General features: G+C 37.9%; 1 pseudogene; it reads left to right on the forward strand.

Moving 5' to 3' along the window:
- The first annotated feature begins 48,767 nt into the window (after nucleotides 1–48,767).
- On the forward strand, nucleotides 48,768–48,918 carry LOC139705013 (large ribosomal subunit protein eL39-like; annotated as a pseudogene).
- Nucleotides 48,919–54,306: the final 5,388 nt, after the last annotated feature.

The following is a 54,306-nucleotide window of genomic DNA, read 5'->3' on the forward strand; positions in this document are numbered from 1 at the left end:
CACACTGCATCCTTATAGAGCACAAGGACAAAGAGGGGCTCTCTTCCCACTCATTTGCAAGCTTGTACCTAACGAGTGCTCCCCAGGCAGTCTGAGGGCAGTCTGACATATTCTGTGAATAGTAACAACCTACCTGAGCCCCGTGCTGTCCTAAGCCTTTTACATACCTCTTTGAATTTTTTTTTCATTAAATTCTTAACAACCTCTCCACAAGGTAATATACAATATTACCTTCTATGGATGAGGAATCTGAAGCACAGAGAGTCCGAGAACTTGACTAAGGTCACGCGGCTACTAATTTAGAAGCAGCATTTGAACCCAGACAGCCTAGCTCAATCTGAGCTCTTAGGCCCAACCCTCTATGCCTTTTTATCCCAGCACACTGATAAGCACACCATATCCAACTCTCCTTCAAGAATCCCTAATACACTGGCAAGTGTAGATTAAAATAGCCACCCAGAGTTAAGAGATATTCTGGAAATACAAATCACGTGTCTACAATTCAAAAAACAAACTTCAGAAGACAGAACACAACATGTATCCAAAACAGAACTTATTCTCCATAAGAGAAATGCACACCATATATTAAGTCTCCCTTCCCTGCTGCCACCCACCATGTACCTGTCACTTTATTTAAATTATCTCATTTGACTCCTCAAAACAACTACTCAAGGGAGATGATGTTGTTTCATCTTATGTAGGAGGAAACTGAGGCTAAGAGAAATAATGTGACCAGGTCCAGCTGGTAAAGCCAAGATGTTTTCCCTATTCATTGTGGCCTCCTTAAAATATAGCCTCCTTACTGCTAGAAGCTGACACCAATTTCAGGATTTCAAGTAACATCTCTCTGCCTCCCTCTGTTGTGGAGAGTACATGGGAGTGTTTCAGTTCTTCCAGCTACCAGATTCACATCCTAAACTCTGTGAGAGAAAGGTGGTGCAAACACACCAAAACTTGGAGCAAGCAGCACCCCAATGGCATATAAAGAGTCTAGCTCCAGAGGACATCCTCTGAGGCTGATTGGAGCACAACCCAAGACTCTTTGAGGTGGAGGATACCGTGTTGGAATTCCCCATCTAAGAGGCCAGGGGACCACTAGGCAGAAAGTATTTGAGGAGCAATGCAATCAGTAAGAAGGCAGGACAACGGGAGGAAGAAACAGGAAATGGACCAGAGATTATAGTACGCTTAAAGCTTAAATCCTTCTGACAAGATCTTCCTTCTATGACAAAGTTTGCCTAATCTAGCCTGTCAATCCAATCTGCTCTTGACTGAAAAGCATTGCCAAAGGACAAAATTTTGACAATTAAGTTTAGCAATCTTTATTGGCTTTATATTAGACTCTAAAATCTAGATTCTTCTGGTGCTGTTGCAGGGACTAGGTAAATATAAACACTTTAATCTCATAAAATAGAATAAGAGTCCCAATAGACTAGGCAGAAGAGTATGGTTCTATAGACAGAGAAGGGCTAAAGAAAGTAGAAACAAAGAACAAAAAGCAGACTGGTCATTCAGTTACTTTCCTGGTAAGATAGGGACAGAGAGCAATAGATAGAAAAAAAACAATCGCTTGTTTAATGTTATTTCAAGTTACCTGTTTTGTGTTGAGATAAAGGCAGAAGGAACTTCACTGTCATGCCAATTGAAACTGGTCTATTTGGGAAAGTTGGCTATTATCTCTCCTGATTTCTGGGGAAGGTCAGCTAGCAACTCATTTTCAGTTGGTGACATGGAACTTTAGCAAGGGTGACTCCATATTGACTTTTGGTTTGGTCTGCTTGAGCCCAATGCAAGAACTTAGCCTAGAATCATGGCCTCTTAACAATGTCCTGGAAAAGAAAAGAAACTACAGAGCAAGATTCTTAGAGGAAGGGAAATATATTTTAGCCCTAAAGCCAAGAAATATTGCTTCAAAGAGTTGAAAAAAAGATGGAAATAACAACTATGTTTTTAACATATACTACAGTTCTATAATAGCAGCTTTTCTCCCTCTTCCATCCCCAGACATGTGAAAAAGAAACTAACTGAACTAATTAAATCCATAGTCATAAAACCTGAAGATTTGTTTTACATTAAAGTTTACTCTTTGTGAGGGACCAAAGGGGAGAAGATGTTAGACCTTCTAACAAGGAGGTAGAACATAAAGGAAAATAAACTAACAACATTTGGTTATCAGCAGCAGCAATGATTCAAATAAAAGCATAACAAAGGGAAGGGATGTATGGCAGAGTCAAAAAAAATATAGTGGCTTGTGTAAAACCAAGAGGGAAGCAAATCTCGTCCCTCCTGGTGTGCTTGGAGGAGCCTCCCGGCATCCTGCTTTCCTTGGGGGCAGAAGGGGCATTAGGTAAATATAAATGTCTTCAAATAACCAAAGATGTGAGAAATTGAAAGCATAGCAAACTGGAGTAGTCATCAGATGATATATTTAGGAGAGCTTATTTTGCAAGCTAGAATTACAGAACAGCAAGACGCCATCAATTAAAAGTATTTAAGGGTGAGCTTCTGTGATGGGGATGGTGGCAAGAGGGAGATGTAATCCGTGACAAAGAAGCAGGAGAGACCACCATTCCTCAAAGATCAGGCAATGACTTTAGTAAACTGACTCATTCACCATCACCCCAACAGCCAGTTTCTATATCAAGGCTAGTTCAAGATTTCAACAAAAGGAAGTAGCTTACAAAAGAATTGTAAGACAAGAACAAGAACAGAGAAGTGCTTAATGGAAAACAAATTACTATCCGGGGACAAGGTTGCTTTCTATTTTATTTAGTTTATACATATTTTTCATGTAAGTGTCCTAAAAGCAGAGAGGATCTTTAAATAAAAATACTGCCATAAAATTCCTACACCAAAAGTTTTTTTTGTTGTTGTTGTTTTTTTTTTATGTTTATAAGGCACTGTCTGTCCCAATTTCACTGGAGCCTCATAATTACTAGGTTTACTTAGGTGGTTCAAAAAATATGGTCATTTTATAGATAAGAAAACTGAGACTTGGGAAGGTCAAATAAATTGATACAGTTAGACAGCTAAGTTCAGCACTGAGAAGAGAACTAATCAGAGTTCAAAACCTACACTTTTTTCTAGACCATATACCTCAGAAAAATCAACTCTGAGTTCAAAAATGTTAAAGAATTGAAATGATTTCAACTTTCTTGACTTGTCAAGCCTGTCTGCTAATCTGCCTCAGCTCTTAGTGGCTAGGTTTATTTACCTCCTCTACTGTGTATCTCACTTTGTAGCTCAAAGGGGTCATGTCTTCCACATGGAACTTTCCTAAACACTCCAGGCACATTGCTTGGCTCTTTTGGTTTTAGGGCAATGATTGCATCACTTTCTGTATCCTGTCTTGTTTTGCTGTATAATCTTGCTTCTGGATAGGATTTACCTTACCTATAAGAATGTATGCTCATGGCTAAAAGAACATGGGTTCCCTTCTGTGGACCACCTCCTTATCCCGCGAAATACTGGGCACTGTGCTAGATACACAGAAGATACTCAATAAATGCAAATTGACTTGCAAAGAATCAGCCGTTCTTCAGCCTGTTCTATTCTTCTATGAAAAAGTGCTTCTTGGCACTATATAATTTGGGTACTATAATAATTTGTATCATGAATTGTAATATAGCTATCAGTTTAGTAAATACAGTACTTTAGTTGCATAAGGTTCAAGTTGCTGAGCTCCTAATTAGCAAAGGTTTCATCTTAATTTAACTTTTCGTTTTCCCAGTCTTCTCCTCTCTCATGCAGTGTCAGTAACATAATAACGAGTTAATACTTATTGAATGTTTATCATGTACCAGACACATTCTTCTTATTTATATGTATAATTTTATTTAATATTCATAATGACTCTCCTCAGTTTATAGATGAGGAAACTAAGACAGAAAGAAGTGAAACAACTTTCCTAAATTTATACAGCTAGTAAGTGGCATACCACATTTTCAATAAGTCACTTGGTGCAACTGCAGACCAATTGCTCTATGGCTTACTTTTTTCCTAATGGGTATTAAAATATAAACACTTTACTACATGACTTTTCTATTTTAATCTTTACAAGAAAACACTTTGAGATTTGTGATACTGTTTTTCTGGCTCTGGGATCTATTAAGCCTCTGTAACTTTTACAATATCATTTAAAGTAAGACACTCTGATTCAGTTTCCTCCTTCCTAAAATGAAAACATGAATAATTATTGTGATAATTAAGCAAGTTTAAGGATGGGAAGTACTTGCAACACTGCCTTGCACACGGCGGGGCCTATTGGTGTGAGTGATTATCGTTGTTGCCCCTGACCTGTTCCACTACATGGTCGCAGTCCCAAGTGTAGACAGCCACTAACTACCATACTAAGCCCCATCAATCTCTTCCTAGTGTGCTTTAAAACAAATTGTTTTGCCAAATATAAAAGAAATATGCCTAAGTGAAAACTCATACCTTTACAAAATAAAATTGCACCTAGAATAGTGATTGGCACATATTATTAGGTCTTTGAATATTTGATGATTAATGTATAAATAAGTGAATGGGCAAATTCACTTTGAAATGAATAAAAGAATACATTTATTCAAAAGCTCAAACAAGAAGTGAATGACTTGTAAGCAAAGTTGTGAAGCTTAAATTGACCTGCAATACTTGGAAATAAAGGAACTCGAAAGAGATAAAATGAAAAGCACATTTTTTTTTATTTTCCAAGAATTGTATTTCAGCATTTCACTTAACAGTCATGTCTTATTAAAATGAAATTAATATGTTCCAAAAATAAATATTATGAAGTCACCGAAAAAGCTAATAAAGTCCAAGTCCAATACAAAAGAATCTCATTGAGATCTCATTCAAAATTGAGGAAGGAAGTTTATGGTCAGGTTTTTATTTCATCCTTAATTTCCCACGCTTTTCAAAGAGCTGTATTATAACTTGTTCTCAAACATTTGCGAGGAAGTATTGTGACTGTGAAAATAGATGCTCCAAATACCTAAGCTAAATATTTACATTCTGCCTTTTTTGTTAAACAATTGACTTTGTTCTTTAGTATTTAGGTCAAAATACTTAAATATTTTAAAACATCAATAACAAGAGGATATGGTTTTTCACTTGATAGTCTAAACTTACAGGTTTTAGCAAAACCTTCATAGGAAAGAATCAGGAAATTTAAAATGTTGACGATACACACACACACACACACACACACACACCCTGAACATAAAGGGGAAAGGAAATTGCTGGCTGCTGACTCTTTAGCACAAAAGCACCTCTCTTTTGCTTCCCCAAGTTTACCTAGCTATGCCTCGCTGAGCATGTTCATGCACTTACATCATCATAAGAATAGCATCAATTTGCTGAATTTACCTCCAAGGAGTTCTTGGGGCTTTGTATGCAGTTGTTTCATGGCAGTCCCATGCATAGACAGAGACTTGCATCTTATCTTTATTACACTGAGTTAAAACCGGATGTATTAGAAGACAGTGTAACTTTCATAAAGGAGATAAAGTCATATAACTGTTAATTTATGAAACTTGGCTTAAAACTCATGTCTCCTCTGAATATAGTGGAGTACCTTCCTATTAGATTATTCTTCCTTTACATACATTTAAAAAGTCACAATGGATGGCTGAGCTGAGCAGGAAGAACTGGCTACCTGGGTAAACTTCAAGATATTTTGAGGTTGGGTCAACCTGACCCAAGAGTAGCTCTGATGTTGGGAGAAAGAGAAGCAAGGCTGAGAGAACTATGTGTACAGGTTTTTTGATATCCAATGAATGGCTTGTAAGTTACTGCTAACAGATCAGCAAAATGAAGTTATATAAGAAAAGGAGAGACACATGCATGTTTTATAAACTTCTTTATGAACTTCTTTCCTCATTGGCTTCATTTGAAACTGCTGCTCAGACCCTCAGTTGCAAGTCTGAGCCTTGGAGCAAACTCTCCATCTTGCTCTGCCCTGCATTTCTGGAACTCTTTTCATGGGTGGTGGGAGACCAAGTTCTCCAGCAACCAACTGGAAGCAAGTGGCTTTGTGTGTGAGTGTCTGTTTGCACTGAGCTAGTCACATTCATGACACTGGAACTGTACCTTTTTCAGGAATGAAGGCTTTTGCTACAAAAACCACTGGAGGTATTTGGATTCCCACGGTCGCCTCTCTCAAACCTGACTTGAGCTGCCAGGACTGAGTCACTGTCTTTCCACTGTGGGTCACATTACTAGTGGCAGGTTCCACCTGTTCCAATATTTGGTTGATGACAGAAGTTACCCTTGAGAGCTGAGTGACATGGGCAGCTGAGAAGGCTTCCAAACCAATTGTGGGAGAGACCAAGATAACCAATTCCCCTGCAAAAGGGATCGGGAAGACAATGAGGCTAAAAGAGGGTGTTCTAGCAGGCACCTTTATCCAATGACCTTTGTTAGACTTAACTAGTGGTGGGTGAGGTTATCAGTTCAAACAGGAGCAAGAGACAAAGCAAGCTTACGTTGAGCAGAAACAACGCAGGCCTGATTACACTGAGGAACCTCTGAACACAGTCAAGCTAACCAAGGAGAAAAGAATAAACTGCAGAGATCTCTAAAGTAGGCACTTCACTTGAGAGTAATACCTATCATGAGCCTTTCAACAGTAGAAATCTCTGGAAGGAAACAGGCTTCATCTGCCTTTGAGGGAAGGAAAGATCCTACTGCTAAGTCCCCTGATCCCTACCCTCCATGATACCCCATCTTGTTCCTGCCCTCTCTCATCAGCAAATTAAGTGAGGGCTCAAATTAATTAATAACTATGTTAATTATGGGGAGAGTTTTATCAGTTCTTCCCTATCTTAATCTTGCAAATCCAAGAAACAGAGAATAATGTCAAGGTGTGATAAAGTAGATGAGTAATTAAAGGGAAGCCCAAAGGACCTGGAGCTTCATTTCTTCTATCTGTGGGGCTTTATGTTGGTAACTCAAGGGCTCTCTGCCTGTTTCCCTGCTTGTAAACCTGCTCATGTCTCCCTCTTGATATGCTCTGAATAACAAGGACGGTGGCAGTGGGCACATAGTCTCTCTTTCTCCTGCCCCCAAAAGATGTCAGTGATAAACATTTCCCCTGGTCATTCATGTTAAAGGTTCCATGTCTCACAAATTTTTTTTAAAAAATTAAGGGTTTCATGACTCTCCCTAAGGAGATTTTTGTATCTGGAATGGTATATTCTGGTCACTATAATCCCAGGAAGAAAGCATGAGAAAGTCAAGGCCATCAAGTTCAACTCTTTAATTTGTTTACAGTCAGCCCTCTACAGATGATTATGTGTTGTTAATGTTTTTCACTTTCCCTATCTTCTCTCTTCCTGAAGTACAGTCTCTTGCTAAAAGAATTGACTTTAGGGAACAAGTATAATTTCATGATTGGAGATTATTTCAATTTAGGAATTGTCAGTGACTGTCATGTAGACTTGGGGCAATTGTGCAGCATATCAGCCTATGTCCAAATAATTTGTGATCTTCTTGACACCTTTATTCAACTGCTGTAAGCACTAATGTTGATGTGATATTAAAATATCTAGAACAGGGTGTGGTGGCACACTCTTATAATCCCAGCAGCTCAGGAAGCTGAGGCAGGAGGCTCACAGGTTCAGCTTCAGGAATTTAGTGAGGCCCTAAGCAATTTAATGAGAACCTGTCTCAAAATTTAAAAATATATAAAAGGGCTGGGAATGTGGCTCAATAGTTAAGTGCCCTTGGGTTCAATTCCTGATACCAAATTAAAAAAAAAAAAAATCTGTAGATACCCAGAACATAAAATGCTATCACAGTTTAGCATTTCCTTGGGTGAGGAAGATGTGATAGCAAGGTTTTCATTAGACAATAATCATGGTGGGGTTTTAGGGTCATTAAGCTTCATTATATTGTTACTACATTTTTATCTTTAAGAAATTTTGAGACTACAGGAAATAATAAACACAGAAAGGATACAGGTGTGGATGTATTTCCCTAGCAAATGGGAGAAATGACACAGGAAAATGAAACAGTTTACTGTGAATCACAAAGAAAGGTTTCTGAGATAAAGAGAGAAAGAGAAGTTCCTGAGTGCCAGACAAAGAAGCCCTGCTTTTTTGCTGTGACACACATGTCCAAGGGGATCTTGTGGCTTTTCCCCCATGCTCACAAGAATCAGGCTTCAGAGAGATCACACTGTTCCTCAGCCCCTTCAGGTCTTATAAGCAGCACCCTGAGGCCCACAGAAGTTAAGTGACTTGCCCAAGACCACATGGTTAGTAGGAGAGGAAGAACAAGAACCTGCACCTCCTTCCTACCGCCTCACTGTGGCCGCTCTTCCAGACACTGTGTTGCTCTGGGTTCCATGCTCCATCACAGAGCAACAGGCTGGACTGGTTCATTCAGCAAAAAAGGTATGAAGAACCTACCCAACATGCTAAGTCCCGGGGAAAAGGCAAATTCTCACTACTAAGAAATATGAGGTCTTCCTTCTTCCGGGGTTGAGTGGGTGGTAGAGATCAAGATCAAAAGTCAAAATGAACAGGTAAGTAAATGAGGACAAGCCTTAGCATGGTTTCAGATTGGACACACCCGGGTGCACAGCCTGACTCTACCCTTCACTAAATGTGTGGCCTTGGGTTTGTGTGTTCCCTTGTGTAAAACTGTAAAAATAAATCCTCAAAGGTGGTTTGTGATGATTAAATGAAATAGTGATTTGTTTTTTGTTTTAATAGCATAATGTTGGACATAGTAAGGAGCTCCATAAGTGAGGCTCAATAATCAATGAGCTTAGTGATGGCGAGCATTACCACTGCAATAGGTTGAGGTGAGCTGAGAGGGGGAGAAAAACTTGTGGCCCCATTTCTCTTCATTCTCCCTTGGAAGCCTCTATAACCCTCTGGAGAAGGTTATTGGTGAGTTGCATGGGGACTTGAAATGCCTCACTTAGTTGTTTGTCTGCCACAAGACTTCTTAACTCTCAATCCCTCAGTGTCTTCTCTCTCTCTCTCTCTCTCTCATTTTTTTGTAAACCACCACTTTTAAATTCCTTAAAGTCAATGACTAATCTACCAGTCCAAACTTGTGCTCATTCCTACAAGATACAATTCAGAATCTTTGCCTAATAAGTTGTAGTTAATAGTAGGATATCAGACTAATATGAGAATTGCCAAAATAAAAAGCCACAGGAAGCAGAAGTATATAGAGATCTTTCCCAGAGACACCCTTTCTCCACTATTTCATGCACACTAACATGAAACACTACATGTACAGCAGGCTGGGACCCCCATCCTCACAGGCTTCCCGGGAGGAAGCAGAATAAATGCCGCCGAGCACCAAGAATCGAGCTTGGAAATGTAAAGGCAGTCAGGGCTAAATAAAGGCAGCCCATCAGTGTTCAGAAGCTGGGAGTCTCCAAGACACGGGGGGTTAGGAGCACAGCCATCAGGAGAAAAGCCAGATGGCACCTGTTTGGAAAGGCTTCAAGGGAAGAGAGTTGTGAAGGGCAGTGGGATGCGGGCAGAGACTTCAGAGTAGCGAGCAGAGCAGAGATGCCAGGAGATAACAGAAAAAGTGACCCCTTGGGAACAATGAGCAAAACTGAGGGAACTCAAAAATCCCTCTAGAACAATAAGGTACCCACACAGGCAAAGGGGCCTTGATTACTGGATGTGCTTTCTACATAAATTTATCACAAATGAGAGTGTAAATGCCCCAAACCCAAAGCAAATACATTCCTTCAAAAGCCAGAGCTGAATTATAGGCCTCAGACAGATGGCTGAAAGGCAGAGACATCCAGGGATAATGGCAGGACGCTTTCTTTTTTAATACTAAAAAGAATAAGAAGATCTCAAGAACTACAGAACAGCCTGAATTTTAAAAAGTTAAATTTTTTTTATACGTTTTTGTTACCATGTCTTGTCACATATGATTACAAGTTTTTAATGACTACAGAGGGGGTTTTTTTGTTTGTTTTCTGTTTTGTTTTGTTTTCTGTTTTTGTTTGTTTGCTTTCTTTCTGTATGACGATGTCTAATACCACTGCAGCATGTCGTCAGTGAATACTTTTATAAATACTCGTTGACTAAGCTGGTCATGTTTCTTACTCAAGTCATAAGACTCGCACACATACTCCTTGCGAGAAACCTTGATTCACTCTCTCCAAAGTCCCTGCCTGCCACACAGGTGACAATTTATATAGGAAAATAATAATTCTCATCTAGCGAGCTCATTCAATGTGACAGGAGCTATTCTAGTGCATTACTAGTCATTTGCAATTTTTTGATGATGAAGGAATCCCACCCTTCCATAAAACAGATGTCATTGACAGTTGAGAAAACAGGGGTTTAGAGAAGAGAAGAAATTTTCTCAAGTCACACAATACATCGCTGAGAGGAGGCTGCAGGTCCTGCTCTAACTCCACACTGCAATTGTAGGGTCTTTCTCAAGAATCATCCAGAATTACATGGAGAATCTCTCAAGTCTATACCTCAAATTTTAAAAGAGAGGGAGGGGACAGAGAAGACAGAGACAGAGAAGCTGTACTCGTAGACCTCTACAATTGTTTTTCAAATGAAAAATTGAATTATATACCAAATAAATAAGCACCAACAGTCACTACACACATTGGGACTAGATTCATAATACAGCTAAAAACTCTTTTCCTCCATTTCCCAAGAAGCAGTGATTGAATGAAGGTCACACATCTCCACATTTCCCCAAAACTACCTTCCATGTGCCAGGAGATTTAACCCAGCCAGGTTGGAAATAATTGCAGCATGAGGCTTCATGCCACTAATAGCCAAAAGAAATTGTAGAAGTCAAGATAATCTCCCAGGGAACAATCCACGGTGTCCTGTGGACACCTGCCACTCAGAAAGATGGATGTGGTCCCAGCCGCCTCCCTGCCGCCTCCCTGCCCACCCTCCAACCCTGGCCCATTTCCAGTGGGAACCACTGTGGCTGCAGAGCAAACAGCCAACTTCAACAGCAGGTCCAACTCCCATAGCACACTGGCTCCGTGTTTCTCGGGATGGTGCCCTGGCCGGGCCACAGGAATAACACCAGCCTCCACAACAGCAGGGGAAGGCCAGCGTGCTCAGTGTTGTTTCTGGAAAGATTAGCAAGTCTAGGCCTCGGGAAACAGGAGGCCAAGCAAGGTCTGAAAGAGACCCTTGTTAAAATGGAACTGCAGCTTTTCTTTCTCTGAGAGTGACACCCACGGCTCCTGCACCCCACTCATCTCCCTATCTGAACCCCAGGAAAACTATAACCACAGGCTTGAGAATCCACTGGGACAGCAAGTTGGGCTATTACCGCTGAATTAGACATTCAGAGCAATGACCAAGGAAATATTTAAATAGGAAAGTGAATGTGAAGGGCTAGGTGAGGCCTGTCACTTTCTGATTTAGAGAGAGATGAAAGACTGACCAGGAGCTATTGTGCGACCTAGACAAAACCAGAGCTGGGCAGATCATGATAGAAAAAAATTATAAATCAAAAAGAAAACGGGGGGCTGGGGGGGGGTCTTAAAAACACCTCCCTGGGCTGGGGTTGTGGCTCAAGTGGTAGAGCACTTGCATTGCATGTGTGAGGCACTGGGTTCAATTCTCAGCACTTCTTATAAATAAATTAACAAAATAAAAGTCCATCAACAATGAAAAAAAAATTTTTTAAATCACCTCCCTTTGCTTAAACAAGACACAGCTTGAAATTCAAAGCAATTATATTCCCAATCTAGAAAATGTCTATTAACCACAAATTTATTTGGGGTTCCAATATCATTCTGAAACCCCTCTTTCCAAACATCCTTCTTTGATATTGCTAAATTTTTAAAAATATTAAAATATAATCTATGAACTTTACCTTTCTCTTCCAGTTTTAATCTGCAGGAGAGAGAAAGAGAGAGAGAGAGAGAGAGAGATAGGAAGAGAGAAAAGGAAAAGGTTGTATTGTTTGTTTTTAAGTCAGAGGATCTGAATTCTAATTCCTTCTCAAAGACACATTTTCTTTCTAAACTGTCTTATAAACCCACACTGGGCTTAATGAATCTGCACCCTTTTGCCATGGCACATTCTGATTTTTGTGCCTCTCCCAACTCTCACTGCCTTGGCTGCACCCCCACCTCTACACACACAGTCCCCTCTGCCTTGCTGAGAGAGCTGGCCTTGTGCCTCTCTCCTTGTGCCAGGATTACTATGTGCCAGTCATCTCTATGCTGCTGTCCAAGCAACATTCTGAATTTTAAACTCTTCATGTTCTCTGTGTTAGTTCTCCGTCACTATGACAAAATGCCTGGCATTTAAAAAAAAAAAAAAAACTTATAAGAAGGAATGATTTATTTTGTCTCACAGTTTGAGAGGTTTCAGTCCTGGGTCACTTGACTCCACTGCTTATGGGATTGTGGCAGCACATGTGACAGAAGCATATGGCAAAGAAAACCTGCTCAGCTCATGGTGGCTGAAAAGCAATGAGAGAGATGGGAAGGGTCTAGGACCTCAGTACCTTCTTCAAACGCACACCCTCCCTCCCCACCTAGCAATGACCAAACTGCCTCCCATAAAGCCCCACCTCCCAACATTCCACAACTCCCAATAGTGTCACAGGCTAGTGACCACACTTTCAGCATATGGGCCTTTGGGGACATTCAAGATCCAAGCCTTAACATTCTTCTTAAAATTTTTTACTCTTGGTCCATCACCTAGAAAAGTGGTTCTTCATGGGTTTTGGACATCTGATTAGAGCTTCAGTCAGTTTTTCAACACTTGAAAGCAAATCACCTGTAAGCATTAAATCATGAGCTAACAATCCTGGGCCTAGAGCTGAGGTCTCCAAAGGGTGTTCCCTAAATGATCTACAATAGGTTAGAAAACATTATTAGCATTTCAATTTTCACATATCCTCAGTTTTTAACAAAACTGAAGAGAAAATGAGAAATGATTTAGGTGCAGTCATGTTGAATATATGGAATGATACCTGCTCTCTGTCCTTCACTGACATGTCTACATTTCCCTAAAGGAAGAAAAGGAGTTTCACCAGGAGGCTTGGGGTGGCAGCCCTGCTCATTTTTCTTCCCTTTGGGTGGGTTGGAATGAATTGCATTCCACCTGCCAGCAGATGCCATCAGTGGCTAATCTAATTAAGCCCTTTATATAGTCTTTATAATTTTTCTAAAGTTAGATGGAAACATTTATACCCATACTAGTAGACTAGTTATTATATGTCAAAAGACTTAGAAGAGTTGTCCAACTAAAGGATGACTTTCTTCTTTTATAAAGACAAATTCCCAAGTTGTCCAACCTTTCCTGTGATGACTAGAGGCTTCCAGGATCATACAGATATTTTCAGAAAAATAAATATGCTTTATATGTCTCTTCAAGGTAAATATGGCATTTAAATGGTGAATGAGAAAGCAACGGCTTTTCTAAGTTAATTCGTTATCTTGAAATTGGCCGTGGTAAGCAGCCTCTTAGATGACCCCTGCTGACCCCCGATTCCTGGTCTCCAAGCCCAGTATAATCCCCTCCCCTTGAGTGTGGGCTGTACCTAGTGACTCTAACACAAAGAATAAGAAAAAAAAAAGTTATTTCTAGGTTATGTTGCACAATGGCTGTGACTTCCAACTTATTCACCCTCTAACTCTCTTTATGGAGAAGCCCATTTATGGAAAAGCCAAGCGTCAAGGACTTTCTGTCTCTGGCCAACAGCCAGCAAGGACCTGAAGCCTGTCAACAGGCACGTGAGTGAACTTGGAAGCAGATCCTCCCCTAGTCCAGCCTTGAGCTGATTGGAGGCCTGGGCAACACCTCAACCGCAGCTTTGTGAGAGACTCTAAGCTAAAGGAAACAGCTAAACCACTCTTAGAATCCCAAACAACAGAAATACAAATAATAAATGTCTACTCTTTTGAGATACTAACTTTGGGGGTCATTTGTTATGCAGTAAGAGATAACTGATACAATTGGAGAAATGTCTCCCCATCACTGACCTGATGACTAGAAATAAAATGACTGTCTCACTTTAAAAAAGAAAGAAAATTCTTCTACCTGCAATTAATAAAAAACTAGAAACAGACTTTCCTAAATGTCTATTTTAAAATATTCCAGTTGAAGAATATGCAACACCATCTCAGAAGTAACTTTTTCCATAGGTTTGAACCAATTGTTGAGAATATAAAAACATCTTCCAAGAAGTTTACAACAATGAATGGCATCAGAAAAGAAGGCAAGTGATTAAATTTCAAGAAAAACCTGAGGATAGTGCTTGGAATTAATATATATCATCATGATTTAGTCAGTACTGCTAACAAGCATTCCTATACCTAGAACTATATCTCTTCTAGCTGTTTTGTCATATACAATAAATTATTGTTACCCTATGATGTTATTGTTACCCTATGATGCCTCCACTTTAACTGGATTTTGTACCCATTAACCAGCCTCCTTATCTCCCTTCCTGCCCTCTACCCTCCCTTCTGAGCAGATTTCTTATGATATTGTGCGAGCAGAATTATCCAATGGTAAGGAACCATACTGCTTCAGGTGAAATCCACCTCTACCACCTAGGACTCTGTAATCTTGGTTAGATTAAACATCCCCATTAAACCTCTGTTTCCTCATCTGGTAAAACAGGAAAAATAATACTTAATGTATATAGGTGTGACTTAGTAAAAGGTTAATAAATATTACTTGTTATCCTATTGCCCCTTTTTTACCAAGGTATTAAGTAAATAATAATTTCTAAATAAACTCACACTAAACCACCTCTGGAATTCTGTGATTGCACATACGCACCCCACAGATGTAAGCATGTGAAGGAACTTAAGAACCATGTTGAGGGAGCTTGTTGGGGCTGGGGCTGTAGCTCCGTGGTACAGCTCTTGTCTAGCATGTGGGAGGCACTGGGTTCAATCCTCAGAACCACATAAAAATGAATAAATAAATTAGAGGTAGTGTGTCCATCTATAACTCAAAATATTTTTTAAAAAGGAAGCTTACTGAAGTTCTATCTACTTTTATTATCACTGTAGCCCCAGTGCCTGATACATAGTAGCTGCTCAATTTGTGTTTATCCATTGATTCAGGATTTCCCCTAGATTCCTGCCTTGTACAGATTTGAATTCACATTGTGGTTCAGGCTACTCTTTCCAAAGAATTCTCAGATTGACTATTGTCAGAAGCAGGATGTGAGGAAACAGTTAATGTGGCTGATGTTGCAGGAAAAGCAAGAAGGACAGGAGAGGAAATGGCAGTTCAATAGAGACCAAAATTCTATCAGTGATTTAATGGGAAATGATTCACAAATGCAGCATTTACACACAATAGAAAATGTTCTAGTACTTCAGAAAGCAAAGGTTTATTTTTTTTAATTAGTTGCTCAAGACAATACAATGATCTTGACATATCATACAGCAAAGGTTTATTTGAAAACAAAACAAAAAAATAACAACTTTGGCAAGTCCTAACATCAAATAAAAACACTGTAAAATTAAATCGGTCCAGCCGTCAAAACACTTTGAAATGCAAGTGACTAGCACAAGGTTAACTAGTGTAAGAAAGGAATTTCATGGGATCACATGAATGTCAGATTTAGAGGTTTGTCTCAGGGACTTCAAAACTGTGTTCAGGTAGATCTGCCAGCCTATCTGCCCCTTTCCCTATACCTCCACCCATCCTTCTAGTTCCCAGTCTATCACTCCAATGTTTTATTCTCTTACTGCAAACATGGTTCCTCCAGTTAGCAGAGGAAAGAAGGTCAAAGCCACTGACAACTCCAGGCAGACAGCACCACCAGCTCATTGGCCAGAAGTGAAAGGTTTCTTTTCCTCTCAGGTCCACAGAGGGTAAGGTGGGATTAGCTGTGAGACAAGATCAGAGATAATCCACCACATCTACAAAAGAAAACACTTGGACTTCTACTGCTCCAACCTAAAAACCTCTGTTCCTGTTCACACTGCCTTCCAGCATCAGTGAAGGAATTCTCTGTAGTATCCCGGTACACATTTCTTCATTTAATTTTTTTGTCATTTTACCTGTTTCTTCATAGGCTTTATAATGATCAGTTTCCAGTGTTGAACATTTAATGAAGTCATTACATAATGATTGACCTATCATTTTCTTAATGATGAACAATTATGTAATTTCCAGATATTGCTACATTTTGAAAATGGTAGTAATTACTTTCCTCTTACCTATGTTACTTTTAATGAGTATTTCCTTAAGATAATTCCCAGAAATTGAATTAATGAGTAAAATGGTAAGAGCACATATCAACATGCCCCAGCTAGAATCCACTGACCCCTCCCTCCTCTCTCCATCTCCTGGTCCTCACTTCAGCCAGGACAGATGCTGATTCTTGGGCTCCTCAAACCCCACGAGGAGTTGTCTATTTCTGCATCTCATCTTCCATCCTAAATCACATGCTGTTTGAGGACAGGTTCAAACAATTCCCCCAAGTTTGTAAGGCACAGATAGGTATGTAATGAGCAAAGTGTGAGGGGAAAACTGGATCTGCTCCCCATGACACCTAACGCCAGGCGAGGCCTTCATCTACCTTGCTCCATGTTATCTGCATCACACCCAGTGAGGTAGGATTTAATAATCCTGGTTTGCAAGCACAAATATAAATTATCATCAAATGAAGTCCATTCCACCAGAGATTGTTTATAGTCAGAAGCATTAAACATGAACATGCATGCCTCTCTTTCTACCTGAAGTCTAGTTTTCTTGAGATAACTTACTTTAAGCACGCAGCCAGAAGTGCACAGACCCCTCACATGACAGACGTAGTTCCCTGTAGATGTATTCTCTGTCAGAAATGATCAAACTGATGAGGTCTGACCCAGACAAGAGCCCTCTCTCTTTCAACATTGATCGTTATCATGAGATCTTGGTATTTCAAATAAGATTATGCCATTTGGGCTGGGCACTTAAGACTTCCCTAAAGGCCAAGGCTGAGTAATTTTCAGGTAATGAGCTTCAATGTCCAAGGAAAGAGACATTGTGAGTCACCTTCTGAGCCTGTGCCATGAGTCTGCCGTAGGAGTATCAGTAGTTCTAGAACCTTTCATAATTGATCTTGTGACTTGAAATTGAATCACCTCTTCCAAAGTGTTTTGGCCCTCCTGAACAACACTCAGACAGCTAAAGGGGGGAAAAAATGATACTTCCCTGGTGTTTCTGCCTTCCTTGATCAACATTTAAAGTCACTTTACCCTCAAGGTCAGAGACATACCACAGGCAATCTCTTCCCCAGCCTGAAAAAGTACTAAAGGTGAGATGCTGAGGAAGGGAGAGCTTTTCTCTCATAAGGCACAGATTCAGGGATTCAGTCTTCTGTTCTCTGGGGCTCTGAGAGAAAGTGGCCCAAGTTATACAAACGCTTGGGCACATCAGAGAATCTGTATCAGTATGCAAAGTATAGCAAAATTCATGAAGCCAGACCCCATTCGTTCAAAATTTGAGATCATAAAATCTTAAAGCTGGACTTCCCCCTTTCATACTTAAGGAAATGGCTCACAGAAGTGGAGTATCTTGTTAGAACTCACATAGCTATTAAGCTATCAAGCAACAAACAGAGGTTTGAAGGTATTCTCCAAAACATAACTGCAGTGCTCTGTTTATTAAAAAATAAAGGCCTTAAGGGGAAGGGAAAGCTGATGTTTAACTTTATTCTAAGATAAAATAATATATCCTCTAAAAGTAGCATAACTGAGGATACATAGAGATGAGGGTAGACAGAAAGATGCATGTTCTTCCTGCTTAAAAGAGCTCATTAGGCTTGAGGAAGAAGTAGGAGGTAAGAATTAATAATCTGCTCTTCACTTCACCAGCAGGGTAATCTTAAAAAAGTTAATTGTTGTGAACTACAAATTTTTTGGCCTTTTTACTTAAAGTCCTTTAGGCAAACACTCTATTTGTAAACATTGCCCCATTAAAAGTAAAACACTCAGCCAGGCATAGTGGCATATGCCTGTAATCCCAGGGGGTCAGGAGGCTGAGACAAGAGGCTCACAGTTCAAATCCAGCCTCAGCAACAATGAGGCACTAAGCAACTCAGTGAGACCCTGTCTCTAAATAAAATACAAAATATGGCTGGGGATGTGGATCAGTGGTTGAGTGCCCCTGAGTTCAACCCCCAGTAACCTTCGCCCCCCCCCCAAAAAAAAAGTAAAATACGGCGCTAGCCAGCTTTCATCAGGTTACCATGATTAATAACCCCCAAATCTCAGGGCTTTTGCACAACTAAGATTTCTCTCTCACATTTTACATGTTGGGACTTCTTCATTCAGTATCCAGGCTGAAGGAATAACTCCTCTGGGAGAATATGCTGGACTCTTGGCAAGGAAAAAAGAGAGTAACAAGTCACCATGACCCTAAAAATGTAGCACAGAGCTTGGGATTGGGTTCTTTGTCTTATGAATTCAAAGAATGAAATCCACAGACACAAGGGTGAGATCAAAGTAACAGGATTTGTTGGAATAATAGAAAGAAAGCAGAGGTGAGAAGAGAGGCATCCTGGACAGTGGCTATTGTCTAGGAGTTTATATGGACCTACAGGGTTAAGGAAGTTAGCCCCCAGCCCAGTCTTGGATAAGGCACTCAGTGTCCATGAGCTGTTCACACACTCTTTGGTTCAATTAGGTTACCATGCTCCCTTTTTTAATGGAACTCCAGGTAAAAGACAGCAGATGTCTCACTATCAGTTTTTTCTGCTTACACTAGAGTCAGCCTGACCTTGATGAGGCCTTGTGTATTTTCTCAGCCCTGCTAAATAGAAACCTGACCTTGAAGGAGCCCAAGTTTCCTGCTTGTCCATGTTAACCCCTTCTCCTGCTTCAAATGTGTTTGCCCAGAATGTTTGTTCAGGCCTGGCTTACATGGCTTTCCCTCACACTATTGGCCAAATCAAGTCACATGACCAAGCCTAATTTCAAAGGAAAAGGTAGGGTAGGCTCCTTCTACAATGTTTTCATAGCTTATTTCACAACTGTTACCAAAAGACCTGACAAGAACAATTTTAGAGGAGGAAAAATTATTTGGCACTCATGGTTTCAGAGGAATCAGTCTATAGACAACTGGCTCTATTGCTGTGGGCCAAAGGTGAGGCAGAACATCATGGTGGAAGAGAAAAGTGGCTCAGGCATGGCCACCAGGAAGCAGAGAGAGAGAGCTCTGCCCATCAGGTACAAAACATACACCTCAAAGCCACCCATAGTAACCTACCTCTTCCAGCTACACCCTACCTTCCTATAGTTATCAGCCATCTAATCCATATAATTGGAGCAATGTACTGATTAGTTCAAAGCATTCAAATTCAATCATTTCACCCCTAAATTTTCTTGCATTGTTTCATACATGAGCTTTCTGGAGACATAGCTAAACCATAACACACTGAGAGGCACTATAAATTGCATGGCTACAGGCAAGCATGAATAAAAACTCTTACAACATGAAGTGTGTGGAATCTCTCACAGATGCCATGTTCTCTGCTTTTTGTAATCAACATGTGGGGTCTGTTTTTTGTTGTTGTTCTAGTTTCCAATGAATATTAATACTTCCTTTCATCAGTTGCATAAATTATTTGTTTAAGAGGCACAGTCTGCTGGAGAAAGTATTACATATTCCCTGAGGTTCCCAAAACTGCCCTTTTCTGGGAGAAATACAATAAATAATAAATATTCCATGATCCATTCTAATATCCTATGGCTCCTCTAAAATTGTTATGGCCACAACAAATTGATTTAAATCTGATTTTCTTAGACCCACTGAGTTTAGTTAGATAATAACAATACTTCAAAAGAAACAGATAGCATCAATGCCCAGGCTGACTTCATTTTGTTAAACAATGGTTTGGAATTTTCCCTTTGTGGGTATTATGGTCCAAGTGGAAGAAAATTGAGTTAGAAGTGCTCGTGCTTGATCTAATGCTCTGTTGTCACCATCTTGAAGTCTTAATAGTTTTTAAGCAGGTGATCTGCATTTATAGTTTGCACTGGACTCCACTAATTATGCAGCCAGACTGATTCAGAATAGATGTTTCTTCCCCTGGAACATTTCTTCTGATGCTTCTAGTGAAGCTAGGCACCTCTCCTAGGTACTATGGCCCTGTGACTACAGGCTTTGACACTTTGTACTGGAATTTATTCACAGACTGTCTTCCCCTCTGGTCCATGAGTTCCTTGAAAGCAGGAACGACGACTAGATCAACAAATCATTGTATTTCCTGCATCTGCTCCTCAACAAATATTCAATGAATAAACAATGATCAGACATGGGATATGTTCATAAAATTTCCACTGTTGTGAAATTTTTTCTCTTGCAGAAGAAAAACTGCTCAATCTTGCTATGGTGTTCTTCCTATGTTCTGAGCCAGATATTGACAAGTAAACTGATAGCAGCCAAGAGTCCTCTCTATGTACCTTCAGACTGCTGTGACTTTCCCCAGGGGGACACAAGACTGCAGCTGGAATCCCAGATCACTTGGATCTGTCTCCCAAGTTCACTTTTCTTCTTCCATACAATATAGAAAATTATATGCAGTAGTTCACTGATTTTAATACTTGAAGTTACCAGCTACTGCCAAAAGCACAAGGCAAGAGACAAAGGCAAATTACCACACTCCAAAGAAAAACTAGAAATTTACACAGCATACATTATTCAGATCCTACACAGGAATTAATGCCTCTTTTTTCAACTAATAAGGTAGTTTTGATGCACAAAAAGTAGTAAATACAGAATAAATTTCAACAAACCATAAAAGGAGCTACACCTCTCTTTCTTATCTCTGAATAAAAATAACCTAGAGTATGTGGCACTTGTGTTTTAAAAATTCCGGGCAGTTTACCAAAAACCAAATTGGGAGAAATGTCAGCATGATTTAGATGTTGTAGGCTTCACGGTAGAAGCATACAAGCTTCTTTCAGGTCCAAACATCCTGAGTTCAAATCCTGACCCTACTATTTACTAGCTGTGTGATCTTGGGTTATTTATGCAAACCTGTCTGAGCCAGTTTCCTCATATTTTAAATGTGGATAACAGTACCTGCCACCTCATAGGCTTGAAAGAAGAATAATGAGAAGAGATACGGGCAGAGCACTTAGCACTCAGCCTGGCTGACTCAGAGAGCCTCGAGGGGCAGCTCACACCCCTCCAGCAGCTCCAGGACCCTAATTCCCAGAGAGCTCAACATCACATCCTCTACCTCTGTTCTGTTCCCCACTTCTGCTTCTCTAGATTAATCTCTAGTTATGGATCTGGTTCATCCCCAAACAGCAAAGCTCTGTAAAGTGTCATTGTAAAGCAATATCCTACAGCCTTGAGTTTCTGTGAAACAATTTCTTCAGTAATGGAGAATTTTGCATACTTTGAAAATATTTCAATAAGCACACTTCAGGGATACCCTTGCTTGACATCACTAAGTAATTTACAGAGGTCAGATGTATGAAAGAGAAGTATTTCTTTGCTTTACTGGAAGAAAAAAAAATGGTGCCACTGGTAAATTTCTGAAAAGAGGCACCTTATGTACAACAGGAACCTTTTAGATTCATCCCAAGGGAATGTCCTCTGTGACATTTTTCCCTTTCCTGTTACCCTTAATGGTTTTCATATATAATACCAAACAAGGAAAAAGACTGTTTTTAAAACAGTCTATCTTCAGCCTGGAGTGCTGGCACACACCTATAATCCCAGTGACTGGGGAGGCTGAGGCAGGAGGATTGCAAGTTTAAGACCAACCTCAGCAGCTGAGACAGAACCCCTATCTCAAAATAAAAATTAAAAAGAGCCGCGGGTGTAGCTCAGTTGTAGAGCACTCCAGGTTCAATCCTCAGTATACCCCCCCAAAAAATTAATCTTCAAATATGAACATCTAATGCTTAGTTTTTCAGATTTCGCTATCTGATCATGGGGGGTGGGGGGCGAGGGGGAAGTAAAATGCCCAAAAGCAACTACCAGTTATCTGCCTTGATCAAAATGACCTAATTATTACCAAAATATACAACTTCATATAGACTTCTGTAAATAAGTAATGAAATGATAATATTTAACAACACCAGAATTTGCCACAAATAAAATTTAAATATTATCTGCAAATGCTCATTAAATAATTATTCTATATAGGCTAGAATATTTGCTATGGCAATACCAAATTTTAAGAGTAGAAAGACCCACATAAGCAGTTTTACTCAACTCTGGACTGTACAAAGTCTGAAGAGTAGAGCAGTCCAGAATGGAGAAGACAGAGAAGCAGATTTAAAGTCAGAAGAGCGGTATTTTAATTCTGGAACAAATCCTTTGGACAGAGAAGCCTTGAACAAATCATTTAATCTCTCTCTGAGCCCTTAATTTTCTGAGCTATTAAAATGAGAATAAATATATCCCTTTTTATTACAGGAGGTTGGGATATGAAATGATGAGTGTATCTGTATGTAACCATTTTTCTGGGTGGCCACAGTTTTCATGATATTCTCCAAAGAATCCTCGGATCTTCTTTTCCACTGCCCCAACCCTTTGTATCATTATTGATTCTCCTCAAACTAGTCCTTCAAATTGGTAAAAAACATCTCAATGCTGTTTCAGCTTACTTTCCTAAATTACTCAAGAAATTAAACATCTTTTCATTGCCAGTTGCTTTTGTTTTGTTTTGGTTTGGTTCTGAAGATTGAACCCAGAGATGCTTTACCACTGAGCTATATCCCCAGCCCAGTTTGTTTTTTATTTTGAGACAGGGTCTCCCTAAGTTGCTTAGAACCTTGCTAAATTGCTGAGGCCAGCCTCAAACCTACATTTCTTATGCCTCAGCCTCCCAATTGCTGGGATTACAGGCATGCACCACTGCACCCAGCTGGTTGCCAGTTTTCATTTCTTTCCTTACAAATTGTGTTCATATTCTTTTTACGGTTGTGATTAGAAAATGCAAAAAAGAATTTTGCTTTCTAAAGCTTTTTACATACTTTATTTCTACTTTACCACAGGCAGTTTATTATAATATGTACTATCAATTTAATAGCTCTTAAGAGCAAGGAGAAGAAGGCATGACCAGATAAAATTACACACTAACTTAAGCGAGTAAAAAAAAAGAAGAAGAAAATACAGTGTTTCTGTGATATGTGGGGCGTTTCACATTTTTGCACTTTTGTGGGTGGTAATTTTGATGAATTATTTAATTTTTGCTACCTTAAACTCTTTTGCAGTGCTGGGGATTGAACCCAGGGCCTCATACATGCTAAGGCAAGCCCTCTACCACTAAGCTACACCCCCAGCTCATCTACCTTAAATGTTTATGGGGTCAAATCTGTAGACCTTTTTGTTCATTTCTGGCTTTGTTATCATGCTTTAAAAGGCCTTCTCTAATTAAAGAATAAAGGTGGGGGTTTTTCTAATTACATAAAAACTCTTTCAGCAATTTAATGTGTTTCTTAGCATGACAATTTTTTAATCATTTGTTATCTTTGCTTACAAAGGTAAGATCTCAACTTACCTTTTTTCCCCAAATGGCTAGCAAGTTCTCCCAGCACTGTTTATAGAGAGTCCATTTTCTTGACCTCTTTACCAAATGCTATATCTTCATATTATTTACGCCAATTTCTAACTTAACATTTTGTTCCATTTTTCTGTTTGTTTGGAGCTAAGACCAGACTGTTTAACTACTGTAGCTTTTAATCTCCCAGATATCCTCATGGCTCACCTACTTCAGGTCTTTACTCAAATACTGCCTTCTCCTAGAGAACCCTATTGACAATTTTAACTTCTGCCCACTTGTACCTCCTACCCTACCTCTGGCAGTCTATAGCCCCTTCTTCACTTCATTCTTCTTAACACATCCCCACCTAACATCTATACATTTTACTTGTTTGTTTGCATATTGTCTGTATCTCCAAGCTAGAGAGTAAGTTCCATGAGAAAAACCATTCTGGTCTCTTGGATTCACTTTTGTATCCCCAGTTCTACAATAATGCCAAAGCACAGAATAATGCTCTAACATATTTGACAAATTAATGACTGTCTGGAAGAGGAAAAACTCCTATATACCACTCCTACCTTTCCTTTTAAAGATTTTCCAACTCTTTTTACACAGCCATTCTTCCATGAAATAAAGCATTAGTTCAACAAGTTTAAAAAATATATCCATGGGATTTTGACTGGTCCATTAGATAAGTAGATTATTTTAGGGAGAATTGAAGATGTCACAGTATTGAATACTCCCAAGTAAGAATGAGCTGTTTTTTTCATTTATGTCCCTTAGTATAGTTTAACAATTTCCTTCATTAAGGACCTATGTATTTTATATTAAGATGATTTCTAATCATTTTGCTGTGATTTTGTTACTGTTCATTAATTTATTCAAAGACTATCTATTGTTGCCCACTATATACTATTCTAGTTTCCCACAGGCACTATTCTAGGAGCTATGGAAGCTGCAATGAACAAAGATAGTTTTTACCATCATGCAATTTATGTTATAGTTGAGAGTAGAACTCTGTTTTCCCTATACTTTCTAGTTGATAATTTTGAGTAAGAAAGCCATTGAGTTTTTTGTATATTTTAAATTTCAACTTGCCTTCTTATTAAATTCTTTTAATTGTTTCTAAGAGTGTTAATGAATTTCTAGTTTGACCACAGAGGCAATCAGATCACCTACAAATAGTGATAATTTTGTCCACTCCTTTCCAAAGGTGCCCATGTCCAGTAGTACAATGAAGTATTCCAAAAGAATCTCTGAAAAAGGATATAAATACACACTAGCATTTCTGGAAATTAACTCCATTTTTATAGTCAGGGAGAAAAGTTATAAAATATATCTTTTAATCTTTAAGCCTGTATGATATGTCAGAAATTTTAGTTTAGGTAAGTCAAAACATCTAACAGGATACAAGAGACAGTTTTAAGCAGTTGATGCAACAGACATTTTGAGGAAATACTATTTTTTCTTCTTTCCTAGTAAATTGTTATAAAATTGAGAAAAGAAAAGAAGGTTAAATTTGGTTCGTGTATAGGAAGCTAAGTAATTCATCAAATCAGCTACTGTTGAGCTCATTTTAAAAAAAAAAAAAAACAGGGTCATGTTTCTCCATTGAAAGTTAGAAAACATTAAATCTACTTATCTCTTCTACATTACTTTCTATTTACCAATTATCTGTACAAACACTGAAATAGCTGAAGATTTAATTTGCATATCCCAGCATACTGAAAGGAGGCTGCACAAATAAGGTTTCATGTAACATCTGTAAACTAGGGTTTTCTAGGGTGTTACATTTGTCCTAATAAAGCAAAACAGAGATTAAGAACAATGACAGAGTGCCCACTTGCAAAGCCAGAAAAAAATGAATCTGAATCCCTAAGCCTCTTGCCCAAGCCTGCTTTATGGTTAGCAGAGTCTAGACTCAAACTCCACTTTCCACCACCTCCCATGCCCTTTCCATGGTGCTGTCTGTCATGTGCATTATCTGTGCAATTAGAAAACCTCAAATTTGATTTCTCTGTAATGAATAATTTATCTTCAGTTGTTACCTTTGCATATTATTTTAGAAGGAAATTATTTTTTAATAAAATACACGTCAATTTTTTTTTATTTTTATGGCCCCTTTTTTTAGAGGCTGAAAGAATTAATATATGTTTAAAAAAAGACTACATTCTTACAACAGTCCTATGTGTGCAGAAGCAGAAATGATGAGTCTTCTAGGATATAAATCAACATTCTAATCCTTAAAAAATAGACGCACCCATTCTTAAGTGTCACAAAGCACCCCAAACTGAGTAGGAAGGAATATCTGAGTGGAACTGATAACAGCCTAGCCTGAAGAGGAAGCACAAGTGCCCATTACAAGCTATTGAAAAGTTCCATAGAAAAAAATGACATACAGCAGGAAATTCCTGACCAGTAGTGTAATCGCTCACATAAACATGTTGGCTGATAAATGGACTTTTATGATTTTGCTTATGCCTGTTGCTTATTGTCCCTTTAGATATGTCACCTTGCAAATGTATTATGACTTCTCTCTACATCTATTTAATGGTACGATTTAATAAATTGTAGATTCATCTTAATCCCTTCAAAATACTCTTGGTCTTTTATCCAAAAGTGAGCAAAGAGGTTAGTTAGTAACTAAAATACCAAAAGAAACTTGCTGTAAGTTAGTCCCCAGGAAAAGCATTATATTGAGGATTCAATATACAAATGCTCTAATTTACTGTGCATGTTGGGAATTAGGCAGTGGAAAATTTAAATATAGATTAAGGTTACAACTGCAGGATTATCAATATGGCAGAGAATAAAGAGCTAAATGTAAATGAGATAAATATGTATTGAACTCCATGTACATGAAAATTCTGACCTAGATGCTTTATTTATATGATCTCATTCATTTTTATAACAATACTGTAAAATGAGTATTACAGTCATTCTACAGATTAGAAAATTGAGTTTCTACAAGATTAAACCACACAATCCAGGCCCTCCACTTCCCAGATAGAACTAGATATCCTAATTTCTGACTCTACTACTTCCCTCCTACCAACTCTGGGCAAACTGCTGAGCCTCTGTGAGCCTTCCCTCCCTCACCTGTGCAGTGAGCGAGCGTAGATGCTGACCTCACCACCACAAAGGTTCCCAAAATACACTCAAAAACAGTGAAACAGAACACAAGTGGCAATTGGTTGTTAACACAAACAAATTGTTAAACTAATAAGAGAAAGTGATAGGGATTGATTTCCAACCAATTTCCTCATTCCTCTCAGACACTTTGTTTTCAAATGCTGATGATGCAGTACTGAGCTGTGTTTTCTGGGCAAGGTCTTACAAGGGTTGTCAATGAATCATTTCCTTCATATTCACAGGAACCCTACGCCTGGGTAGGTCAGATTCCCACCCTGCTTTATCTTAACAATCCGTATGTTACAGGTAGACAAACAGTATTGTTGGGAATTTCAAGTATAAGAATTTAAAATTCCCTCTTGGCAGATATTTCCAGCACAAAGGACAGGGACTCTTAAGTCACTGACCTACTGACTCTGGGTGTGCCATGACAAGTTCTATGTCGATAAACTGAGAGTCAAGAGAACTGCACTGGAGTGTTTCCATTTTTCTTGTCAACCATACTTGGTTTTCAAATGAAATCTTTTGTGAATCTACAACACGAACAATAGGTAATAAAAGTAATATTTTGTTAGAATATTTTATCAGTTCAAATTTGTAACATGTATATTTATTATGAGATTAATAAGAATAGTGAGCTTTAAAGAACACATAAACCTTTTAATTGAAGGCTACTCATAATAGTGATACATATCTTAACCTCAGTATCCAATTTATTTCATCCCGTTTTGTTTTCACTAACTTGAGACATGTCTGATACACAAGTAATTGCATATGAGAACCACTTGCAAGCTTGTTTTGTTGTACCTATAGTTTGGTTGTTTTGTGTGTGTTCATGTTTAACAGCCTACATTGCTTTACAATCATGCAGTTACCTGGAGACACTCCATAAAATGCGCTCATAAATAAGTTAACCTAGCCACGCAACCTAATCATCCTTATTTAATATGATAGTAGAGATATGTGCAGATAAAATGATTGCTAAGCTAAAGAACTCAAGAGATCGGCTAAAAAAACTATTCAAACTATGAAAAACAACCCAGTATGAGGCCTAGGTAAGAAATATAATGCAGAGAATCAAAAATCTCCCCACATCTGAACAACAGCCTAAAGATATAATAGAAGGAATTACCTATATACATAAACACACACAAAAAAAGATAAAAATTCCTTGACACTAACTTAACAGTCATTAAAAAAAAAAAGAAAATTGAAGCAAGTAGAAAGTAAATGTCGTTGTTTTAAAGGGCTCAGAATATTAAAACATTAATTCTTTCAAAGTTAATTTATAAATATTGTGTATCCACCCCCAAAATTATTAGTAGGATAATTTTTTTCAATTCAGACAAATTCGTTTTAAATTTCCTATATAAAACCAAAAAGGTAATAAGAGTCAGGAAAAAAGCATCTAGGGAAAAATATAAGAATAATGAGGCAGAACTGATCATGCCAATTATTGAAATTGGAGAGAGAAAAGGAGGAAAGGAAGGAAATGCACACTTAATAACTGCTGCATCTTCACAAAACATCTCAGAAGAAATTGGCTACATTGGTTGACTCTGGGGAACAGAACCACATGCCTTTTGTATCTTTTTAAAAGTTTTTTCATATGTATGTATAATCCATACAAAAATAAGTAAATAATTTTAATATATAAATGTTAATCGGATGAATAGAGTTTATAACTGATTTTCTGCTCTATAAAATTAAAGGAAGCATATCAATGCATTTAAATATCTAGAATCAATTTATGCAGATATATTGGGCTTACAGTCTTAAATCAAGAATATTTTGAAAACCTCATACTAGAAATCTAGGAGTCATAACTTCTAAAACATTTAATATTAAGCCATAGCACAGTATATTCACTGTCTTAGGAAGGAAGGAAGGAAGGAAGAGGGGGAGGAATTTACAGTTCTTATAAGTAATATCTAGAAAATACATTAAAATAAAATTAGAATATTTTCCTTCCTTACCTCTCTCCCCCACTGGTATAATGTATTGCCAATAACTTAAATGATGGTTTTAGTTCTAAATTTCAGCAGAATTTCAATAATACTAGGAAATATAAAATGTATTAAAAATCTTAATGTAATCCCTGGCATATAAAGGTACAGACGAAATATCTGTTGAATAAACAATAACTTCTATATATTTGGTAAGTTACCTTTTGGGGTCAAGTTGCCATTAAATGTATTTTTAAACTATGCTCAAATAAGCTCAAATTTTAAAACTTTGAAATCATAGAAATTGGGATCAAAACTATTTCAGTACAAAAAGTAACTAAAGAAGAAAATTGGTCCCATATTTTAAAATAAACAAAAAAAATATTCTAATTGTTCTCCTATGGTCACTTGGTCATTCAGGATCCCAAAAATGTATTATTAAAAGAAGATATCTCATTCATTGCAGCCTTGTGATTGTTGAGGCATGAGTCTGAAAACAACCTAAATATCCATCAATAAAGGACAGCTTTTGAATAAATCCCGGTACATGTAGGCAATGAAATACCACATAGTTCTTTAAATGAATAAAGCAGATCTCTCTCTCTCTCTCTCTCTCTCTCTCTCTCTCTCTCTCTCTCTCTCTCTCTCTCTCTCTCTTTCTCCCTCCCTCCCTCCCTCCCTCCCTCTCTCTCTCCTAATGTGGAAGAACCAGGACAGCCTGCTGATTTTGAAAAGCATAGCTGAGCTAAGCCAGGAGCAGAGGAGGCTCCTATGTGAGGCCTCAAGTCCATGTGTAAGACTGGAACTGCACACAGTCCAGGTGACCCTTGAGACCCCTTGGGACAGTACCAATCTGGAGGCTCAGGAACCCTCTGTCAACAAGAGCTGAACAGAGACAGTATTTCCCTTGGCACTGCAAGGCTTTTCTGGTTCTTCAGTTGCACACAGATGAAGCTGCTTCCATTTAGGGGCCACATTTGTGATAAGTAAGACTTTAAGGCCTACCTAGTCTAAAGAAGGAACACCTGCCATTTACTACCATAGGGATGAACCAGGAGGACATTATGCTACATGAAATAAACCAGACACAGAAAGTCAAAAACTATAGGATTCCACTTATATTAAGTATGTAGTCAGAGAGGAGAAGGGTAAGTGCCTGGGGCTGATGAGTGGGAGAAACAGAGAGCTGCAAGTCAACATGTATAAATTTTTGATTACACAAGACTAAGAAGCTCTAGAGATGCTATCCAACATTGTGCCTCAGTTAACAATATTTTGTTGTATATTTAAAAGATGGTTAAGAGGGTAGATCTCATGTTAAATGTTCTTACCACAATAAAACAAAAACTAGAAATAATTTTTTGTAAAGATGAAGGAACTAAATACTCCATGTGTCAGTCTTCTGCTCAGTCATTGCTGAATGGCACATGGGTCCCTAGTGCTGAGTCTCTCTGGCCTTGTTTTGGTTCATTTTTTAAATCTTTGCTTTGTCAAGTACATTGACTTAATGCAAGTCAGCTTTACTTTGTGCACACCTCCACCATAAATTTTCTCATTTGTGTAAAGTAAATAAAGCATACATGTCCACATCTCTACCTACCTATGCACAGAATATCTGGAGGGATACTCAAGAAATTGGGAATACAAATTTCTTTTGCCAAGAAGGACAGAGACCTGGAGAAAAAGAGTCAAAGGGACACTATTTACTGTAACATTTGGATATTAGTTAAATTTTTATAATGTTTATGCATTACTTTAAAACACTATTTTAAAATGCACATAAAATCTAATGTTTTAATAAAATTTAAGATTTCACATTTTATATTTTATATTTTTAAATTTTTCAATTTATAGACTGAATACCTACTTGCATCCCACTAATAATAACTTATTTTACCTCTTCCCCATTCTCACTCTTAAGAACTCTTTGAACTTTTAGATATCTTTGAAAAGTTGGTTAAAAACTAAAACCTTATTCCCAGTGGAATACATAGATTTATATATATATATATATATATATATACACACACACACATACATATAAACCCACAAAGTCCATAAACTCTAGATTTGAATCTGTCATACTGTGACAACATCTGTATGGAGGATTCTTATCCCCCCGCACCCCCCCCAAAAAAAAAAAAAGTTTATCTTGATTCTATTCATGAAGGTCAAATCTGTGAACCCAATATATGAGACATTCTTCAATCTAACCAGCCAAAACTCTTTAGAAATTCAATGTCATGAAACAAAGCATAACAAAAATACAAATCCCAAGAGAATAAGAGTCACAACAACTAAAGGCAAAGTGACCCTTGCTTGACTCATGAGCAATTAGGAAAATCTGAATGTGAATTCCATAAGAGAGAGCATTGTTATGGAGGCGTTGCTTATTCCCTGAGTGTGATCATACCTATGAAACAACTGAGGGGAGAAGCCTCAAGATAACTGTCCCTTACTTATACAGTTCAAAAAATTATACCCAGAGATAATACAAATGAATTGTTAAGACATTAACAACTGGTGGAGCTGTGTAAAGAATCTATGGAAACCTGTTATACTATTTTTATATTTTCTTTTTCTATAAGTTTGAAATTTTTCCTTATAAAAATTAGAAGGAAAACTTCCCTTCAGCCTCTTAAAATTCTTACACAGCATCCACCACTAAATTTCCCCTCTCTTCTCTTATTCTTGGGGCTTTCCATCTCCCCTCTTTATTACTAAAATGGATTGACAGTACTGTTTAAGAAGTCTAGCACTTGGTTCATTTCTTTTAAAATACTGTGAAGCATAGACAATGTCTCAACCTGAGCAGTTGCTTCTTTAGACTTTATCTCTCTTGGCTGCACTGTGAACCTGGTGAGATCAGAAACAACGGATGCTCTTACCATCTTTGAAGTCCTGATGCTGAACATAGTAAGGAGAAGCAATAAACAAGGGTTGCACTCACACTTTGGACCAGTTCACTAATTTTTAGGACTTTCTGTGTTACTCTTTAGCAAGTTGAGTTACAGATTACATAGGAGAATGGGGGAAAAAAAAAAAAAAAAACGTTGAAACCAAGCCACTACACATGAAATTCTAGGTTTGCTTCTCACACAAGTGTGGATTAAAAAGAGCCTAGCTAAATGGTCGCCTTGCACCAAGAAAGAGCCTGGAAATACAAAGCGAATCAAGTTAAGATGTTTGCACTGCCATCTGTGCATGCTGCTGGCTTTATTCGACTTCCACCTGTTAGCATTTTATTCTCTAATACTACGCTGACAGAATTTTCTGTAAGAATGGAGCTGCAGAGCCTGTCACTGGCAACACAGCAACATCCTACTTTAGAGAAAATAATATTATTTTGAGCAAATTGGAAACTAAATGACAGAAAGCACTACAGATGGAATACACTGAGAACATGAGTAGAATGCTGCATTCCCCATCGCCCCACAGTCCAGAAACAGTCAACATTGAAATGCTGGCAGGGGACCAGCAAAGACTATCTATCACCCATGTGTGCAGAACAAGCCAACTGAACTGCTTTTATCTTTAGGAATAAGCTGATGTACTCTCCATTAAAACAAAAATCAGATGTATCAATCAATGGCAATTAGTGTTTCACCTTTTAAAAAATGTTTCCTCCTTACTCATGCTTGGTTTGTTTTTTTTGTTTCCTGTTTTTATAATTTTTTTTCTTTTTCTTTCACATACCTTCTTTTCTCTTCAGAGATATATCTACACAGGAAACAAACGGCCCTCATCCAACAGATACTTAATTTCTACAAAATTCTATGAAATAAAGCTATTCTATTTATAATAAGGTTTAGGAGTCCCAAAGCAGCCTGTTTTTTGAAGTCATGATAATCAGTAGAAACAATTAAATTTAAATAAAAATATTTCTAAAAGTACCTCGCGAATGGCAGAAGTAAGTCTGATAACATTTTTTTTTCCTAGAGTGAAAGAACCCAGGGCTAATGTTCTAGTGCCTACATTTAGGAAATTGCTTATGCTCTCTTTTTTAAACTAGGCATTCTGGAGCTAGGGCTGCAGCTCAGTGGCAAAGTGCCTACCTAGCATGCATGAGGCACTGGGTTCAATTCTCAGCACCACATAAAAATAAACAAATTAAATAAAGGCATTCTGTCCATCTACAACTACAAAAAAAAATTTTTTTTAAAAAGACCAGGCATTCCCTTTTTCCTGTTCTCCTCATTTTTGTTAGTCCAAGAAAAGATCAAAGGAAAATGAAAGAAGAAAGAAGAGCTTATTTAAAAAAAAGAAGACCATTAATTTCAAAACATCGCTCACTCAAGAGTTTGACCCATTGAAATCAACTGAAATTTATATTTACCTATACAGTAATAGGTCTACCTCAAGCTTCCTCTTGATATACTATGTATAATTCCCCCAAACTAACATATGCCTTATTACGTAATTACTTCAAATTACTCAATGGAACCCACTTTCTCCTCCTCTCTCAATCATCCTATCAATTGTTCCAGATATTCAGATTTACATATCTAGCTTCATGCTACTACTAGAACTCTTGACCTGTCCAGAGGAAGGATAGTGGTCTTCTTTTCACTGCTTAAGTAGTTTTAGCCCCCATTTCTTTCTCACTTGAGAGCCCAGTGAAATCCAAGATTTAAAAAAAAAAAAAAAAAAACAATAAATGAGGACATTTGTAGCTGGGGAAACAGCAAAGCTTACTGATGCAAGATGAGTTGGGAACAAGAAGAAGTAACTGGTAATGTCAAATGTGTTTCTATCTACCCTAGTTCTTTTCAATCCTCATGTCATTTCTGCATCTTTCTTCTTCTTTACCCTCTTCTCTCCCTTTCCATCTCTTCCACACCTATGCTGGTATCAGTGACTGCCAAAGATACCCAAATTTGAAAAATCATTTATATCTCCGAAAGTCAAGATTATGTGCTCCCCTCTTTTCACTCATTTGTCAGGTAGTGGCCAACAAGATTTGATCCAAATTAGTATACAGTGATCCACTTAACTATGTGCTCTGATATTTACTGAGAAATGCACTGTACTAAATACACAGCAAGTGAAAAGGACACTGTCTTTATTTTTGCCTACAAGAAGCTTATACCCCATCAAAGGAAAACAAATATGCAAACAACCAAATCTCACATAAGGGCAAATCCAAGAGATAGAAACACAGAGGGAAAAGCAATCAAATACCAATAAGGATATGATTTCACAAATGCCTACCAAGAGATTGATTATACGACAGGAAAATGTCATTCTTGGAAACACTTTAAAAGAACAGAGCGCAAAATCAAGAAGACTTAATGTCATGCAAAGAAATCTTCAACCATAAAAAGCATCTTCCCATCCAATTTTTTGCAATGGGTGGGGAATTGCATGGCTCGTATGCTTACTTTTTTTCACAAAAGGAACTAAATAGATATAAGACCACAGTGACTATTATGTTTCTGCCTGTGATGACTCTCATTTGGGAATAGCACTTATTTTGTCTTTTCCACAAGATGCTACAAATGAAGCCGTGCAAATTGACCAGAGTTGTACAGACAAGCTAAGCATCCAGGCTATACAACATAAAAGGGGATGGCAGCGGATATCTGGCTGGGAAGTTAGCCCTCCTCACTTCTTTTTATTACCAATGGAATTAATCATGTTCAAGGAAACTGGCCTTCTCCACTGAACATTTTCCTAGGGTTGGAGAATCATGACACTTGGAAATGACAACACCATCAGAAGACATAGAAGGAGAAAAGCAACAATCAGAAGCAACATCTGACACCTCTGAGGCCAAACTATAAATAACAACTTTTCCCCATGTCCTTGTCACCTTTTCCCAAAGTTAGATTCCTGGCCTGAGGGCTGAACCCCACTCCCATGTGCTCCTTTCACACACAGCAACATTCCCTAATGTAGTAAGGTAGTGCAAAGTTGATGACCAGCAGAGATTTGAGAGTCAGATACCTCAGTGCTCCATTCCTGCTTTCCATTTTCCAGTTTCCTGAATCTCTGAGCCTGAGCTTCTTCATCTAAAAACTGGAACAAGGATAGAGATGATAATAACTAGCAATCATAAAACAGGCACTGTGCAAAGTATTTTATATGCATTATTCATTTAATCTTCAGGGAAAAGAAACTTTAAGACAATTAATAATAATTACTATTATTATTATTATTATTATTATTATTATTATTATTAAAGTATATTCTTCCTTTACAGATGAGGAAATTGCAACTCAGAGAGGAATTAATTAACTCACCCAAAGTCCAACCTGAGTGCCTGAACTCTTGACCCTTTATATGACTATAATAACACCTGCCTACACAAGTATTTAAAGAGTTAAGATTAATGTATAAGGACACACAACTAATGTTATTGTCATTACTTTTGAAAACATCAAAAGCAATACTGGTTTTTTGTTATCTTTCTCTTTCCCCTGGTGCTGAGAGTTTTGAGGTATAATAAGCACAAGTCATCAACCCATTTACAGGTAAATCTAAACCAATGCCTGGGGACATTTTAGGTACCAAATAACAAAACCTACATACCTTTCAGATGTTTCTTCTGCTGCTGATGAATGGGGACTCAAAAGATCAGGAAATTCAGTACTACTTAAAAATGGTGGTATCCCATACATGTGTCTTAAAAGCTCAGATGGACAAAATTTAAGGGATACTATTCTTATATGTTTTATTACAATTCTTAAGTTAAAATTAATATGATATGCTAACTTGTGACTATGCAGACTTCACTTCGATTCCATTCTTATCTTTTAATTCATTTTTCATTACAATAAAAAATGATACATGTTTAAACCTCTGACATGCTAAGATGCCAGTCAGATTAAATACAATAGCAAACATTTGGCACACACCTGGAAACTTTCCTTTAAAAAAACAAAATTATTATTGTATTTCATCACTTCCTTCCTTATTGCCAACTAATGTCCCCATGTCTGAAAGGGTCATTCTCGAGCTGTACATCTATTTATAATAGTGTGTTCACTGTCTTCCTTCCTCTGGCACATTGTCTGTGACCTTGACCATTTCAGGATGGATAAAAGAGTGCCATCAACATATGTTTATGGAGCTCTACACATCTCGTAAGAGATCTCATATTATTAAAAGCAATAAAGAGTGACAAGGACAGTTCTATACTATAATACTGTCAAGAGAAAAATGTCACCCCTACCATAAAGTACCCAGAGGCATAATTAAGGAGTGACAAAGGAATAATTTCCTGGTCACAGAATGAGAGAACTAGGGTAAAATGCTGGCAGCAACAGGAGATTCCTCTACTCCAACATGCCTGAGTGGAGCCTCCGTCCATAGCCAGGTGTCCAGGTAAGAGTCAGGATCTCTTGTCCACAATGTGGAGCACCAAGGGATGCCCAGGTATAAGAACTCAGAAAGAGGTGCCAGCAAGAATTTCTGTGTACCAATGAGATATTTGGAAGTTTCTGACTTTTCCTAACAGCATCAATATGAAAACTAAAATAGTGAATCCTCCTGGGCACCAAATAAGAACATTAAAGGAACTTAAACATCACAGTTCCTGAATACTCCCTACTCACAAACACAGGTCCATACAGTCTCCACAGAGCTATAAATATATCCCGCCTGAAGGTCTCCTTCCTGTTCACATGCTTCTCCATAAAATTTGGTATTTTCTCTTTTATCCTAAGTTTTATCTTTGTGATTCCTGTCTGTCAAGGACACAAGGTTAAATAAGTGGGGTTCCAGATCCTGCTCAGTTAACTGCCCCCCTGAAAAAAGTCTCCTTTCCCAGTACCCAAAAAAGAAAGAATCCCTATCACTGACACAATAAGGTCATGTGCTGCCTTAAGGCCCACTCTGTAAAATGAGTTCGGTGGTCCCTAACCATCCTTCCAGCTCAAGCCTTTCATAATTCTAGGATGAATGTTGGTGACAAGAGTCTCAGGTGAGAAGAGCCTTAGGAGCAGCCCTCAAAGTTTCTGTCCCATTAGGGTCCCCTCACAGAGGTGGGACCAAGCCCGTATAGCTGAAAAAACTGGGGCTGAGAGGTTGACATTGGCCCTTTTAGTGTGCACAGTAACTTCAAAAACATAGCAGCTTATCTCATGTGATCTTCCTCATCTTGCAGAAAAATTGTGTCTTCTTCAGTTTTACTATCAGTGTCATTCACCTGTGAGCACCAGACTCCTATGCCAGCCCCTTCACTTGGTAGCTGTGTGACCTTTCTGGGCCCCAGTTTCCTCACATGTAAGAGGAGGTTAGTAATGATATCCATTGCCATTGCAGGGATTAAATTGGCTAATGTATGGAAGGAGCTTAGAATAGTTCCTAGAAAACAGTAAACAAGAGGCATTGCTAACTATTATCTGTATTATTATTACTGTTAATAGCAGCATTCCAAGTTCAGGTCCCCACTGTATGTCTATGCTGGGGGACAGATAGCCCAACCCAGTGTCAGCACTCTGGAACTCCTGGAAGGTTTTCATTTGGAGGCACTTTATGTTGAAAATGTCCTTGCCACCTCTAGAGCATTAGTAACCACAAAATGTGACCAAGAATCACAAGCACGCCATTGATTTGATTCCATGAATTTACGTCATGATTGAAATAGCCAAGGTCAGAAACAATGGGATAAGGGAAACAGCAGCACCACACCACTAATCCCAAATTTCTTCCAACTTTTCTTTAAAGTGCACTTTTTAGCATTTTAGAGTCTGATACAGTGCCTGTATTTGATGAATTAGTTCTTCTCTGATAACATTCCTATTTTGAATAACACCAGTTTATAGGTTGAAGCACACAATAATAGTAAATGTCAGAAAAATAACAGTTTTAAATAATTTCCAAATCCAAACCTCTTCCCTCATCAAGGCCTTGCGCTGTGTGGCAGGTAGGCTGGCACAGCATTCACCTCTTCTGCCCTCTGCATCTAGTAGCATTCAAAGATGGTGGCTTTGAAATGATATTTTACCTAAAGTTGAAAATTGATAATAGATCCCATCATTTAATTCTTTTTTTCCACCCAATGTTTGGCACCTTTATGTGCTCTAAAGTGATGATATGATCTGATCACAAAAGGTATTATTTGTGGGATCCTATAATTTCAACAAATATATTAAACTAATTTATCCTTGTTCCCCTTAAATCTGGAGGGACATCCTGACAAAGTAAATAGGATCAGAATCACTGAAAACCCACTTCATATTTTTCAAGGAGGATGAAATGTGTTCAGAGACGAGTAACTGAAAAATCAAAATAAATAATTTAATATAATATTTAATAAACAATTTAGTAATTTAATGTACAATTTTCTTTAAAATGGAAATATCCTTACTTTGGCAAGTCTGGAGTAGAATAATCTGAAGATGACACCTTTCTGGCAGGGCTTGGCCCAGAGGCACTCAATTCTCACCCAATCTTGCCCACTGGAAGGACCCAGACATGTGCAGGTGGGTAAGAATAAAAGATTGTGTCCTACCCATTACCTCAAATAGGCTTACCTGAAACCCAGAATATTAGACAATCACTTCTTCATTCAAGTTCAAGTGATGTAATCCATCCCCTACACTGATGCAATCCATCCTGGACAATATCCAAAGTGTGCAAGGAATTAAGAAGGACATCGCTAGACAAGGAACCTCATTCCCAGGTAATAACTATGGGAGTAGGACTCAATCCCAGATCACGTTCATCCCTCAGTAGTCAGTGAGTGATTCCTCATCCAATTTCTTCCATCCATTCTCTCTCCCCATCTCATGGTTCCTCCCTTCCTGCATTGCACTCTGGTATCCTAGACACTAGAATGGATTTTCATTTATACTCATTATCTGCTCTGTATTGTTCTAACACTTAGGGAAGATTCAGATGTCTGTGGATGAGGTGGTTAGGGAAGAATCATTCATGATGATCTGGTCTCTGGGAAAGACCACCTTAAATGGCAAAGGTCATCTCTTGCTAGTATAATTTTCCTAGTTACTTAAGCTAACAGAAGGCAGGCAGCATCCTTTCCAGCTCTAAGTTGTATTTCAAAAAGTTGCCTTTGATTTCCATGCAACCCTAGAAAAAGCAGCTGCCCAACCCTCTCTATCCCACTAATTAGACTTATTTTATTCTTTACACCTAACATTAGATAAAATTCCTTTTAACTTCTTTACATACTAATGGTCAGTCACCTTCCCTGGCACCTTCCTCTCCCACCCCTGATAACCACAGTGGAGTGTTTTAGGATATTCACTGCTTTCCATCCAGTTCCTATAAAGGTACCTTGCACAGGTAGGAAGTTCCAGGCCTGCATTTCTGATTGTAAATTGGTTTGTCTCATGGACACCTCAATTACAACTTGAACAAGATTAATTCTGAAATTAAGGTCCCAGAGAACCCACTCTTACAGTCTTCTATTCCCCCCAGCTAGAAAAAGTCAGTCATCCTTGAATTAACTTCTCCCCCTTTTCTCTACTTCACAGACTCCTATCCCCCTTCACCACCTTCCCCTGGCCTCTCCCATGCCCATCTCACCTCCCCACCTCTGACTGGCTTCCGACTCCAGCCAATGCCTGCCCCTCCATCATCCCACTTATCATCTGTGAATGCTCTCACTGCTGTGAAGCCTTTTCCTCACCCCCCACCTTCAGTTGATAGCTTTGATGTCTCTGTTTCACACCATTGTGTGTCTCTTTTAGGTCCTTTTAGGGTTTCACGCTTTTTTGAGATCTATTAAAAAATATGGGCCCAAGAAAACCCACATGCACTACAACTTTCACATAAAATGTCAGTATTGTTATTTCAAACACTTTGTCGTAACATGCATCATGTTTGTTGTGTTATACCTATTTATTTACATACTTGCCTTCCTTACCAGATTTGCATCATGTTACAACCTGTTTTTAAACCTCTTGGTGTCTAGCACTGTGATGAGTATTCACAAGATACTAAAAACTGTCCACTGACTGAGTGTCCAGTGTGATATTCAGGTGCCAGGGTCATGCAGCACCTTCCAAACATCAGTCATTTGATAACACTCTCACAAGTTTTACCACTTCTCCTACAACCCATCTTACACAAATTAACATTTGTGTAGACTGTTTATAAAATCTTCACTAAAGATTCCTCCCATCCTTGAACACATGACCCATTAACCTCCCCAAAATATGGGAGGTTGATGAATCTTCCCCTTGAATCCTGCCCTGTTCTATCACCTGCTTTGATAATAAAATGTGGCAGGAGTGATGCTTTGTGACTTCCAGGTTTAGGTCTTAAGAGACTTGGCGGTTTTTGGATCCAGCCATGATGTAAAAATGCCCAAGCCAGACTCCCCAATGAGAATAGACCCTGAGGAGCAAAGCGGGCTCAGCCAGTCACAGCCATTCTGGCCACCCCTGCTAGGTAACAGACATACCAGTATCTTCATCTATTCCCACTGTTGTAACAGAAAATCTGAGACTGGGTAATTTATAGACAACAGAATGCTCACAATTTAGAGACTAAGAAGTCCAGGATCAAGGTGCTATCAGATTCAGTGTCAGTGAGGGCTTGACCTGCTTCATAGATGGCATCTTCTTGCTGTGTCCATACATGGCAGAGGGTTAGCTCTCTTTTAAAGGTCACTAATACCATTCCCAATGGCAGAGCTCTCATGACTTCATCATGCCCTAGAACTATCATCTCCCGTATCAACATATGAATTTGGAGGGGAAAACAACCTTCAAACAAAAACAACAAGTAGAGTTATCATGGAACTTCCAGCCTAGCCAAGCTCCCAAGCCACAGGAATGACCCCCACAAACATGGCACAGAAAAGAAGAATTTACTTGCTGAGCCCAGCCACCACACAGAATCCTAATAAGTCACTGCTTTTTAAACCACTATGATTTAGGAACTGATACACAACAATAGATGAATGATATGCTACTTTCCTTTAAATCAACTTTTTTTTTAATTGAAGTATATGTTAAAATAAATGTTTTGTCGCTTCCATAAATAGAAAATTAATATCACTTGCCATAAAACTAAAACAATGAAAGAAGAAACAAAGCAATGTTATTCACTTCTAGCCAAATAGTGCTATCTACATATGCAAGGAAGGTCTCCAACTATAAGAGGGATATTAAAGATATACACACCAGAACTAAACTGCAACTTGCTCTTTGACATAAAGTTGAAATAAAATGGAATGAAAATAACATGCACTCTGAAATTTGATATTAATTAATACTATTTATCATTAAAGATCATTATCTTGTATAATAATACACGTGGTAAACATCTATGTTAAAAATCATGAGGGTGTCACTCAAAACAACCAACATTTGGAAGATGCCATGTTTACCTAACACTAAACACTGATATGGGCAGACAACAGGTGTAGGACCTTCTGTTGTCACAAGCACAATGCTAAACAGAAGGTGATTTGAATAAAAGATCAAACAAAATGAAATCCTGTACAAGTGCTTATTTTCTAGCAGAGGAGACAGAAATGTAAATAAATTATTATTATACATTAACCATGGCAATTGTAACTCTACCAATTTTAAAATATAAAGTCTTAGACCCAGGTACCAAATCCCTGACATTTTGAGCAAAAGTGGGAAGATACATGGATACAATGTCTAGATTACCTGGATATTCTTTTTACTTTGCAATTTTGGAATCGCCACTTTGGCCTCCCCGTTCCTCTATGGCTTTCTCCCCTAGGTATATGAAAATTCTCTTAAATTTTCTGATGACCAAACTCCCCTAAAGATTCCTACCACATTTTAAGCTCTTTGAAGCTAGAGACATGTCATGTAACTTCCTGCCTCTTATTATCAATAAACATCTGTTAAATTAAAAAAAAAATCAACCTTCTAGAGCTTCTGCAGGAAGTTTTCCTGCCATCTAGCACTGATTTTAAAATGTGTTTTTCATTGCTCAGACTATGAACACTAAAAGTGTATTTAACCTGAAATGTGTACATAATAAAATATTTGTACCAAGTTCTTCCAGCAGTGTGTTCTATGTGTACATTCATGAATGTCTGTCTGGAATGGCATTTTATGTCTATGCCTCTTTAGATCCATGTTGAGTATTATAAATGTGTGGAGACTGCTTATTGACATACGACATAAAGCAGCCATTGCCACATGATTTACTCATGGGGCCTCTGAACCTTTCCCAGGCTTGAAAGTGCTGCTGTTGACATTTACTCTTTTCTCAGTGTTTCTTCTTTTATCCTCTTCCTTCAACATAGCAATTTTGTTTCTCTCTGGAACTTAAATTCAGTGAAAAATATAGACCTCTTAAAATGTTAATACTTTCAATCAGAAGTTTTTAAAAAAAAATTTTTAGCTAGGCTGTGAACTGAATGAGCTGAAGCCTCCTCTGTTCAAAGTTCTTGAAGGTTTGACATTTAAATTTATTCTAAAATAGTTTTTGCATGAAAAGCCAAGAAAGAGAGGATTGTGGTTTGTACCTTGGCGTGGATTTTTATACGAGTGGGACAGAAACAGAGTGGCGGTATTGAAGCTGTCTGCAGGATTTACTGGCACTGATTAGGGCAGGAGTGGCCCAGATTCCAAACAAGCCCATAATTCATATGACTAATTCTAGCTTTTGCCTAACTCTCCACCCTGCCCCCCACCCCTGCACACAATCAGCATATATGGAAATGTTAATAAAGCCATCATCTCACCCTTGGAAAAGACTGATTTTTCTCATTCCCAGGCCAGGGCATTTCCCCAATGGAAGGAGGCTTTGTGGGCAAGAGACTGCAAAGTGCAGCAAATGCAACTGAGAGCTCCTGCAGAACTTTCTGTGAGGGGATGGAATTGAACATCTTTCATTCCAAGATGTTTTCTAGAAGGCATGCTTCTGGGGCCAAAGAGCATCCATGTATTGCTCCAAAAATAGTTTGTATATACATATTCAAATACTCTAAAACTTAATTTTTCTAAATATTTTAACTTAAACTTTAATTTTTAAGGAATGTTTAAGTGTCATCTACATATACTCCCCCAAGTCCTATATTACTACTTGAAACACCCCTTTCCTTCATCTACACCTCTGAACCTTTATAACATCTCCATTATAATTACAAGTTTTGAACTGAATAGCCATGAAATGACAAATAGTCTATGGAGACTTCATACAAACTCTGTAGGTGTAGATTAAAGCAACTTCCCCCTGGAACATAAAGTTTATCTTGTATAAAGTAGCAGATTTTGAGAAGAATGCATCATGAACAGCGTAACTGCCAGATGAATACCAACGCCCCGCCTCCAGTGGCCCCCACTTGATAAGCGCAATGACAGCCCTTGGAATAGCAGGGAAAACTGTTTCCAGGCTAAGTTCTCACACCATTCAACTTACAGTTTTCTTCCAAAAACTAACAAAGCAGTGTGAGTGTCTCTGTATGTGCGTGTGTGCGTGTGTGCGTGCGTGCATGCGTGCGTGCGTGTGTTTTCTATGTTCCAGGTAGAAAATTCTGAAAACACATCCTATGTGGTCCCTGAGATGTCAACACAAGCAACTGAAAAAGGCAGATTGGATATGCAGAGGGTTAGACCAGAAGTTCTGGAATGACTTCTTTTATTTAAAAAACTCTCTGACTAGGGGCAACAGAATGAGCACAAAACTCTGCTTCTCCCTAAATCTGAAGAGCAAAAAGAAAGATCGGTGAGGTACCTTAAAGGTAAAGGAAGGAAGCACAGATGGAGCACAGTCCCTCAAAGGCTTTAGTGCTTATTCGGCAAATGGGCTAATGAGGCCATCTGTACACTGCACACACCTGCCCTCCATCTGGTAAAGGCACTCCATGCACCTGAATGAGCTGAGCATTTGCACAATTATCCCATAGGCTAAGAGTTTCAATGAAGGCAAGAGTGAGAGAGAGAGAGAGAATGAATCTCAAAGTCTTTGAAAGGAAAAGTACCTTTCCCTGTTTCTTTGAGATAACTGGTTACAGTGTGGAAGGACCCAGAAATAGTCTGTGTTCAATCCCCTGCTCATCACTTATCAGTGTGCAACCCTCTGTTTGAAGCCAAACCAGTCTGACCTGAGGTTTCTATAAACTGCAGGATGGACATAAAGGCAATGCTTACTTTACCAAAACCAAGTGTTAAGGTCAAGAACAAACCTGGGAAGAGCCTATGTATGTGTGTGGCAGGGTGGGAGGCAGAGAGCTGGCCTTTCATGCAGCTCAAAGAATGGCAGACTATAGCTTCATCTGCCAAATGTTCCAACTGCCAGTTGAGCCACACTGAGTGAATATGAATGTGCCTCTTTGCCTATATATCCAGTCTCCTTCCTGTAGACACGAATGAAAATTCCACATTCTTAAATAAGACTAACCCCGCCACTTGTGCATTGGAGTCCACCCCTCCTCACCTACCTAAAGATTTTGCCTTAGCCATTGTCCTTTTGCTGTCCATCACTGTTATTATCCTCTACTGGATCACAGCATATGAATGTACCATCATCATTTCTCCCATTTTAAAAAAGTAAAACTCTCCTAGTTCCATGTCCTACTCTAACTACCACCTAGTTTCTCTTCCCTTTTGGATTAAAACTTCTCTGGCATGTGGCGTCTACTCTGCCTCTAGTCCCGCTCCTCTCATTCCTGCTGGAATCCATCCCAAACAACTTTCACCCTCATTACCTCATTGCAGTTGTTCTTGTTGAAGGTGCCAATGATCTAAATGTTGCTATATCCTACAGACAGTTATAAGGCTTTCCCTCACTCACCCTGTCAGCAACCCCTGGCAGACTCCATCACTCCCTTTTTCTTAAAATACTTGATTCACTTAGTGTCTGAGACATCACTCTGCAAAGAACCCTAGAATGATGTACCATCTTGCTCTGAATCAAAGGGAAAGTCTTAGAACAGCTTTGATTCTCTTCTGAGAATGCTCTTCCTTCAGATAACCAAATAACTCATCTCCTCAATTCTGTCAGCTCAAATATTACCTTTTTTTTTTTAACCAGGAGATTAAACTCAGGGGCACTCAACCAGTGAGCCACACCCCCTGCCCTATTTATTTATTTTTAATATTTATTTTTTAGTTGTAGGTGGACACACAATATCTTTATTTCATTTTTATGTGATGCTGAGGATCGAACCCAGTGCCTCACATGTGTTAGGCGAGCACTCCACCACTGAGCCACAATCCCAGCCCTATTTATTTTTATTTTGAGACAGGGTCTCACTTAATTTGCTTAGGGCCTCACTTCATTGCTGAGGCTGGCTTTAAACTTGTGATCCTCCTGCTTTAGCTTCCCAAGCCACTAGGATTACAGGCATGCGCAACTGCACCTGGCCTATGAGTCTTTTTATAAAATCCACTGTGGGGAGTTTTAGAAAGTAACTGCCTCTTTAACTTCCTATCTCCCTCAGCAGAAGCTTTGTATTATAATCTACATTATGTGATCATAGGCTCACTTATTTTATATAAGCTGGTTTGTCCACTGCCATGTCCTTGGCACCTACAATGTACCAATGGCATCTGGTACATAGCAAAGAGATGCAGGTATTTATGAAGTAAGAGGAAATATTAAACCTTGAAAATTGAACAGAGGTTGTACACATAAAAAGCCTCCAATGTCCCTCCAATGTTTAGTTCACAGAGGGAGAAGTTGTCAAAATGCAAGGGGACAGTACAAGGGACATTGTGTACATCTTATTTACATTGGACTGGAAAGACCTCTCCTTGTCCAAGGATGAGACAGGATGAAATCAACATGATACCTCCAAAAAGACTCTTCAAAACCAAAGAAACTTCTGAATAACTTCTGTTAGGTGTCCTAAACAGATGTATATGGAAATATAATCACTATGAAATAAGATGAAAGAAATCCAAGAATGAGTAGATTAAGAGGAAAGGAGAAAAAAACACTGAGTGACTGAAATAAGAAAAAATGCAAAGAAACACAAAATGTCACACCAGAATTAAAGTACTCCATTGAAGCAATAAAGACCATAATTAGCTCTGCAGAAAATCAATTGTGATGTAGATGAAACTTGAGTATCTCTTCTAAAATGTAGCATAAAGGTGAAAAAATGCATAAACAAGACTAAAAGAAATTTTCCAATAGATTAACAATATTAGTATCTTCAGTGATTTTTTTCTCTTGTTCTCATATATTTTTTTCTCTATGTACTTGTAAAATCATAATAAGTGGGGAAAAGGAAAGTTAAAACTTTAAATACACACTTTAAGCTGGGTATTCATATTCTCCATATACCTCTTTATCTCTGTCCATCAGTCCCCAAACTGTTGGCCCCCTGTAGTCCAGTAATGCTATTCCTCCCCTAAGTATATATCTAACTAATTCAGAAATTACCAAGCACTCTTTTTTCTTATTTTTTATTAAAGCTTCAAGGTTATACATAGTAGTTGGGTTCATCCTGACAAACTCATACATGAATGGAAATCTATTTCAGTTCCACAAGACTCATTTCATTAGAAATTATTGAAAGATTTGCCCTTTTTGGGGCTAGGGATGTGGCTTAAGCGGTAGCGCACTTGCCTGGCATGCGTGCGGCCCGCGTTCGATCCTCAGCACCACATACAAAGATGTTGTGTCTGCCGAAAACTAAAAAAAAAAAAAAAAAATTAAAATCCACCCCCCTCTCTCTCTCTCCCTCTCTTTAAAAAAAAAAGAAAGAAAGAAAGAAAGATTTGGCCTTTTTAATATGACTAGATTTAAGGAAGCCCTCACAACTTTGGGTAAAATTAGGAGCACTGAGAAACAAGCATGAAACCAAGGACACTATTTTCTTCATATTTCTGTACTTCACACAGTGATGAAACACAAATGTTTTTGTCTAAAAGCCTGTTAATATGGAAAGTGATAATTTGCACCTAAAAGTTTACACTTCAAGTAAGGGATAAGAAAATATTCTTAGGTTGCTGAGCCTATGTGAACATTGAAAGTTCTGGTGGGACATCTGCCTCACGATCCTAAGCCCTAATGCAGTGGTCTTGCCTGCTTTGGGCATGCTTCCAAGATTATAGTTTAGGACTTGTAAACCTCAGTCAGCTTTGCTGGAATATATTGCTTTTTCTTTTCTTCTTTCTACAAATTTGCAAGCTTGTTTCTTCTTAAATCCTCCATGAGATGATGCATGAATACATTTTATTTCCTCAATGGAAATATAGATGCTGTACAGCTGGAAGACTTGAAATCACCAGGTGGTACTTGGAAACAGAAACTAAGATGCTGTTGCCGGGGTAACCACACATTCTTCCAGCAGTGAGAAGAGTTGCCATGTTTTCTATGCTCTAGGGAATGTATGTTATAAAAGGGTTGGCTTAGTACATATGAATATTTACTATTTAAAAAGAATATACATTTCTTTATAAACCTGTGAAATATATTTTGATTACTCAGAGCCCGTCAAATACATTTTATCTTTTCAGGGCATCAAGTGTCATCTTTCTTTGCCAATAGAATTGTAAATATCCAGTAATAACTATATTTTATGCTATACATAATATGCTGGTACATCTCATTTTACATAGTAGATTCATTTTAAATATGCAATTAGAGCTTACTGTTTAAAGGACTGTTGTGAATTCTGTAAGGAAATACATTTATAGAATGTATTCAATTCATCAGCTATGAAAATCCTCACTTTCATTTACATGTAAATTTATATGTAGAGGATAATCTTCTGAGAGTCCCAAAGTTGCACTGGAGTTGAGAGATCTTTGGGGTGATTCAGGACTGCACTGGCAAGGAAGAAACAGTCCCACAACACCCAGAACAAAGCAAAAGGACAATGATCACAAATAGCCCTTCCTCCCTTGTTCCTTTTCCTTCTTCTTTCCTTCTTTCATTATCTATTTACTGAGCTCTTTCTCTGCCCTAGGAACTATGGCAGGTGCTGGGAGAGTTTCTGTAGGGATTAGACCCAGCAGTAAGATGCAGGATACACAGTAGGTTCATCTTCAACTGTACTAAGTTTCATTAAACTGTTTTCCAAAATGGTAGTGCCAGTGGAATTCTCCTATGAGCCATGCATTAAGATTACTTCCTGCTCTATACATCGCCACCAGCACTTGGGTTTTGGTGGACATAAAATCCTAATTTATGACAGTTTTAATTTTGCATTTTCCTCATCATAATGGTCACATGGTTATTGACCATCCAGCTTTTCTTTTATATCCACTGCATATTCAAAATTTTCACCTATTTTTCAATTGTGTTTTCTTTTTTGTATTATTGATTTATACAGATTCTTTATATACTGTGTTGAAATTTTTGTATGTTTATGCTTCTTACTCATGCATCTGTTCAGTTGTTTGGGTGCCTTTTAATTACAGATATTTCTAATTTTAATGTAGTCAAGTTTATTAATCCACCTTTTATAGTTTATGTTTCTTGAGTATTATCTAAGAAATTCCTACCTATCCCAAGGTCATAAAATATTTTCTTTTAGATGTTTAAAAGCTGTGTTTTCATATTTAGATCTTCACTCTACTTACAACTGATTTTTATGTGTGGTAAAATATAAGGATATGCTTTTGCTTTTATCCCATATAAAATAACTCATTGTACCAGAATCCATTATTGAGTCACCAAACTTTCCCCCTATATTACCCGTCATGTATATCAAGTTTTCATACATTATGGATCTTTTTCCTAACTTCTTTTCTGCTCCATCAGCATATATCTCTGCCTTTGCCATTTCTACCCTGCCTCAATTACTACAACTTCATAATAAGTCGTATTTTTACCCTGCACAAAAGTTGACTCAAAATGGATCAAAGACCTAGTTAGACCAGGAAACTATGCAGAAGAAAACATAGGGTCAACACTCTACCATATAGGCACAGATGGCAACATCCTCACTGTGATACCTAAAGCTCAGGAAATAATGCCAATTTAATAAATGAAATGACATCAAATTAAAAAGCTTCTGCACAACAAAATAAACAATTAAGAATGTGAAGACAGAACCTGCATGACGGAAGAAAATCTTTGCTAACCATTCTTCTGACAGATAATTAATATCTAGAATATATAAAGAACTCAAAAAAACTTTTTAACAACAGAAAGATGAATAACCAAATTAATAAATGGGCAAATGAACTAAAAGATGCTTCTCAAAATCAGAAATACAAATATTCAACAAATATATGGAAAAAAATGGTCAACATCATTAGGGAAACAAAAATCAAAACTACACTGAGATTTCATCTCACTCAAGACAGAATGGCAGGCATCAAGAACACAAACAAGCTCTTAGTTTTTTTGTTGTTTGTTTGTTTTTTGCCATTGTGGTAAATGCACTTGATTCAGTTCTTTACAATGTTTTTTCACAAGACTTTAATTATCAAGAAATTCCTGGCCAAGAAACAGAAACATTCCCATTCCCCAATGAATTTGAATGAAAACTGGTAATAAAATCAGGTATAACTCCAAGAGGAGACATTAGAGGAGAACCACCTTGGGTCTATAAGGAATTATACTTGAAATGGCACACACATATATTCTGTTCAAAGTTATGATCATCTTGTCACATCAAGATGAAAATGTCACCACTATCTGGACAGTTGAGAATATTTAACTGAGAATGTGATATTTCCTTAGCATTGAGGATACTATAGTACTCATTTGGGTTGGTTCAATAATAAATTTGTGAAACTTTTGAACTACTTAAAAAATCATACAAACAATAATAAATGCTGGAGAGGATGTGGAGAAAAAGGAACTTTACACTGTTGATGAAATTATAAATTAATAAAACCTCTATGGGAATCAGTATGGAGGTTCCTCAAAAGACTAGGGATGGAATCACTATGACCCAAGTATACCACTCCTCAGTATTTATCCTGAAAAATTAAGTCTTACTACAATGATACATGCACACCCATTTTATAACAGCAAAATCCATAATACCCAAACAACGGAACCAGACTAAGGTGTCCATCAACAGATGAATGGATAAAGAAAATGCAGTCTATCTACACAATGGAGTTTTATTCAGCCATTTAAAAAAAAATTATGTCACTTGAAAAAAAAATGGTTGTAAGTTGAGAACATTATGTTAGGCAAAATAAGCCAAACTTAGAAGGTCAAAGGTCATATGTGAAAGCTAGAGAGGAAAAAGGGAAAGAAAGGTGAGGGTTGGCTCATAAGTCCAAATATATATTCAAGTAAAAAGCTATACTTTTCCTTCAAATTATATTTATTTTTGGTCCTTCATTTTTCTAAGTAAAATTTACAATAGGCTTGTTGAACTGTCACTATCATCATGAGTATTTTATACGCTAGATTACGCATCTGGATTTTATATACAAGTGTTAATCAGAAAACATAAAATATTTCCAACTGGGAGCTTGTCTAGTAAATTGTCTACACAAATAAATTCTAAAAATGCCATATCTTCAAATCATATCAACAATGATTGCTATATGACTTTGGTTGATTATGAACATGGGCAGACTTTGAGTCTTCCCTTGAAAAGAGTTGACCATCTCCCTGTGCTTTGTACAATTCTACCATCAGCAACCAATGGCTAATAATTCTTCACCCTCCTGATCAGTGTCAACAGTTGGCAGCAGCTTCTGAAGTTCCTAAAGACACATGAGGAAGCCCTACCACTGGATAACTGGCTGGTGCAATGCAAAAATGCTCAGCCTCATCTACACTGCTTGCCTAACACCTCCAAGCTGCCAGCCCCTCAGAGTCAACAATAGCCACACTTCTCTGATGGAATTTAAATTAGTCTTTGTTTATCTTCAGGAACTTTAAGGCTGTCACTGCCTCAATAGCAAATGTAACGCTCTTGCAGAGCTATGATGTTATATACATTTTTGCATTCCTCTCACATGCTTACTACATAACAACAATCAAAAATAGCTTTTTTAAAATTACAATAATTTCAATCCAAAAAAAGCTATTTCTGTCTTCTTCAAATTCTGAACATGAACTTTGAGCATATTTTATGTGTCGAGCATTGTACAAGTTACTTTGCATACATTATTTGAGATGATTCTTATGGCAATATGGCAAAGTAGACAACATAACACCAAACTTGGAGGTGATGAGAACAAAGACCAGGGAAGTTTTGTAGATTTCCTAAGGAAGGTGTACAACCATCAGGAAGTGGTAGAGTGAAGAAGATTCAAGCCTATATCTTTTCATATTCCAAAGTCCTTGCTCCATCTATAATACCATGTGGATGACTATGTACAAATTGCCTTTGTCCATACAGTGAAAAATTCAGTCATTTATTTGAAATATATTAAATGCCTGTGATATTCCACGTGCTACATATTGTTTTGGGGGAGATTGGGGGATACCAGGGATTGAACTCAGGGGCACTCAGTCACTGAGCCACATCCTCAGCCCTATTTTGTATTTTATTTAGAGACAGGGTCTCACTGAATTGCTTAGCACCTCACTTTTGCTGAGGCTAGCTTTGAACTCATGATTCTTGTGCATCAGCCTCCCAAGCCTAGATATTCTTAAAAGCAGCTTAAAATTAAACTGGGTGTCAACATCCACTGGGGGAAAAACAAAATGTTTTTAGAAAAAGTTAAAACATCAGATTAACTGGGGCTCATGAGAAGTAAAACCAGAAATTCAAGGTTCTCTGACTACTTTGAAAGGTTGCAACTACCCCAAGTTTTGCCCAAGGATTGTTAATTCTATATCTGTGTGTATGTGTGTATGTGTGCCTGTCTAGTCAAGCTGAAATCATTCCAAAAGAGGCTCTAAGTTAGTTGAGACAAATTCACAGGTAGACAATAATACAGATAATTTCCTAAGTTAGGCCATACCACTATGCTACACATAATTGAGCAAAAGATATTTTAAGATTTAAGCAATGGTTAACCCCATGGAAAATGTAGGAACATCTCTCTTTATTTTAATCAACAAAGGATGAAAAATCCAGTTCTCTTCCAATTATATCCTTTGGGTAGAACAATATGTGAATTTCTGAGCTTTAATTTTCCAATTTGTAAAAACAAAAAGTTTTAACAGCCATCTTAAAATATTTTGATGATTAAATGTGATAATACATTTGAAAAAGTGTTTTAGAAACTAATGTGTTAAGTGTGTGTTTCTGGAGATATGCTTACGCCATAAGTAAAATGAGAAACAGGGCTCCTACCCATTTCAGAATGGAGAAGACTCAGGGCAGGAGATGGGAATCAAAATGAAAGTTTTCTAAATGAAAAGGGATAAAAATAGAACAGTAGAATAGATCATTTCAGTGTCCCTAGGAATGAAAGCACGTGTATTTAAAACAAGTCCTTCTCTGTATCTTCCTACAGGTAGCTGACCTGACCTGCATCTTCCAAAGTTCAGGAGCACTAACGCTCTAATAGAAGAACCTTGGGAGGTAATGTCAAAGAATCAAGACTTTCTGCTATGCTTGGTTGAAGCCCAAACTTTAATGTGATTTTAATCTACTGCATGTCCAATGACGAATTTAACTGTGATAATACTGAAAAGAAATATTAGATGAGAAACAAGAGAAGCCAAAACCCACAAATCTCATGAGGACACTCCTAACATGATTCTGTCAATAGACTGGTGTTTAGCCAGGGCCTTTTCCAGAGACCTTAGTCTTTCAGTTACAGCTTGCAAACCATTGGAAATAAAATGCACCATTTCAAATCATTAAGAGTGTGTAGGAAAAAAAAGCAGTAATGGCTTTGCAAAAAAATATGACCTATAGCTATAAGAATCTAATATTCTGGTGTCTTTCTCCTTGATTGTAGACTTAAATAAGATTCAGCAGGACCTTAACCCTAAATTAAGTAATTGAATAAAACCTCCCATAGAAAACTGTCTTGGGATGTCAACAAAATGTTTGGGGATTGTTTTAAGTAATAATGAGTAATCAACCATGGGGTTCAATGATAAAATACTCAACAATCTCTTCACCCTATCGAGCTATTTAAGCAGACTAAGATTGAACAGAAGGAACAACATAACTTTCTAGCTGAACCATATGAAGCAAAATACAAAAGCCTCTTTTCATGGCTACCACATTCAAAGTGTGGTTTGTTTGTTTATTGTTATAGAGCAAGGTCCAGTCCCAGTTTGGATTCAGTGGCATTTGCACATCCCCATACTTTCTTCACTCTTCTCTTCCAGCCTTACCCCAGTTGGACTAAAACACCTACAAAACGTTCCCCAAGAGTGGATTAATCCCAAAGACGTTTTTTCTTTCACTGGGTATATATTGCTTAAGCTGCCACTCATTATTCACAAGTTTCTGATATGGAAAAGACAAAATTGGAGATTTTTTGCTTATTTAAGCTAAGACTTATATGGTGCTAAATGCATGCCAGGCATGGATCTAAATGCTTTCTTTTCAAGTATGGATTCATTAAACCCTCGGGAGTTATTATCCATCCTTTACAGTGGTGACACTAAAGCACACAGCTAGTCAAACAAAGAGGCAGGCATCAAGCTGGGCAGTCCACAGCTAGCATTCCGCACACCTAGACTGCCTTGCTATAGGGGCTCTTCCATTTGCAACATAACAGGTACCACTGAAGAACGTTTTCTAATATTCCCATCCAGCATCCCTGAAGCTAGATATAAAATCAAAATCTTTCTCCTATTTTAATATTATATCAAAGAGCTTACTAAGATACAATATTCTCAACTAAGTAAAGAATAGCTGTTTTCCATTGTGTTCATCAGACAATGTAATTTCAGCAGACAATTCTGATATACTTGGAAGCAAATGAAATGTTCGCCCTCAATTGCTCATCTTTAGAGGCCAAGTGATGCAAACAGCCCATATTCTTAATAATACAAATGATCAGAAAAGGCATTTATCACCTTTTCTCTTCAACTCCTTTTTGTATATTTGGATTGCAAAGCTTATAGTGTAGAAAAAAAGTTGAATCTTGGTTTACAAAAGAGCGAGGGAGGTCCTTACCCAGGACTTACCTATGAAGTTTACTTTTAGGAATCACAATGAGTAGTGTTGTAGCTTGATTGCTCAGAGGAAGGAAATTAGACTACTACCTGTTAGAAACATTTTTCTAAATGAAATTTCCAGGACAAAGGAAAACTTAATGATCACTAAAACAGTACTACAAATTAAAACCTAATTATCACCAAAGATATATGTGTAGAATATTTATATACATGTATGTATATATTTATATACATGTTTTATATGGTTATAATCATTACCATCTAACTTGAAGTATATATACAAATTATATATACTGCAAATTATAGTCAACTTAGAATCAACTTTATGAAGTAACTAGGGATGACTAGCTAATTAACTAACTTCTGACTTCCCCAAAATTCTGAAAGTGGATTTTGGCCTAATGGGTTAAAAATGTTAAGTACCAGTTACTTGCTGATAGCACATCTGGAATCACTTTATCCTGGAACTGTTGTATAATGAGGTGCTAACATAGCCAACTACAGCTCGCCCCCCACTGAATGTGTGTGTGTGTGTGTCCTGGACTTCACCCCCTTTCAGTAGCAATTTTAAATACCAGAACAGCTTGTCCAGGGATCATGTTGGCAGGAATGTGCTTGTCTTGGAAACTTAGGGACCAAAATATGCTCATCCTTAAGAAAAGCAGATCCTGCAGATAATAGGGACTGGCCAATCAGTATTCTCGCAGGTCACAGGACTGCTCGTTCTCATATTCTTAACCTCTTTCCAATATCAAGTTCATCCTCTCTTCTGCACTGCCTGTGAAGCAAAAGGAAACAAGCAAGAAGTTGTAACAAATCCTAACAAAACAGAAACAGACCAAGAATTTTTGGGGAAAGGCAATCTAGGAAGCAGAGAGGTAATTTTTCACCATGGCATTGAGGAAGTATATGAATTTATCACAAACCGTATGGGTTT

This window comes from Marmota flaviventris, chromosome 3 (genome assembly GCF_047511675.1).
Source record: "Marmota flaviventris isolate mMarFla1 chromosome 3, mMarFla1.hap1, whole genome shotgun sequence".
NCBI classification, from domain to species: domain Eukaryota; kingdom Metazoa; phylum Chordata; class Mammalia; order Rodentia; family Sciuridae; genus Marmota; species Marmota flaviventris.